The sequence below is a fragment of the Phocoena phocoena genome, chromosome 8 (assembly GCF_963924675.1).
Source record: "Phocoena phocoena chromosome 8, mPhoPho1.1, whole genome shotgun sequence".
NCBI lineage: Eukaryota > Metazoa > Chordata > Mammalia > Artiodactyla > Phocoenidae > Phocoena > Phocoena phocoena.
In genome coordinates, this window is record NC_089226.1 from 95,319,200 (window position 1) to 95,391,288 (window position 72,089).

Sequence of the window (72,089 nt, forward strand, 5' to 3'; positions counted from 1 at the left end):
AAGATTCCATCCGCCCTGACAATCTCTAATTCTTATGAGATGATCCAGGATACATCATTTCTGTCATCCTTTTTGACACACTTATTTTTAAAAAGCCACATTCCTTGCATCCATTATTCCCCAGATTAAGTTTTCTCTGCATCTGGCCTGACCCCCGCTGCAAAACCTGCACACAGACCGTATATGATAAGCGTCTCTTCAATAACACAGGTAAACGAAACGCATTCCTCCTGACCCAAATGTCCCGTCACCGCCCTGCCCGGCCTTGCTTGTTTTCAAGAAACAGGAGTGTGATGGGAGAGGAAGAGGGTCCTGGTCTTCACACACACATTCTGGTGTCAGAATGCGAATGGGGCACAAGAGGAGGTCGTAGAGGACAGTGGGGCCGGGAGCGGGCTGTGCCCGAGGAGGGTGGCGGCCTGGGCGGCTGGCTACGGGTGCAGCTGGTGCCACATGGCAATCTGCCGGCGCGGGTTCTTCAGCATCTCCTCCCAGTGGCTGCGCTCGGAGCCCGAGGCGTGCAGGCCCAGGCTGCAGCGCCCAAGCGGGCAGCTCTGCCCCTCGGCGCCCTGGCCCAGCACGTCCAGCTCCACACTGGAGGCCCGGAGCAGGTCATCCGGCAGCTCAAACATGATCATCTCGTTCCACACGGGGTTGATCTTGTGCTTGGCGCGTTTCGTCTGCTTCTTCTTCAGCTTCCGAGCCTGGTGCCTCAAGGTCACCTTGACAGAGACATCTGGGGAGAGACAGGGGGACAGAGACAGAGAGAAGGGCCGAGAGTGAGCTTCTGGGGCATGGTGGGGCCTGGGACGATATTCTCTCTTGGGGATGGAGAGACAGGGTCTCTGGCTCAAGATCTGCACTGAGGTACCCTCTCTACCACCCCTCCCCCACCTCATGGGCCATGTATTCGCTCAACAGCTATTAAATGCCCACCGTACGGCAGACACTGATCTAGACATGGGGATATGGCAGAAGCTCCTGTCTCAAGTGTGGAGAACAGACCATAGCACAATATATATGGCTGGTCATCAGGCGGCCCATGACTGGGTCATGCTAAGGTACAGCCAGGAAGGTTTGTCATGAGCCCTTCCGAGCGCCTTCACGTCCCACATCAAACCAGGCCCAGGATGATGGCTCAGATGCCCTGCAGCTTCTTTTTTTTTTTTTTTGCGGTACGCGGGCCTCTCACTGTTGTGGCCTCACCCGTAGCGGAGCACAGGCTCCGGACGCGCAGGCTCAGTGGCCACGGCTCACGGGCCCAGCCACTCTGCGGCCTGTGGGATCTTCCCGGACCGGGGCACGAACCCGTGTCCCCTGCATCGGCAGGCAGACTCTCAACCAGTGCGCCACCAGGGAAGCCCCTGCAGCTTGATTTTAAACTCAGACCAGAAACACTAAGCCATCCCTATGTCTTCATCCCCTCTGTTCTCCGTCCAGGCGTTTTTGTCTATTCCTAAGATAGTAGGTCTCCGGCTGGTTGGTTGAGTTCTTCTCATCTGTTCTTTTGCAAGTTTTACTTGACCTCATGCGGAGGGTGAGGGCAGCCTGCCTTGACCCCCAGTGGAGCTCTCCACCCCAGGAGACTGGCCGACAGGTCACTAGACAAGCTTTCTCGTAACTTCATGAGGCTCAGGACTCAGACTGTGTTTTCATAAGTCAGGGTTTCCGAAGCCAATGTGAGAATAATTGTTACTCTGTATTTATTACTATAATTATCACCCCCAGGTGGTTAGTTTGTTATTTCAGCAGAGATATTTGAGAGATAAAGTGTTGAGCTGTAATTGTCCTGACAGGAGCTATAAAAATTAAAAAAAAAAAAAACGGAGGAGGAGGCAAAGTATTGTCTGGAGGGGATGAGGAAATTGCAATGAATTCTGACCTTTGGCGCAGGAATCTGTCAGCCAGACCGACTTTTCTGATTTCATTCGCCAAAAATCTCTTGCTCAAAGGTTCTGAATGCAGAGGCAATTCTTTATTTGTTTGCTGCTATAAATATCTATTTATTTATATCCTGCTCTGAGCACTTGGCTCCGGGTCCAGGTATCATAGGGCTGACCAATGTTGCTTTTCTGCTCTGACAAGAGAGGCTGTTTGGTCCTTAAGACTTGGGGCCTGTGCTGGGGTATCCAGGAGAAGCCAAGGCTTCCAGAGTGCCGAGGAGATGTTTATTTGGGTATATGCATGGACGTCACCTTAGCCTGTGCACCCACACGCCATCTGCTGTCACCCACACTCAGCTGGTGTGGGGATGGCAGGCTGGCAAAGGCTGGGAAGAGAGGGGAGCCTAGGGTGGGTGTGGGGAGTAGAGTGGTGGCTAGCTGAAACTGGGGAGGGAGAACCCTGGCTTCCCGACACCGGCCTGGAAGGTGGGTCCACCCAGGTCTGGTTGATGAGGGCTGGCCTAAATTTTCCCTACAGCCCAGACACTCCACTCCCTGGCTGCAGTCTGATCCTTGGCTTCCTATGACCCATGGGTAAGGCTGATTCTTCTCGTGATGGGTCTGCAATGTACGGAGCCCCAGGTAGCTCACTCCTGGGCCCCATGGGTGGGATTGGCCCAGGAGTGAATGCATGTGAATTTAGAGAAGTGAGTGTGTCCTTCCAAATTGGTTTGTATGTTTGGGGTGGAGGACACAGCTGAGGCTGACTCCACAAACGCACTCATGTTCCACATCCCTGCTCACCTGTGCCCACTGCCTCCCAGGTGCCACCCCCCCTCACAGTGGGAGGGGCCCTAGCTCCCCTCTCACACCTCACTCACCCTTCCCCAGGAGCTCCTTGGACTGATTAGCGTGGAGGTTCTTGGCCTTAATCAGCACCAGTAGGAGGCGGTTGGCAGCCGGGAGGTAGCTGATGGAGAGAAGGACCTCTCCCGTTCCTGCAGACGGCTCCTGAAACAGAAGAAGGGATGCAGGAGGTGAGTCTCATTTAGGGATGCCTTCTGACTCCCTCACCATCGCCGAGGCTGGGATCACACTAGCCTTGTATCCAACGGGCATCCTGGAAAGCATTTACCCATCAGTACTACTTTCTCCACCCTCGCAGAAGGGAGGAAGGTACAGAGGAGTTCTGTGTAGCATGTGTTTTAATACAAGTTTGTTTCATTTGCCACAAAACGTGATTTTCCAAATAGTTTATATTCAAATCCAACATATAAAACAGATCAAAGAGATGCCATTCAGGATGTGGACCCCCTCTCACCTCCATCACCCCCGCCCCCGGCTCCTGGGGCGTCTGTATAGAGCCCTAGGGTTCTAGGGAACAGAGTTTGAGAACCACTGCATTGACTGATCAGGTCCCTGGGGCAGCGGGCTGCTGTAAGACATGACTTTGCTTGAAAAAATAATCCCTTCCAGGCCCTGCAGGGCTGAGAGAGTCAATAATGCAATGTACTAATGCTGAGCGGGCCCTGGCTTGGTCAACAGAATGGCCGACCTGTCAACAAGAGGCCGGGCATGTGAGGGGAGGCACCACACCAGGGACACTGGCAGTAACTGATTTTGCAGGAGGTGCTGATGCCTCCGGGAAGCATCCAGCATGTCCATCCCCCACCGGCAGCTTTACAGAGTGTCTCCACTGAAATTCCTACAAGAGTTTGCTTGGAATTTCAACAAATCCATTGAGGGACAAAAACGAATGAAAGAGACACCACTGGAGGCAGGTCACAGCCCAAGGGTAGTGCTAAGAGTATAGACTCTAGAATTGATTGTCTGGTCTCAGTTCCAATCTTACCATTTACTAGCTGTGTGACCTTAGGCAACTTATTTCTCTTTCCAAAACTTCCATTTCCTCATCTGTAAAATGGGAACAATAATAGCTCCACCCAATGGGGTTGCAAAAATTAAATGAATAATTATTTAACGGCTTAGAACAGTGCCTGGCACACACGACAGCATCTGTCCCCTTGCTTTGACGATTTCCATTAGTTATCAAGGAAGGACAATTACTACTTCTTGAGATGATTAAGTAGGAACATTGTTTCTGGGTGAATGGGAGCCAGTCTGTGTTTAGGGAGTGAAGCTGGATGGAGTAGCTGGGCAGACCTCTGCCGGGGTCACATCTTTCATCCAGGAAACATGTCTTCAATAGGACCAGAACGATTCAACTAGCCCTAAGTGGCTAGTCATGTGATGGAACGATTCTGGAAGATGCCAGGAATTTGGTAATGGCTTTAAGGGTAACAGCTAACATGACACATTCTGTTCTAGGTGCAATTACAGTATCTATCCCCCAAGCCTTCATCTCCACAAAGCCATCCCCAGCACCTAGCACACAGGTGACACACAATACATATTTGTGAGAAGGAAGGGTGAGACATCCCATTTAATCTTGACAACAAGAGTAAGAGGGATACTGACCTGGTTCCCATTTTAAGCATAAGACCCTGATGCTCAGAAAGGGCACTTCACTGCCTGAGGTCACGTAGCCAGTAAGTAGCAAAACTGAGCCTTGAATGGGGGTCTGGTCTGATAGCAAAGCCCCAGTCTTAAACCCGTGGTCCTCCAGCATCCTCAGCGGACAGACCTCTCATTTCACAGTAAAGGAACTGAGTTCAGCCATGTGTACTGAGGGGTGGCAGCTGAGCTGGGATGGGCACCAGCCTCCTGATTCAAGATCACTTATTGGAGGTCCACAGCTGTTGGCCTGGGCTGTGGCCACAGGGTGACCAAGTGAGAGAAGCCTGGGCCCATCAGCCCGTGAAGGGCTCATCACCTCTGTGTAGGGAGCCGAGAGCCCCAGATGAGCCCAGCTGGCTGGGCCACAGCTGAAGAATTTTAACAGCATCTGCCCCCTCGGCTCTGCTGTTTGAAGTACCTGCTGACAAAAATAACCCGCTTTCTTTCTCCATCTTTTCTCTGTTTTTTCCCGCACCCACCACCCCTGCGTCTTTCTCTTGGGTTCTCAATGAATCATTCCAGCTGCCCTTGGAGTGGGTCACTCTGTGGTCCCTGGCGACGCACATGCCACTTTTGGCTGAGTGTCTTCCGGTGAGAACTGGGGCACCGCTGGCACCTCCTTTAACCCATTCTGACCAAGAGAAGAAAACCATGTGGGCTACAGCAACTGATGGCTCCGCCCACTTTGTTCAAATCAGCCCGCGCCCTCCGGCTAGTGAGGACAAGGGGCTCCCTAGCCTGGCCCTGGGGCTCTCATACACCGAGAGCCCCATCTCAGACTTCTGACCCCACACTGCCCTCTGAGATTGTTCACATTCGTGGCAAGCAGGCCAGCGGTCCAAGCGGATGTGCGAGTATATTTGCGGAACAGTGACAGCTACGACGAGTGTAACGATTATTAGGATGGATGAGCCGTGAGGGCAGGTCTTTTGTCTTCATCACTGCTGTGTCCCCAGCTCCCAGCACTGTACCTGGCACATGGTGGGAACCGGGCAAAGTATTTGTGGAATGAATGAATCACTTTTGTTCTGCTAGGGGAAAGGATGGAAACAGGTTAGGTGCCTGGGATTTCTGCCCAGATAGGCTGCATTTCTACCATTGGGAAGCAGCACCAAACTCTCCAAAGCCCTGGGGTGGAGCCCCTCCTTCTCCTGAGGAAGCTGGTTTACCAGCTGAACAAACCAAAGTGTCGGGTTCCTCTTCCCGGGGGGGCCCCAGACTGTGCTTCCACACAAGTCCCAAATCACACACTAATTAGAGAGTGTGCTCGGGAACAGCCTGGGTCCAGCTGAGAGTGGCTGTCAGTGTTTATCAATTTGCTGAGGCTGGGAAAGAGAGGAAGATAAGGCGAAGAAGATATCACAGCAAGAAGTGGAGCAGGTGGGGCATGAAAGCGTACTCTCCCCTCCCTCGGAGCTCATCAGGAAAGGCGCCTGCTGACTGCATCTCGTGCATTGTCGGGCACTTACATCCCACAGCGGCAGGAGGACGACCCGGGATTTCCAACCAGACTGAACTGGCCTCAAGACCGAGCTTGCCAGGTCCCAGGTGGGTGACCCCACGCGGGTCACTGAGCTACTCTAAGCCTCAGTTCTCTTGCCTGTAAATGCCACAGTCCTGGTGCCACTTCCACCTGGTTGATTAGGGACAGAACTTTGGCAAAGTTCGAAGCATAGCAACTGATAGATGGCAAAAGCTCAAAAATTAGTGTCTTTGTTAGTATTTTTATTACTCCAGCGTGGGAGTCAGCAAACTTTTGCTCACCAGATAGTAACTATTGTAGGCTTTGTAGGCTATACAGTCTCCAGATAAGGCACTGACCAGCTGGTTGAGAGACTGGTCATCCAGAAGGTTCCCTCTAGGCACCATCATGGCAGAGCCTTGGATGAGGCCTGGACCTGGGGACCTAAATAGCCACACGCTGTCCTGCAGCCCTGACCTTCCTTGACCCCCCCCCCCCCCCCCCACTGTCCTGGCCTGTGGGGAATGATGGTTTGCTCTCCAAAGAACCTCTCTCTGAACAGCGAGGCATCTCAGCAGACGCTTGTTTCCCCCTCATGGCTTCTGCAGCAGCAGAAGGGTGGGGAGAACCGTCCCAGGCTACAACCAACACCCCCTAGCCCTGGTCAGTCCTTCAAAGCCCAGCACAAGCACCGCTGCACACCAGGCCTTTTAGAACTCCCCGTCTGAGCGCTTCAGTTAGGCCCCTCTTAGATGTCTTATGTCAGATGTCATCATCACCATAGCCATCATCACCGTCGTCATCATCTGTTCCAACTTCTCCCTCAGGCCTGTACTTTCTACGAGTAGAGGGGCTCTGCCCGGCACTCCTCTCCCCTGCACTGCCTGGCTCACAGTAGGTGCATGGGGAGTATGAATGGTTTTAAATGGGGATAATACTGTTAGCACCAGAGCCAATTCACTCACAATGCGATGTTTTCCATGATGGTGAGGCCGGGGGTGGGTGTGTGCATGGCAAGCTAGAAGCAAAACTAGACACCAGGAATCCCCAGTCCTGAGCTATCAGTCTGCTCCAGCCCTCCACCCTATTCAAGACTCCACCTTACTTTGATATCCCGCCTCCCTCTCCAGACCCCCGCCCCTAGCCTGGGAAGTTCTCCGAAGTTTGTTCCACGAGCACTGGCCCAGTCCTGCATCCCGTGCGCCACTAACAGGTTTTACCTTTCCCGGGGAGAGGCAACCCTACCTTAACTGAAGTCTTCAGCTCGCCCCACTGGGCAGACCCCAGAGGCACCGACACCCCATCCAGGCCCAGGCGCAGCTCCCCGGCCACACTGTGGCGAGAGAAGCGGTCGCAGGTCCTCAGGGTCAGTGTCAGGGTCGCTGTGGGGAGCTCCCCCTCTGCCAGGGGGAGCACGAGGCCTTCCTCCCACGTGGTGTGCAGCTGCCGCTTCTTCAGGGCCGTCTGGGCCTCCACGGAGCCCATCGTGTTGGCCACGCTGCCCTGGATATAGCAGTCACAGCCTCCATCATGGTCACTGGTCACAGCTGCAGGCGGGGAGAAAGCAGCCAGATGTAGGGCTTGTTGAGGACCAGGGGAAGGGAGAAGTAGGGCCCTGCTGTGAGCTGCAGAATCCGGCTTAGTCATCATGACCTTGGGCGTCTGAAAGACCCCGCCGGGGCGGACGACACTGGCTTCGTGGAATCGCCTTTCAGTAAGACATTTAGAAATGGGAGATCTTCCTCGTGACTCTGAGATTTCCCCAAGGCGCCAGGGCCCACAAACTGCTGCCGATTTTCATCCGTCTTGCTGCTGATTCCATAATTCGTTTGCTCTCTACATTAAATACTTACCACACAACTACCTGTGATATAAATCGCTTGGCCGCTACCTCATGACTGCTGTCTTGCCTTCTGAACTTTGGTGTTTTTAAGGCTTCCCCGTGTGGAAATTTGCACCTGTGGAGCTTTTATGACTGGTTCCTCAGTGATAATTTGAGAAGTGGTAGCTGGCGTTACCCAGGCAGAGAAGATGAAGAACTGAGGCCATGTGTCCTAACAGAAAGAGCCCTGCACTGAGCTTCAAGGGAACTGGGCTTAGTCCTGGCCCTGGCACCAGTTAGCTGGAGTGACCTTAGACAAGTCACCTGATGTTGCTAGACTTCAGTTTCTGAACTGTAAAATGGGACTACTGTGAAGCCCAAATGTAAGAAAGTATATGAAACACTAAAAGAAATCTTAAAAGAAGTCAAAACGAAAAACACTCCCTCAAAAAAATAAAATTAAGTACAAAAGTCCAATTTATCCTGTCCCCAGCTTCTAGCTTCCAGGAGACACAGAGTAGTGCATTTTTAGCCCCGATTCCTTTGCAAAGTCTTAGCTTTGTTTGCTGATGGTAAAGTGAATTGTCAGGGTAGGGAGACCAGGGACATCCTGACCCTGTAGGAAAGACTACCTGGTTCTAGGACTACAAAAGCTTTGCTGACCACTCAGGATACCCTCTGTGTCTAGCACAGGTCCTGTCCAATGTCAAAGGCATCTATGGCAGAGACGACTAGCTGTTCACCAAAACCCATTCCTTCTTTTAACTGGGCACCTGCTAGACCACATTTCCCAGCGTCCTTTGCAGTCAGTGGTCATGTGACCAAGTTCCAGCCAATGGGAAGTGAGCAGCCGTCATGCATACCTTACGTAGGATACAGCTTTTAAGGAACAGTTGTGCACTCTCCCTGTTCTCCCCATCCTTCCACCTGCTAGATACAGATGACAAGGAGGCCTCAGTGGAAGGAGCCCAGTCCCTGAATCACTATTTGGAGGAAAGATGTCCACCAACCAGGAATCTCCGCTTTGGACTGGTATATGAGAGAGAGGAAAAACCCCTGTGCGTCTGAGCATCACACACGTCAGGGTCTGGTTTGTTACAGAGTGCTAATCTAGTATCCAGTGCTACCTCCAGCCACAGATGCTCTGGGGAGACAAGCACACAGAAGGCCGTGAAAGTCAGCTAAGAACATACCTTCCAGGTGAGTCACAAATAGTTCAGCTTTTTGCCTGTCGTAGTCCAGACAGTAGTGAAGTTTGGGAGCTTGGTTCCATCTGGCAGCCTTCTCTGGGTTCCAAGTCTCCATGACACAGACATCCTCCACCACACCTGTTAAGAAGGTAAAGCCATTACTCCCACCCACACTGGGGTCCTATTTTCCAGATCATGCCTTTTCCATCTCTGCTACAAATCCAAACCCAAAGCTTCCTAACCAGGTGCAAAATCATGGTGGCTGCACCAGGGGACCATCTGTGGTCCCGGGCATTACCATTCAAGGGACCATCACAGCCCAGTGGGCAAGACATGGGCTTTGGCGTCAGACATGAGCTGTTACATAATAGTTATGTGACCCTGGACAAGTTAATTGACTTCTTTGAACCTCAGTCTCCTCATCTTTACAATGGGAATGATAGCGGTTCCTTCTTCCTGGAGTTCCTGTGAGCATTAAATGAAATAAAGTGAGAAAAGTACTTAGCCCAGGGCCTGGCCCCTGGTGAGCTTTCAGCAGGGAAAACTGTCACAGACTGTGTGGTCCTGATCATCTCGTTTCAAGCAAATCATTCCCCAGCCCATCTCCAGCTCCATCTCTCTCACAGAGTCCAATCCCTGCTCCCCAGGAGTTCATGGCTGGAAATAAATGTCAGAGAATTAGTCAGGCAGGAGTAGATGCTGGCGGGCAAGGCTGGAGATAGCGGATTTGACTTTAGAGCGTGCTCAGTAAAGACTTGCGGAATGAAAGGATTTAATTCAGAAGTTCTGGAAACTACAAATACTGCTCACTCTGCCCTCACTTGGACAGGAGCCAAACATCTGGAAGATTCTCAGTAGTCAAGCATAATGAGAATGAAAGGATCCAGCAGCTGAGGAGACTCCACTTGTAGCAAATTGGAATTTAATCTTTTTCTTGATTTTCAGGACTAATTTAAAGGGCAGAAATATAAAGGAGTATTTAATTTCCAAAATGGTTCATTATTGGGTTCCTGCAAGGAGTGAAGACTCTCCCTGGTGTGTCTAAGCAAGGAATGGGTTGGCCAGGATGTGAGCGCAATGTGTAAAGCCAAACAAACACCCACCCAGGACCCGGGTGGCTTCCAAGGGCAGCACACGGACAGTGTCAGAGGGGGCTTGCCTGGCACCCAGAGCTCTCGGGTCTCAGACTGCTTCAGCCTTCAAAATCAAAACCAAACCGAGACCAAACCTAAACCCAGCACCCCTGGGAAACGCAGAAGCAGCTTCAGCTTCAAAAACCAGGACCCCGTACATGTGTAACTGATTCACTGTGCTGTATAGCAGGAAGTAACACAACCTTGTAAATCAACTCTACTCCAATAAAAATTAAAAAAAAAAGAATCGGGACCCTGAGCTCTAAAAGGGGCTGATGAAAATCATTGACGGTGGGAGTAGACTGAGTTGCGCACATCATGGGGACAGCGTCTAATCTGGCGTCCTCTCCCTCTGCACACCCTGGCCTCTGGTCAGTATTTGCTGAACCAAACAGCTCTTAGATTTCAGTGGAATCAGAACTTGGTTGTTGGCTTCTGTGGTGGGGAAAGGAATGAGGAACCAGAAAGAGAAAACAAATGGATGTGTTGTGAATTCTTCAAAGTTTCAGACTCTGAAGTACTCCGCTGCTGTCCTTGGTGGAGAGTGGCCAAGCCTGGCTTCATCCCAGCCTTGAGAAGTCCCTCCTGTGATTCTGCTTCTGATTCCCACTCCCAAGGGTCCTCATGCAAATTGTTCCCCACCCTCCAAGCTTAAGCTCTCAAGGCCTCAATGGGTTTATTTTAATTTAAAGTGTGAGCTGGCAAACCTGGAGGCTAAAAGCCAACCAGGATTCGTTCCTGCCACCAGCACCACCTGTATTTGTTCCTGAAGAAACGCCAGCATAATCACTGTGGTTCTGGGCTGGGTTGGTGGGGGGGCACCTGTTCACTGGCCAGCGTGGTGCTGGCCGCAGGCCAGAAGATGCCTTAGGAGCCAGTTACGCTGCTTCTGTTTGCACCATCTCCCTCTCCAACCACACAAAACAAAACCCCAAACCATGTAACGATCCATTCTCCTGGCTGGATTTTTTGTCTCCTTATAAAAGTCTGCGTGCTCCCTTGGGTTAGGCACTGTCTCTGCCTCCATATCTGCCCCAGTGTCCAGCGTAGCGCTGTACACAGAAAGGCGTGACATTCTTGATGTTGATGGTGATGAGAAGGAGAATAGAAACAATAATATTGATGATGTTTTGATTACATCCTTGGGCCAGGCTCTGAGTTAAACACTTTCTATGCATTATTATGTTTACACGTTACAACAACCCTACTGGGCAGGTGATAGTATGATCCCATTTTGTATACGAGGAAATTGAGGCCCCCAAAAGATTAGCAACGTGACCAGGGTCACACAATGGGTATATAAAAGGGGAGAGATTAAACCCATGACTCTGAAGCCCGTAGTTTGACCGCAGCTCTTTATCCCCTCTCTATAGTGGTGCCCACGTCTAGAAAGGGACTCTCCATTTCCCAGTGGAAAGTTGGAGGCCTTGGGGAGATGCAATGTGGGAACATGCAGGGAATAAACGGCTAGAGGGCTGTAATTCCAAGGTGCTCTGCCCACTGCTTGCCCAGTGTCCAATGCCACGGGCACCGGGGCTGGCCATGCCCACCATCTACAGAGATTCATTCACCCCTCGCTGAGTACTGCCCACAGAAGAGTGAGGGGCAAAGAGCCCTACCATTCTGAGGAAGGACGAACAGCTCCTCTGTGACCTGCCTCTTGAGGCGGCTGTCATTCGGGGCCTGGGGGCTGGCAGGTGCAGCGGGCTCCGCTGTGGTCCTCAGCGTGTAGTCAGCGTAGTTGATGACCTCGGGGGCCGTCACAGCCGGCCTGGGGCCGTAGATATCTGGGAACTTGAGGCGGGCTCGGGGCTGAACGGGCTCTGTGGACTTTTTGACGTTGAACTGCACACACAAATCACTCTGATTAGTCCACGAGAGGATCTCCTGCCTGTTCCCACCGCCAGAAATGACAGTAGATGACCTGAGCTTTCAGGGGAGGCAGAGGGAGGGCTGTGGCTCCTTTCTGCTCTGAGGACCATGACTGGGGAAGGCAAAATGTCACCTCCAAGCGCAGCAGGATCCCCAACATCGTGAATCATGCCAGGGCCCACTGAGATGTCAGCCCTGTTCGTCCATCCCCCCTGCATCCATCCCCCGTGCACCCTACAGCTGTGCCCCAGGCCTATCACGGTGGCCTTCCCTCCACTGCTCTCATCTGTGCCACCTGCCTCTTTGTTTTCTCTCCTCCTAGTCTTTCTCTCTTATTCCTCCTCCCCCTCCCTCCGCTTCTCCACCCCATGGCTCAGAAATGTCTGTGGCCCCACAGACATTTGCAAGACATCCAGACTCCTTGCAGTGACCGATAAGTGCTTGCCCAGCCTGGCCCTGCTCATCTTTCTGACATTGCCCCCAAACCCCTTTCCAGCCACTGGGCAGCCTGCTTCTCAAACAGCCTGAACTCTTTCTGGGTTTGGCTCCTGGCCCCCAACTCCTCCCGCAAACCACTCACCCCCACCTCCACCAGCTCTAAATTAAGTCCCTCCTCCAAGCCTGTCCCTCCTTATCACCAGATCCAGCTTTGCTTTACAGCATCTCTCTCACTCTGTATTGTTTTCACCATAGCCTGGCCTGTTTGTGGTCAGTCTCTCCCACTAGTATGTGAGCTCCACAAGCACAGGGATTATGTCTTGTCTTGTGCCTGCAGTGTCGGCTCACAGGGAGCACACAATACATACTTGTGGCTAGGGCTGCCATGTTCAATTGTGTGTTCTGTGCACTGCACAAAGATGTCTGGATGCGGAGCAAGTGGGGGCTGAAATGCAATTTGTGCACCCCTTGCCCAGCTATGTGCCCTGGGGTAGGGCTGAGTCCACCTGGAGGAAAGTCCATCTTTTCTTTACACAAAGACCCACCTGCTTGTCAAGTCTTAGGTGAGCAAGGCTGCCTCATACAGGAGTGGAATCTCCTATCTTTGCCTCCACTGGGGACTGAGATTTCTCCTACTTGAGGGATTCAAAGTTATTTAACAGGCAGCAATACCGAGGACCCGTCCAGTCCCCAGGAAATTGAGGATGGACGACCAGATCTAGAGCTTGAGTTGCTGGCGCACTGGGTGGGCAGCCCACAAAACGGCCCTCAGCTTGAGGCAGGTAACAACCCACAGCAGAGCCCCCAAGGAGCTGCCTGCCCTCCATGCTGTCCTCCTGCCCCTCCCCGCTCTGCCGCTGTTGGAGGGGCTGGCCAGGCGTCAAGGCTGCTCTATGCGGTGGCAGGAGTGACTGAGAGGCTGGGAAGAGTGGGCAGTCCTGGAGGGGGGCGGTGGTTACACTGTTTCAAAGTTCAGGTTTAGTGTGTTTGCGCTCTGTACATTTCACTGCCCCAGGACAACTCCTGGACATTCTTCCCTGGTTGAGACTCTGTACTCAACTGTTCCTGAAGGAGGCTGGAACTTGATGAAGGGAGCATTCCTAACTATCCTCATTGACTGGACAATGGAGGGAGAGTCCATGAGAAGGTGCGAAAGGGGTGAGAAGCGCGAGCCAGCCTCTCCTGAGCACCCACTTGCTGCGGGCACCCTGAGGGCTGCAGCCCCTGCATTGCCTCATGTATCCTTCAGAACTCCCTAAGGGGCTTAGAGAGGATAAAACCCTTCATTCCCCGCTTGGAAACACTGCCCAGTAGGCTGTAATGCAGCCCAAGCTAGGACACCTCTATCTTGATCTCTGCTGAGTGCATCTGACACGCATGAGCCCGAAAAGCACTTCCGACTTCAATGGACCAAGGTTGCCCTTTACCGGACAGTGCGGGCAGCGACAAGATGAAGCCTAGACCAGCCTGGCCCCAAAGCCCACTGCCCCAGGGGCCCCCAACCTTTCTTCTGCCTTCAAGCCTTTGCCAGACAGCACCCACCCTTCAGAGACGCTTGTCATTATTACACATTTCGACTAGGCACCCTGGGAGGAGCTGTATGATTTGTAAAGTCAGGCCCGCTTTGCACCTCCACCACATTGAGAGTGTCACTGGGCATCCAGGGGCCTGGCTTCTAGTACTGACCCAACCGTCTGAGCTTGAGTAACTTTCGGCAGGTCATTTCACCTCTGAGTTATCACTCAAGAGGCAAAATGATTTCAAGGCTTGTTTCACTCCCACAAGCCAAGCTACAAAGAGGTGGGAGACTCTGTTCTTTATTTGCCGGTACAGGTGAGTTGGGGAGACAATCACAAACAGGAGAGTAAATAAGAGTATATTTGGGGCTTTCCTGGTGGCGCAGTGGTTGAGAGTCCGCCTACCGATGCAGGGGACGCGGGTTCGTGCCCCGGTCCGGGAAGATCCCACATGCCGCGGAGCGGCTGGGCCCGTAAGCCACGGCCGCTGAGCCTGCGCGTCCGGAGCCTGTGCTCCGCAACGGGAGAGGCCACAACAGTGAGAGGCCCGCATACCGCAAAAAAAAAAAAAGGAGTATATTTGACAGTTTGGGACTGCCGTACAGAAGCAGGTGGCAGACAGCCTGTGTAAATAACAGGTGGGAGAGGGCAGAGGACACCTGCAGGGGGCATGCAGAGGAGTCCTGGAGGTCAGGGAGGAGCCAGGGCGTGAGCTAGACCTTGAAGGACAAGGCTTCTGGAAGGCAGAGGGAGGGCTGGGGAGGAAGGCTGGACCCCGGGAGGAGACACACAGAGCAATGGCCGATGTCCCCATGTCTTTTTGTCCTCCACAATGAGGTGCCTGCCTCTAACATTTCATCTGAGTTATGCTAATTATATTATTTCACAGTAAAGAAAGGGAGACTGCAGGAAGTTCAAGGTCACGCCACTGATGAGCAGTCTATAACCAAGCCTCCAGAGACTTTTCACTTCCAATTTGTGTCATTTCCACGGCCTTGCAGCTGTTTTTCAAAAAAATAAGTCCTTATTTGTTTTGGATGCTGGATTCTAAGTGTCAACTGCAGCACCACGGGGTTCGGGCTGCTAAGACTCCCTCCTGTGCGGCAGATTCCCACAGCTTCCCGCGGGCCACCGGACCACATCCTCTTCTCAGAGTCACCCTGTTCCGTCACTTGTTGCGGCCAGAACTGAGGCTCTTGGGCTGGTCTAGGGAACACTTTTACATTTACACTCGGTTTCATCTCAGTTCAATCATTTTAGAAAAGGGCTATGTTGATTAATTCCCACTTAGATCAAATTTGGCTGACTTTGCATTTTTAATAGGGAAAAAATCACTGGGCTCAGTTTTGAGTGAGGTCCAGTCTGTGTCACCTCAAGTCTCTGCAGAGCCTGAGTCCGAATTCCTCCCTACACAGTGGGTCTCACTTTATGTGCCCCTGAGAACCTCAGGAGCCTGTAACGGGCAAGGCTTTTCTTGGGTGTCCGTCAATATCCATTCCCTGCTCCCTCTACCTTCCCTCCAGGTCACCAGGCTTTCTGGGTCCCACCCCAGCTCCGGGGCAAGGGTGGGGAGGGGGGGTTCTCTTTGGTCTGATTCTATTCGTTCTTGGCATCATCTTGGGAACTGTTTCTGCCCTGGGGAAGCCACCCCAGACAGAATGAAAGGACTTGCTTTGCACGGCACCAGAAGGGACTCTCTCCCCTGCTGAATACGAGGTATGTGGCCCTGCCTCGCGACAGCAAGGTGAGCCGGTCTTAGAACAGAGCCGACAAGGTGGACCACAGAGTAGAGAGACAGAAGGAAGCTATGTCTTTGATGACAGTGTCATTAAACCACCGACTCAACTGAGCCTGAAAGCTGTCCTACCTTTGTACTTCTGGATACATGAATAATATTGCTCTTATTGTTGAAGACCGTTTGGATTGGGGTCTTTGTGAATTGCAGCCCAAAGCATCCTGAACTGATGCAATGCACTTTTTATCGAGCATCCCAGGAGATCGTGACCTCGGTATAGAGAAACTCTACCTAGGCTCAAACATCTCCCTGAGACCCTCTGCATCCAGACAAACGCATCCTCTTTTACTGTTTATCCTTGTCCTGCCTTGGTAAGATCCTGTACGGCAATGGCCACCTTTAGTGGAGAATGATTTATAGCCCTTGACCAGGCGAGAAGCAGAGTCTGCTGACCACTACATGAACCTCTCCAAGTAGTGAAAGTAGCAGCTGATTACCTATCTCGTTCCCTTGTACAATCTTATTTGTTACGTTTCAAAACCCTGGTTCCACCACATCTTTCAAATGCATCTATGTTTCCCATTAAATAGCTTAAACAGCTTAAACTTCAAAGCCCAAGAAGCAGAAAAGAGGTTTGGGACTTGAGGGAGGGAGCCTGGGAAGGGATTATGGTTGGAGCGGATGAATGCCTGGGAGGAAGGAGGTGCTCAGCAGGGCAAAGCCCATGGGAGGACCTGAGTTCAAGCCTTACACCACCAGTGTAGGAGCGGTAAGATTTCAAAGTGGGATTCTCTTTCTAAATGCCCCTTGAACCCAGAAAAGAAGGTCTGGAAATAGAGATGCAGGATGAATCAGGGAAGGTTTCCAGTGGAGGCAAGTGTTCAACAATTAGGGAATGCCCAGCTGCGCTTGGCATTGCAGGTACAGAGATGCGAGAGACACCCTCATCGGAGCATCAGCCCCTTCTGATTCGTATCCTTGGCTTCTCCCTCCTCACCTGTCTCCGGGGCCATGAGCCACTTGCCTCTCCCCACGTGGCCAGCTCTGTGTGGACACCGACCAGCTTCACATAGGCACAGCCCCAAAGTGTCTTATGTCACACCCGTGCCACACTTCTCTTGCACCTGCCCTGGACTTCTTTGTGGCTGCTGAGGTGTGAGACACCCAGGGGCACTCTGGGTCCACTCAAGGGCAACCCAGATGTGTCAAGAGTTAAAACTCCGTGGGGGGAATTCGACCACTGTGGGCTCCTCCCTCTTCCTCGCTATTCCTCCCAAACAGTTCAGTGACATTTCAGAAGATGACACCTCGAGATCCAGCAGTCGCCCTGGACACCAGCTGATGGCCGGCTCAGTAACGCTCCCTGTGCGTGCCCCCGCCCCCCCTCTCCTCCCTCCTGCATCCCTGGATGGCACTTGCTGATGAAGAAAAGCCCGGAGGCTTCTGGCAGGCTCAGCTTTCCTGTCATCCAGGCTAAGACAGATGGTATGAGTGGGGAGGGACAAACCTTCATTTAATGAACAAGTATTTATTGATGCCCTACGACAGGCCAGGTCCTACGCTAAGTGTTAGGAACATCGAAGTGAACAAGACAGATGTCCTTTTTTATGGGGCTTATGTTGATAAAAAGGAAATTAATTATGTAGTTAATGATCTGTAAACAAATGTTTAACCTTATTAGAGATGTTAGGTGACCCCTTTTGTGACATGATTAATTTTTTCACCTAAAGACTGTTTATTAATTCGGGTTTTCACTCTGGGGCATCCATGGTAAAGCATCACAGCAACCAGAAGTTACGGGTGGGGGAAACAGTCCCAACTGGAAATGGAAACGGATGGCTTTGCCCTTTATACTTGAACTTTAAAGCAAGAGATGGCAGAGTAAGAGAGAGTTGAATATAGAGTTTTCAGACGAGGCCAAACGTGGGCCATTGTGGCTGGGGTCTGAGGCTCAGCACAGCAAAGTCCCCCTCAGAGGGGAGCTGGGTCAGAGGGTAGGGACCTGACAGCCTCTGTCACTCTGGGCTCTGATACTAGTAATTATGCATACTAACATGTGTACAAGAGTTTGAAATACAGTCTTGAGGTCAGAGTTCACTCTCTAAAACAAGACAGCTTGGTTGGAGTCCAGGCTCTGCCAGCTACTCGCTGTGTGATCTTGGGTCTGATTAATTAACCTCTCTGTGCCCCCGGTTTCTTCATCTATAAAAGGGAGTGCTGATAATAGTACCTATCTCCTGAGGTTGGATTGAGGAGTAGAAAAGGCAACTGGGTGTAAGCTCTTAGCACAGAGGCTGGCATGGCAAGCCCTTGGCCAGTGTTGGAAATACTTATTTGACCCTGGAGTCTATGTAAAGTTTTTGATTTATGCATTGGGGCCAGTATCTATATTCTTTTTAATATTGTTTAGCACAAAAGAATATATATATTCTTTTTCATATTTTTCCCATTATGGTTTATTATAGGATATTGAATATAGTTCCCTGTGCTATACAGTAGAAACGTGTTGTTTATCTATTTTATATATAGTAGTTTGTATCTGCTAATTCCCAACTCCTAATTTATCTCTCCCCCAACCCCCTTTCCCCTTTGGTAACCATAAATTTGTTTTCTATGTCTGTGAGTCTGTTTCTGTTTTGTAAAAAGTTCATTTGTATCATATTTTAGATTCCACCTATAAGTGCTATCGTATGATATTTGTCTTTCTCTGACTTACTTCACTAAGTATGATAATCTCTGGGTCCATCCACCTCACTACATATAACTCAATTTTGTTTCTTTTTTATGGCTGAGTAGTATTCCATCGTATATATGCACCACATCTTCTTTATCCATTCATCTGTTGATGGACATTTGGGTTGCTTCCACGTCTTAGCCATTGTAAATAACAATTGGTAGTTTCTTAAAAGTTAAACATATATCTACCCTATGACCCAACAATTCCACTCCTAGGTATTTTTCCAAAGAAGATGAAAATATATGTTGACATATACATGACATATACATATATATATGTATACATATACATGAAAGACTTATACATGAATACTGATAGTAACTTTAGTCATACTAGCCAAAAACAGAAAGCAGCCCAAGTGTCCATCAACAGGAGAACGGGTAGGTACATTGTGGCATATTCTTACAATGGTATATACTCCTTAACAGTAAAGGAAGGAATTGTGAATATACTCAACAACAGGGAAAATTGCAAAAGCATGGTAAACAAAAGAAGGCATAATACATAAGCATCGATACTGAGTGATTCCATTTATATCAGAGTTTCTCAACTCAGGGGACATTTGCGATGTCTGGAGACATTCTTGGTTGTCACAGCTGGAGGTGGAGGCTGCTATCGGGTAGAGGCCAGAATGCCGCTAGCCATCATCCCACGATGCACAGGACCGCCCCCCACAACAAAGAATCGTCTCACCCCAATGTAAATAGCGCCAGGATTGAGAAACACTGATGGAGATGACGTCCTAGGACAGGTGAAACTAATGAATGGTGATAGAAATCAGAAGCGTGGTTCTGATTGCTACTGGGGAGAACTGAGTGGTAAGAGGCACGGTAGAAGTGTGGGTTAGAGCCTAGAGGACAGATTTGTCAAAATTGATCAAACTAGTGACTTGGGATGTGTGTATTTCACTATATGGTAACAGTACCTCCATAAAATTTAGATAGAGATACACACACACACACACACACACACACACACACACACACACACACATGCCTCTGGCCCACCTCTGAATTAGGCTTTCTGGGGTGGGCATAAGAGTCTAAACGTTGAGTAAGTGTCCCAAGTGATTCCTACACATGGCCAGCCCAGAACCTGTCTGTGGAACTGTAGTTAGGATCCACTGGTCTCTGGGTCAGTGTTTCTCAAACTTTCCTCCCAAAGCAGCACCAGAGGCAGACGAAGGTAACACGTACTCCAGAGAATGGGAAGTCTTCTGGAGTAATTGGGATTCTTTCTTGAAATCTCCAGTTCTATCTTAAAGTTCATGTGACTTTTTGTATTTGACTCCACATGATTTTAGTATTAAAATGTTTTAAATTACCATCAGGACAGAAAAGTTTCGCTTATTTATTTTGTGACTTGGGATGTTTCACAGGACACTGGCTAGTACCACATTCCCTCTGCTCCCCAACACACACACACACACACACACACACACACACACACACACACACACACACACATGCATGCCCTAGTGGAGAAGCAGGACTCTTTCTTCCTATGTTGGACAACATGCAATAAATCAAGCTAGAAGTTAACTGAGAAAAACAGTCATTTTGCTTCCAGGGAAGGACTAACTCCTAGAGTCTGTGTGAACAACCATCTGTCCAAATTTTCATTCCAACTGTATAGATAACTCCTCTAAAGAGAATTTGAAGTGCAGCTATAGAAGCTCTTAACAACCCAAAGCCTTGATCCTCTCTGCCCATTCCCTCTGTGGAGCCATCCTTGCACACACCTACAACTGATTGAACCTTCTTGGCTAGCAGGACACTTGTTCATGACCTTGTATTAGTCAGGGAAGACCACCTGCTATGTAACAAACAACCCCCAACTTCCGTGGCTGAACACAATAAAAGCTGATTTCTCTTAGTCTTAAAGGGTCTGCTGGCTGTTCTCCAAACTCAGAGTCCTCCCAGCCTCTTCCATCTTGTGGTTCTGCCCACCTGTGCCCTGTACTGTCCCAATATGAGCTCACTGAATCCTCATAATAACCCTATCAGTTAGTGCTGCTATGATCAATTCCATTTTACAGGTCAGGATGCACAGCCAGCTAGTGAGTAGTAGAGGCAAGGTTCAAACCCGGGCTGGCTCTCTCCAGAGTCCTCTGTTTACCCGCTCTGTCGTGCTTCCAGCCCTTTCCCACATCCTCATATTTGTAGTCATCCTTTACTGTTCACCCATGATTTGTGCCCCTTAGACTGTTGCTTGGGCCACTGCCTGGCCCCGCCACCCCTTGCTCTGCCCCTGCATGCCCTTTAGTCAGAGGAACAGAGTTGAAGTGCTGGTTCCACACTTTGATGTATAGAAATTTCACCCGGGAGAATGTAAAAATCAGATTCCCAAGTGCCTCCCCTGCCTTGACTCAGAGGTCTTAGGTGGATCCTAAAGAATCTCTGTGTCTAAGAAGCTCCCTAGGGTGACTGTGACACAGGTGGTCCCTGAGGCTCACGTGGGAACGCCCTGGTTTGGGGGAGGTCTTAGAATGCCTGGCAGGGTAGATGGAGAAACGTCCTCTTGTGTAGTGAGCTGCTCACAGGCACGACCTCCTTCTGTCACGTCCTCTCAGCTCCCCACAAACAGTTCAATGATGATTGATGGAATCAATGCGTGGATGGCTGGTGAAGGAGGGTGGGTGGTGGGGCGATTAGTATAATAATAATCACTATGATGGAGACCAGCGAAACACAAGACAGAGTGCGTAGAAGCACATCAAACTTTGCCCGGGGAAGGGACAGGGTGGGGTGGGGTGTATAATGGGAGGAGAATTTCATAACGATTCAGAGACTCTGACTTTTGGCTGCTGCCCCCCAGCTCCGCCCCGACGCCCGGGAAGCAGTTTGACAGGTGCAGAAGTTGGGGAAGGGCTTTCTGGGTCAAGGCAGCTGCATGAAAGTCTGCAGTGTGTTCAGAGAACAGCGGGTACCACCAAAGCTTAAAGCCCTACGAGAAAAGGAGGGGCAATGAGTGTTGCCATTATCCCCATTCTTCTGGAAGACACAGAATTCAAACGCAGATTTTAAAAACTGTAATTCCACAGGGCTGGAAACCACACAATGGCAAGATCCCACCCAGAGAATCTTGTAGGTGGCGCTGCATTGACTCCATCAGTTACATCACAAAGCCTGAAAGGGCAATATGGCCACCATCTCTCTACCACTTCCTCTGCACCTGACGCTCTGCAAAGCGCAACAGACTTTACTGCATTTGACCCTCACACAACCCTAGAGATAAGTGCCCACTGTTTCCTCTTTTCTATACCCTAGTGTTAATAAATAAAAATAACTTAATTCCTTTCTCTACAGAGGAGGAAGTTGAGACTCAGAGACATTGAAACTTGTCCAGGATCCCACAGCTAATGTATGAGAGCTCTAGGCTTGGACCACGAGTCCACCACGAAGCCAGTGCTGCTAAATGACATTCCACAGCACGGTTCCCTGCGGACTATGTCTCTGGATACCAGCCATAAACTGGTAAAAATGGAAACGTCCAGATCATGGCATTTGATGTGCTGTCACATCTCACATCATTAGATTGATGACCCCATGCCCCTCCCCACCCGGTTGTGGTGTAATGACCTGCCTGGGTGTTTGGGCATCAGCTTTGTTCCTGCTCTCAGTTCTGAATCTGGGTTTGACATTCCTTGTGCAGAAAATGTGTTTCACTTGTGACCTGAGCTACGATAAGGTCAAGACTATGTTATAACCTAATCAACACTCGTCAGAAGCGTTGTTTCAAAGCTAGATTATTTTAAAGGGGCACAGAAAACTCCCCTGGTCAGTAAACTGGGGCTCAAACCCAGCCTTCCCTCCCCATCTATCCATCCTTATCCTCCCATCTCCAGCTATCATAGCACGGCTGTTGACAATGGGTTTCATCTCTGAGCCAAGTCCCTCAACCAGCCTTTAACTTTTAAAATTCCGCTGCCCCCTCCACTGTATTGGTTCACTAGAGACTTAAAAGTCTTTCTTTATGGACTTGCATGGTGGCGCAGTGGTTGCGAGTCCGCCTGCCAATGCAGGGGACACGGGTTCGTGCCCCGGTCCAGGAAGGAAGATACCACATGCCGCGGAGCGGCTGGGCCCGTGAGCCATGGCCGCTGAGCCTGCGCATCCGGAGCCTGTGCTCTGCGACGGGAGAGGCCGCAGCGGTGAGAGGTCCGCGTACCGCAAAAAAACCAAAAACAACAACAACAAAAGGTCTTTCTTTAAACTGAGTCCATGTGTAGGAGGGGGATCTCAGCCCTGTATCATCATCAGTTTGGATAAGATGGGAACACACATGCTTACTTGGTATTGGTCTCATGGTCTTAAGCAACAGTGTCCATTTGGATACTTTAGAATTTTTTTCTCAGTTTCTGATTTATGGGAGCCATGTTTTTAATGTAAGACAGGCAGTTTGGTATTAAAGGTTGGAAAATATGGTCATATACCCTCTTGACATTGAATTCAGGATCTTGTTTCGGAATAGTTACAGGATTTCTTGATTCTATGATGCTTGGATAATTGATGAAACGATTGACAAAAGCAACAATTTCCAACCTTGTTATTATGCCCAGTGTACTACATATGATGGCTGAAGTACTGAAATTTGATAGTTTTTGACTCATTTAAAAAATTGATTAGAGCACATTCAGGGTTTTTCTTATAACAATACCTCTTTCACACATTTGTGTTCTAATACGCTTTTCTGAGTGGGAGAGAAAGGAGATGAATTCTGCAGAACCCGTCAAGTATGTGAATAGCACCCATCAAAGGTAATTCAGCTCAGAAAAAACGTGCAGAAAACCACTAATTGAAGACTTCCTTCCACTCATGTGTAGACATTTGGAAAGCACATCAATTTCTAACCAGTGGTGTAAAAAACTGCCAAGTTGTAAAACGAGCCTTCGAAACAGGACAGTGATCGTTTAACTAGATTCTCCTTATACTTTGGTTTTAAGCCAAAACCCTCCGATTAACCAACCTTCAGGTTTCTGCCCAAACAGAACTTAGCACACACTTGTTGCCTGCTAACTATGTAGTCAACCACCCTACGTCCCACGGAATAATTCTCTGCCCTTGGGAAGTTTACCATCCAATGGTGGAGGTGAGATAGTCCCTAAATGGAAATATGAGGCTTTGATGCTACAACTCTTCTACCCTCTGCCCATGGCAGACATGACTAATCGATCAAAGTGTTCTTTCCTGCTGTGATCAGACACAGCTTGTTCAGCTCAGGGATCCAGGAAGCCACTACCAATTAATAAGAATTGATATGGAAGATGAAAGCTATTTGCTCCTCCTGATGCATACTTTACAAAAGGGAAATAAGTAAAGAAGGTAGAATTAAAAGGCCAAAGGTCTGGACTAAAGGTCCAGAAGGTCCTCTTTAGGTCCGGAAGACCTAAAGAGGAATTCCTCAAAGTCAGTGAGATCAGAGAAGGCTTCCTGGAGAAGCAGCTTCAGCCCAACATTCAAGGATAACTATGAAGAAGAGAGGCAGAAGTATCTTAAATGGAGAGAAAGGCAGCAGCCTGGGTACAGAGGGGAGCATGCTCAGGGTGTGGTGGGTCTGGCAAACCAGCTAAAGAGAAAAGTTGGGGCTGAAGGATGGATTTGCAAAGGAATGGTGAGGCCAGGCTGTGAAGGGCCTCCAATGCTGAAGACTTCTCCCAGGTAGTAGAGTTGACAATGCTTAGGGGTGGAGCGATGTGTAGGGAGAAGGAAGAATCCAACAGAGCTGCATCAAGGAAAAGTACCTCCATTATTACCTCTCGGGTCTCTTTCTCTTTCCAAAAAAACAATCCCTGAGCGTCATTGGATGTCTACAGTCACAGCAATGTTTGGGCAACAGATTGGTTCTTCCATGTGACTTTCTTCTTTTTTGTTTTAATTGAAATAGAGTTAATTTACAACGTTGTGTTAGTTTCTGCTGTAAAGCAACATGATTCAGTTATGTATATACTTTTTTTTTTTTTTTTTTTAATTCTTTACCATGGGACTTTCATGAAGATTTCAAGGGACGGCAGCAAGGAGATTTCAAGGAAGGGACAGCCACTAGGGGGCTTCTTCTAATATTCTCTTCCCAGCTGTCACTTTGGCTGACTCAAAGCTGGTGAGTATCATCCCCAGATGTAGCTGTTCCTTCTCTTAAATGGGATCCAAATCTATTGGATTTCCCTTCTGCGTGACAAGGGCCAACATTCGAGCAGTCTACACAATGTTGTCACAAAATACGATTAGATCATGGAAGGTCCATAATATCAGAATATTTGCCTCCAATTTACTATAAAGATCAAATATTTTTCCTCAGCTCATTTCAAGCTTCAAGCCCTGAAGCTTCCAACCCACAGGTGTGTCTGTTTGGCAAGAACATATTAAAAATTTGGAGAGGTGCAAAGCACCATACTAGATGCTGGATCAAATGAGAAAATGGACCATGATGTCAACAATACCCTCCCTTGCCTCCCCATCCTTTCCCTGATGTCACGTGGTGAAACTCCAGTGGTGGATGAGCCCCGCTAAACCATGATGTTGCATCAAATAGCCCTGTGCGGCAAGGGGGTCACCTAGACAGGGTGGATGGTTCCATGATAAATTCGTGATCTCCAACCTTAAACTCAGTCCTCTCCGGAAATCCTGCTGTTTCCCTAACTCCTCCCTCAAGCCCACATTCTGAAATTTCTCTCTCCCCTCTGACTTCCTTCATAGAGAAAAAGGAAACCAAGAGAATGGAAGCCCCTTAGCGTCCTGTTAACAGACGCAGCGACCTGCCCTTCCTCTCCAGACAGATGCTGTGCCCGTCCCTGTCCTGTGACACTGCAGGAGGTGTCTCCCACTCTCCCTCCCTCCAGGACCAGTCCTTCCATCAGAGCCTTGCGCCCCATCCGCCCATGTGGGGGCCTTACACTAGCTGTTCCTTTTTTTTTAATCTCTCTCTCCCTCTCTCTTGAATGTTCACCCTCTCTTTTGACTGGCTCTTTCCCATCAGCTTTCAATTGTGCTCAATATTCCTTTGACCTCTTTTCCCCTGCTCAGCCCCAGCCCTAGCCCTCTCCACCCCTTTACAGTCATGCATCTCAAAAGAACTGCCTATACTCAATGCTGTTCTCATTCCTCACTTTCCAGCCACTCTACAACACTTTCCCAGAGGCCCCGTCAGCCCACTGAAGGTCACTGTTGGTCTCCAAGGTCACTGGTAACCTTCACTGTCTCATTCCTATGGGTTTTTTCAGTCTTACCTTACCTGAGTTCTCAGTGATTCCCTTCCTCTTCAAAAGTTTTTCTCTTGTTATTGTTATTATTTTGATATCACATTCTCCAGGTTTTTCTCCTTCCTCTCTGGCCACCCCTCCTTATCTCATGAAATGTTGGCATCCTCGGTTCTTGTTCTTAGGCCTTCTTCCCTCTCATTCTGCACTCTTCCCAGGCGGTCTCAGCCATACTCATGGCTGTGGTTGCTATTCCCCAATGTATATCACAGCCAGACTGTGAGCTCCAGACCTGTGGAACCACCAGCACAATTGACATCTTCATGGAGATAGCTCGAAGGCTCCTCACACTTGCCCTGCACAAATGTGAACTCATGACTTAAAATCCATGGCCTCATCCTTGTTTCATTGACTGCAACCACCATCCTAAGTGAAACACTTAGTGTCGTCCCTAAGTCCTCTCTCTTCCTGAAGCCCACACCCAAACACCTCTCCAAACTACTGCCGCCATCATAGTGGCTCAAGCCATCATGGTCTCTTTCCAGGGTTTCCTTGGTATCCCCATTTCTACTCTTTCCCCACCCAAAAGGATGTTTTCACGGCCTAAATCTGACCACGTCACATCTCACTTAAGACCTTTCAGTAGCTTCCATTGCTCTTGGGATAAATACCCGAATACTAACGGTGTCCCAGAAGGTCCTGTGTGGTGCTCTCCGGCCTGACCCACCTCGCTTGCTTGCAGTCGCTCCCTCCTGTGCCCTCTGTGCTCTACCCACTTTGACCTTCTTTCAGTCCCTCCCAGGTGATATTTCTTCTTTCCACAGGGTCTTTGCACACGCCCTATGCCTAGAAGACTTCAAATGCTCATCCCCAATACCTTAACCTAGTAAATGTCACTGACTGTATGCTACAGGGGTGTGTAAGACAGTCCATCTGGTGTATGGAAGAAAATTACAGAATCCCATTTTATAATTTATTTTTGCATTATTGTTTTAAAAGGTCCATGTTTGTGCATGTTTTATTATGGACACAATATATTAGTAGAGCAATATGTATACATAATATGAAGCCTACATATGCTTCACAAAGAATTAAGTATACATGTATAAGGGGTACAAGCTCAAAATGCTTTTACTGAAGGGAGTCTCCAAATATGTTAAGATTGGAGCACTAATGAGTTATCACTTCTTGAGAGAACTCTTGCTTCCCTTACCACACCTAATACAGTTAGATTTATATTCATTTGTACAATGGTGTAATGAAGATCTCTACCTGTAGAACATGAGCTGCAGGAGGTCAGGGATGTTGTCCGCCCGGTCACTATGGTGTCCCTATTGCTAACTCAGTGTCTCGCACATAATAGGTCATCAAGAAATATTTTTTGAATGAATGGATATCCTAGAATCGTAATGTTCACGCCCACCCTTCCCATCCTAATAGAGGGCTTTCATTTTTCACATCTGGAATACTTTTTATGAACTCTCTCTTTCCTATGTAATGAACATACAGACAAGTCATTGCTTTGGTAAAGGATAAATAAGAAAAGGATTCAGAGATACCTAAAATATACTCTGAGTAGTGACTGGTGCTGACAGTGTTGGGTGCTTTCAAAAGCGTTATCTCAATTAGTCTTTAATGTTACCGTAGAGAATCTTATTGTTATCACCTCTGTTTTGTCGATGAGGAAAGTGGGATTTGGAATGGTCAAGGTCATTTAGCTGGAGAATGCTGGAGGTTGAATTCACGTTCAGGTTTGGGGTCTAAGTCTAATTTGCTTCCTGTTATATCTCAGTGGCTTGATCCCGAAATGAACATTTTCATTCTAAGAGGTAATTTCCTCTTTTGAGTCGTCTCAAAAAACTAGATTGTTCTTCCCTAAAACTAATACTGTTGGGTATCCAAAAAGAAACACAAGTCTACCATGTAGTGGTTACCAACGAGATACCTATGCTCCTTTTCATTCCTTTCCGTCCTTTGTCTCTGCAAGTTTTGTAATGAGGCTGTCACACAAAGGGCGACAGTCCTGTTGCTACTTGAAGGATCCGTCCCACTTGCAAGGTAAGAGACGGGCTTATTAGATGATGCATTTGCAGGGAATGTGTCAAAATGCCCTGAGACCACGTTGACATTTTCCCATGGAGTTTCGTCTCCTGATGTACCATCACTGCCTTCACTGTATGTACGTCTCTCTGGTATCCTTGCCCGTTCTTTGTGAACAGACTGTGCTGGAAATAAAAACACATTCTAAGATGCTTGCGGAGTGCACTGTGAGAAGAGGTGGAGGGGAGGCGGGAGCTGAAACACGGAATGAGCTTAGAGCTCTCTGAAGTTATTCTAAGCTTCGCTCTGCAGCTGTTTCCAGCAAGTCTTCTAGTTGCCCAACCAAACTGCTCTTCCCCAACCCTCTCTTCTTCTTCAAATGCATTCCTCTCCAAAACATCATTCTCTTTTCTTGTTTTGGCCGCACTGCATGGGACCTCAGTTCCCCGACCAGGGATTGAACCCACGCATGGCGGTGACATTGCTGAATCCTAACCACTAGACCACCAGGGAACTCACCAAAACATCATTCTTAATTCTGTTTGAAAAGCAAAGTCTTCACTCTCCTGCCTCAGTAACTTATGTCCCTCTCATCAGGCCACTCTTAACAGCAAGTCCAAAACTACGTGGTTTATAATGATTTTCCAAATCAAACGTGTCCCCCCCAGGGTATTATCTCATTGGTCTTTGCAATGGGAGATCTTTTAAACTGTCTCCAATGTCAGCTGCAGGAACAGAGGCTTGAAGGGAGGGAAACCAATACAAAGTGAAGCCACCACGCCCTCCAGGCTTGTCTTGATCCCATGCGGTGTCACTGAAGGTGAGCACAGAGATTCTTCCACGAGCTCAGCACCTTCCCCTGCATTTCTGTGCTTGTGATTTTTATTCTGGCTGCAAGCAGAGGCGGTGGCCCCATGAATCTCCTCCCCATTCATCTATCCATCCGTCCAATGACTCATGCAGTCATTCAACATTTCTCCTCACTTCTCTTGCTCTCTGCAAAGCCTGCTCAGTTTTTCTATGAAGGAAAAGTATGTCTTGGATTTAATGAGTGGAGGGTGGAGGGAGTCAATGAAATATGTCAAGGTACCCTAGGGTCTCTGCCAGATGGACTGACTCAGTTTCACAGATTTTCCATGGGCTGCGCCTCCCCTTTCTCTCATTCATATATGCATATGTACATATTCACATTTACACATGCATATGCACATATCCAAACATGCAACCACCCCTCATTATTTGACTCTAATCTGCTCATGGAAACATGCTGGCTTGTGAATTTCAGAGAGCAGTCACTTGTATTCCACTATTTTAAATGGGGAAAATTACAATGCATTCCAAGTCCACCCAAAACCTCAATCAGTTTCCCCAAATATCACTGTGTATTGCTGCAATGCTCTTAAACACCACGTAAAACTCTCCCAGGAATGTTCTATAATATGAATCAATTAACACACCCTTTGTTTAATTAGCACTTAGGGAACTCCTTGGTGGGAAAGTTTGTGTGTGTGGAGTGAATGGATATGGTAGGGGACCAAGGCTCCTCCTCCTGGCATCACACTGCCTTGATGATGCCAACGTGAGGAAATGATGTTGAAAGGTAGTAAATAGCACTCCAATTGGACCTGGGTTTGTAGGGCCCCCAGAAACCTAGGTGAAGCAGATCGGGACCCGTGAGGGACTAAAGCTTGGGGTAAAGAAAGAGGAAGGTGACAGTGATAACATGCACCATATTTAAAGGATGGAGTAGCAGGTGCAAATTTGCTGGGAGAGCAGGGGAGCCAGCACGGCTGCACACTCCACTCCTCTTGTGAGACTCAGGAGCCATGGCATGATCTTACGGGTGTGCCCATGTGGATTCTCTGTAATTGGCATTCAATACAGAGCAGAAATGCTCATTGAAAACGTGCAAGATACTGATGAAGATTTTAAAAATAAGAGTTTGGATTTTTTTAAAAAATTAAAAGCCTAGAAAGTACTTCACACCCACTAGGATGGCTATAATAAAGAACAAAAAATAACAACAAAAAATGGCAAAATAATAAGTGTTGGCAAAGATGTGAAGAAACTGGAACTCTCACGCCTTGCTGGTGGGAATGTAAAAGGTGCGGTTGCTGCGGAAAGCAATTGGAGGTTCCTCAAAACGTTAAATGTAGAATTACCATAGGACCCAGCAATTCCACTCCTAAGTATATACTTGAAAGCATTGAAAACAGGTACACAAACAAATACTTGTACAGGAATGTACATAGCAGCCCTATTCCAATAACCAAAAAGGTAGAATCCACCCAAATGTTCATCAACAAATGAACGGATAAACAAAGTGAGGCATGTACATATAATGGGTTATTATTCAGCCATAACGAGAAATAAACTCCTCATACACGCTACAACATGGGTGAATCTTGAAAACACTACGCTAAGTGAAAGAAGCCAGGCTCGAAAAGTCACCGATTTTAAAATTCCAAATACATGAAACGTCCAGAAGAGACAAATCCATAAAGACAGAACACAGACTGGTGGTTTCCAGAGACTGAAGGCAGAGAGAGAGAGGAACAGTGTCTGCTTAATGGGGATGGAGTTTTCTTCAGGGGGAATAAAAATGTCTTAGAACTAGATGGAGGTAGTGATTGTACAACATTGTGAATGTACTAGATGCTACTGATTCGTATACTTTAAAATGGTTGACTTTATGTGAATTTTACCTTAACTTTAAAAAGCTTTGAAAGTAACTGTAGCCTTCACACTGTCAGTACGCAGGTCAGTGTCCCTCACGTAGGCCTTAATAAATGTTTGATACATAAATGAATAAAGGAATGGAGGAACCTGTCCATGGTCTGCAATACCCTGCTTGCCCAGGCTCCTGTCCACCTCCCAGCCTCATCATACACTGGGCATCCTTCCTCTCTGCCCTCCAGACACACTGACTTTTCCCTGGGCCCTCCTAAGTGCTAGGCTGCCTCCTGTCCCAGGACCTTTGCACGGCCTCCTTCCTATCTGAAACCCCTCACACCCCTCCCCATTGCCCTGGTTAACTTCCCCTCCTACGCCAGCTCTCAGCTTGGCCATCACTCCCTCCAGGAAAGCCTTCCCTGACCTGTTCGCCTGGATCACTTCCACCTTACCCTCTCATAGCACCAGAACTTTCTCTTTAGGTCACTTGCCACCATCACACACTTTCATTGATCTGTGCTCTTCTTCTGCTAACTCTGGTTTCCCCCATTACAATGTGAGTTTCATGAAGCCTGCAAAAGGTCACTGTGTCATTGAGGAGGGGGCGGTTCCTGCATCCCCAGCCCCAGCACAGTACCTGGCACAGGTCTGCGCTCAATAAACATAATTGAGAGAGATGGGAGGAAGGAATAGATCTAGCTTTTTCATCTGTTTTCCTTTAGAAATCTCCTAACTCATGATTTCTTAACAAATTGGCTATAGGGGGTCCTTTGTATGCACGTGTGTGTTGATTCAGACACATACATTCAGAATCCCTCAGTTCTCTTTTTTTTAATTAAAGCTTTTTTAAAAAAAATTATTTTATTTTATTTTATTTATTTTTAGCTGTGTTGGGTCTTCGTTGCTGCGCGCGGGCTTTCTCTAGTTGCAGCGAGCGGGGGCTACTCTTCGTTGCCGTGTGCAGACTTCTCACAGCTGTGGCTTCTCTTGTTGCGGAGCACGGGCTCTAGGCACGCAGGCCTTAGTAGTTGTGGTTTGCTGGCTCAGTAGTCGTGGCTCGCGGCCTCTAGAGAGCAGCCTCTGTAGTTGTGGCACACAGGCTTAGTTGTTCCGCGGCATGTGGGATCTTCCCGGACCAGGGCTTGAACCCGTGTCCCCTGCATTGGCAGGCGGATTCTTAACTACTGTGCCACCAGGGAAGTCCGAGAATCTCTTAGTTCTTAAAACATGTTTCTGTGAAGCTCTTCTCCTCCATCCTCAAAGTGGGGTTTCCCAATGTTTGTTAGCAGAAATAAGCTCCAGACGTAGTGAATGCAGTAATATCAAGGAACAAGTCGGAGATTAGCTGTTACTGGTTTTGGGGAAATTGTAGGTCAACAGCGTGGACAGGGCACCACACATATTCTGATTCCTCCCTCTGGCCTCTGACTCTGGGACAGTCAGTCACTCTTTAACTTGTCTCTTCTTCTTTGTCTTCTGGGTCTGCTGCTTCTCCATCCTGCCAGTCTCTCCCCTTCCTTCTGCCTTTAACTTAAGCCCCTCTGATTTCTCGTCCAGGTGTTTCTTCCATTGTGTTCTGATGGGCTCTCTACTCCTCTTCTTGTACCCCAGATAATCCGGGCTAGTATCTGAAAATCTAAAAATGTCAAAAGATGCAGCAGTGAGGCTTCCCTGGTGGCGCAGTTGTTGAGAGTCCGCTTGCCGATGCAGGGGACACGGGTTCGTGCCCCGGTCCTGGAAGATCCCACATGTTGCGGAGCGGCTGGGCCCGTGAGCCATGGCTGCTGAGCCTGCGCGTCCGGAACCTGTGCTCCACAACGGGAGAGGCCACAATGGTGAGAGGCCCGCGTACCGCAAAAAAAAAAAAAAAGATGCAGCAGTGCTTTCTGCTGGAATTAACAAAAGGTGCTAGTGAACCGTCAATCACATGAAGAGAAGAGCCATGAACATGAATTATCTACATGCTGAACCAGAGGAGAAACTAGAGAGGGAAAAAGATGTGACGGGTCTGGGACCTGCCACCAGGAAGGGATTGATGGACACAGACCAAAAGTCCACATTATGTATGTTTCAAAGGGCCAAGGGTTTCCAATGGGTGTGCACTCATCTCCTTGAAGTAATCTATGCTAATTTCTTGATGCAAAATTCATACTCTCTTCCCTGTTGCTAAGCGACCAGCCCAAACATGTTTACTGTGTAAGTTTCTCTGGAGGGCCCAGGGCTGCACCCAGTGCTGGAAGCATGGTGGAAACAAGAGGCAGCAAAGACATCCAAAGCTTTGGGAAAGGTTTCTGCAGATCTTTGACCTGCAAAGATTCATGTATTGTAGACACTTTTACTTCATATCTGGGGAAACGCTGTGGCTCAAGTAAAATTTTGACTAGTTTTTTCTGCTAATCTTCAGCCTAGTGGTCAGACGTGTGGGCTCTGGAACCAGAATTCCTAAATTTGATTCCCAGCTCTGCCACTGAGTAAGTTACTTAAGCACTCTGTGTTTTACTTTTCCCATGTGTAAAACGTAAGTAATAATTGTGCATATTTCATAGGACTATTGTGAGGATAAAATTAATATGGTTAAAGAGCTTAGAACAGTGTCTGGCACACATAAAGAACTCAATAAATGTTAGCTATGCTATCACTATTCTTTATTATTCTGTGGAAACGGGTCCATTTTTTGTTTGTTTGTTTGTTTGTTTATATGAACAGGAACGTTTACCAGCCAGGAGATCAGCTGAGAAATCAATTATTTAAAAGGACTGAGAATCCAAGGAGGTCAGACCTTCCGGCAGTCCAGAGTCAAATCAGTTCCAGGAGTGGGGTTAGCAATTCACGTTGGCCTCCTGCGATCACTGATGTAGAGGGGAGACCTCGTCAGAGTAGCCGACGAGAACTGGAGAAAGTTCTACTCTGGGCCCATGGGTCCCCATACCTCGCCTGTCATGGTAGCACTGTGACACACTTCACGGCGACGGCTGGCTTTACTGTCTACCTCCCCACTTGCAAGGAACAGCATGCACCTGTCTTTTTATTGCTGCATCCCAGTGCCTAGCATGTGTTCATTAACCTTTAGTGAATGAGCTTATTAGCTGATGAAATGCAGATGGGGGCTCTGATCCATCCTCACTCTGACAAGTCTGCATTCAGACAAGTGATCTGAGAGGATGTTGCCCAGTGCTCTAAGGAAGAGGAAAACAGGTGGGAGAGTTAATCAGGCCACGTTGATGTTCTCCAGTCCCTAGTCTGAAGGAGGAGGTGGCCACAGGAGTAGCAGAAGAAGGCAGACAGGGCCAGGGAGGTGATGCATAATGGACCACAAAAAGGAGGGCCACGTCTCTTGATTATAGTCCCCAGATCATCCTGGTATTAAAAATACTGGCTTGACGGGGAGGTGGAAGGGTAAGCTGGGACAAAGTGAGAGAGTGGCATGGACGTATATACACTACCAACTGTAAAATAGATAGCTAGTGGGAAGCAGCCGCATAGCACAGGGAGATCAGCTCGGTGCTTTGTGACCACCTGGAGGGGTGGGATAGGGAGGGTGGGAGGGAGGGGATATGGGGACGTATGTATACATACAGCTGATTCACTTTGTTATAGAGCAGAAACTAACACAACATTGTAAAGCAATTATACCCCAATAAAGATGTTAAAAAAAAATACTAGCTTGATACTAAATCAGCGTTCACAAACATTACCTCACAACTTGACAAATAATAAAAACTTTACCGAGTTATAACTACATACAGAAAAGTACACAAATCATCAATGTAGAGCTGGATAAATTTTCTTTCATAAAGTGGACACAGCTGTGTAACCAGCGCCACATCAAGAGGCAGAGCTTATAAACAAAAGCTGGGAAGCTCCCCGACTCTGCCCCAGTCATTACCTGCCCCCAGCGGAAACCCCAGACATAAATGGGCTTGAATTCAAATCTTGTGGAAATGGAAGCTTAACCACGTGCATTCTTTTGCATCTTCGCTCTCTTATTCAGTGTTATGTCGCGATATGATGATTTAACTCAAAATATACATTGAAGGGCTATCACGTGCCCGTCATCACACCGGCTACAGTCAGGGATGCAAGGAAAATGAAATGTACTCCTTGATCTCGGGGGTGTGGGGGAAGACTCCACTATACATATGTTGTTTGATAAAAATACAGCATATGTTTAAATTATTTCTTAAAAACTTTGAATCTATTCGTGTTTGCTGTAGTCTGAATGTTTGTGCCCCCTTAAATCAAAGATGACACAAACAGATGGAGAGATGTACCACGTTCCTGGATTGGAAGAATCAATATTGTGAAAATGTTAGGAGGTGGGGCTTTAATCCATTTTAAGTTTATTTTCGTGTATGGTGTAAGGGAGCGTTCTAATTTCATTCTTTTACATGTAGCTGTCCAGTTTTCCCAGCACCACTTATTGAAGAGACTGTCTTTTCTCCATTGTATATCCTTGCCTCCTTTGTCATGGATTAGGTGGGGCTTTTGGGAGTGAGTAGGCCATGAGGGTGGAGCCTTCATAAATACGATTAGTGCCCTTATAAAAGTGGAAGGAGAGAGCTCCCTTGCCCCTTCCATCAGGTAAGGTTACATCCAAAAGTCTAGGAAGCAGGTCCTCATCAGACACTGGATTGGCCAGAACTTTGATCTTGGACTTCCCAGCTTCTAGCTCTATGAGAAATAAATTTTTGTTTATAAGCTACCCACTCTGTGGTATTTTCTTATAACAGCCTGAATGAACTAACATGGTGTTCCATCAAAAAGCCACTTCCCTTCTCAACTCTGCTGGAAGGAGGGTAGGATTTTATAGTTTGGTAGTAAGTAGCATTGGGAGCTAGGAGCTTTTGACCACATAACTTCAAGGGGACAGCAGCAGGGTTACTCTGGGAACTCTGAGACTCATTTGAGAATATTCATGTAAGCAAGGTAAGCACCAGATGGGAAGAAAAATCAGACCTGAAACGAAAGCTTTCTGAGAACAGGACTGCAACTCGTGCTAAAGTGTCGGGGCACTGAGCCGTGGGGAAGGGCAGTTCCCCTTACTTGCTCTGTAGTTATTTAGGTTCGTCGAAAGGAGGGCTTCCTCTGCAAGGACCCAGAAATGCTGTGAGTGACAGCCTGCGCAGACGAGCATGAAAAGGAAATTCTGGGGGAAGGAACCAATGGGTCTGGCTGCCTCTTGCTAAGAGATGTGACAGCAGCGGTGAAGCAAAGATGATATACACACACACACACACACACACACACACACACACACACACACACAGCGTGTCTGCCTCTCTGCTATGTCTCCTGGCTCAAGCATCCAGTAATCACTGCATAATAACCGAGCTTTGAAAGATGGGCTGACCACAGGGAGGGAGGTCCCAGGTGATGCTGCCAGATCACAAGGACAGTGTAGTGAAACTGAATCCCTCTCCTCCCTGGAAAGGCTGCACGCAGGTGAGGCTGAGGGATTGTGTAAGAAGGCAGGATAAAGGGTTCACAGTATATATTTCAGAAAAGCCAAGAAAAATCATGAATTGAAGCTAGCCGGAGGCATGAACAGCGGCGACTGAGGGTTTGCACCCTCTGTCACCTCCCACATGGTGGAGATGCTGGATGGATCCCTTCAGCTGTCTGGAGAAGAATGTCTGAAAAGCAGCCAATAAAAGACATAGGACTACGACAGTACATCTAATAAAATCAATCGGGGAAATGGTTATCTGTGTGCCTCTTTATTCTTTCATTAAATAACAGGATCTAGCGGGGGATTTAATAAGTACATAATTTAGAATTAGAGATGAGCATAAATGGTATCGTAAAGCATCTGCAACAGCTGTGATGTGCTCTGAAACTACCTGTGGTTTCCCTTGAGGACCTAGTCACAGATACGGCTAATATTCCTGTGGTGTGTTGTTTATACTCCTACTTCCAGAAAATGCTAAGTTTCATGTAGAAGTTAATGAAAAGAAAGATGCAATTTTTTCCTCTCCAAGACCAAGAACCCCTTACAGTTTAGCTACAGACTCCTCGTTGGGGTCTGTGGACCTCAGGTTAAGAACCCTCAGGGAAAGCTTCAAAGTTCTTTTCAAAATCACTACAATTCATGACCAGAAATTGGATCCCCAGGCATGGCCAACAAATCCAAGGAACTTTTCCAGCAACCACAATCAGCGACATATAGAGACACGGGCGGTCACTCTATATCCCAGAGAAATCCCAGTGGCTACAGGAATCTAGAACCCTCTTCCCCAGCCCCCATGCCCTCTCTGTTTAAGGAACATCTTCAGAGAGCCTTCCTTACCTGACTCTCCTCCTCTCTGGCAACACGTGCCACGCCCATCGCCCTGCTGCCATCTGCCACCCCTCATACCCACCTCCTTTACTTTTTTTGAAATGTCAACACAGTGTCTTTTCTCCGTGTGCTTTATCTGGGTCAGCAGCTGAATCAGTCTGAGCACAATGGTAGCCAAAACGACATTGTGAGATCTCAATTTCAACACATTCACACCTGCACGTTCAGCCCCAGGGGCCCAAATCCTTGTCACTGAGGGAACCAAGTGAGGGATGTGAATGGATGGGTCTCACATATCAACAAATGTTTATTGTGTCCCTACGAGTTGCACAGGGGTTGCAAAATGCATCCACATTTTAAGAAATAACTCAACGGCTGGGCACTGGGATGCCTTTATTTGTCAACAATTGTTTATTGGGCACCTACTAGGTTCCAGACACTGAGTAGGTGCTGGGAATAAATATTGTACAAGTGAACAGATACGAAAAATCACATCCAACTGTCCCAAGTGCTACAAAAGAATTGGGAAGGAATGGTATGGAGAACGTCATGGGGGCGGGAGGGCTTTGTTACATGTGGCCGTAGACAAAATCCTCCCTGAGGAGGTAAAATCCTAACAGAAAGAGACCAAAAGGATGAGAAGGAGCCATCTGTGTGAAAAGCCAGAGGAAAATGGGAAGGGTTGGTGTCTTCAAGAAGGATCAAAAAATCCAGGGAAGCTGAGACGGCCCATGAAGCGGGCACCTGGCCTGAGCTTGGCTGGGGAGGTAAACACCTGCCACATCAAGTAGGTGAAGAAGTGCAGTGGCTAACAGCACAGACTCCAGAACCAGACCAGCTTGACTAGAATCCGGCTCTGAAACTTCTCGAGCTGTGTGGCCTTGGGCGAGTCACTCGCCCTCTCTTTAGCTTTTTCAGCTTTAAGTCGGGCTCATTGAGTTGCTAAATGCATTAAGTGTAAAGCACTTAGAACGGAGCCTGGCCCAGAGTACGTGCCAGGCTCCAGTCTGCTGTGTTTGTTCCAAGCTCAGTGAGAACTTGTGGAGGATTTTAAGCCAGAGAGACGCGTGATGTGGTTTGTCTTTAACAGATCATTGGCCATTGCGTGGGCTACTGGTCCTCAGTAAGACAAAGAGTTGGAAGGGACCCCGGAGGTCACTTACACCAACACTGTCCGCAGCGGTTCTCTCTGGGAAGAGGAGGAGACAGTGCCTGAAGAGCCACCACTGTGAAAGGCAGACGAATGGCTGTCCCTGAAGCGTGCCGGATGGGAGACGAGGTTGAGGACCCGACGTCTGGAGAAGGGCTCATCCAACACCCCCTCCTCCGCCCTGTGCCCACCTGGAGTGGGTAGCCCACTACTCCCATTTCAGATGGTTCTGGGTCCCACATCCCACTGCCCAGTTGTCTCCTGTGCTTGCCGGTGTCAATGTCACTTTTCTCGGATTGTAAGTGTGTCAAGGACAGCAGCCATTTCTTTCTACACTCAATGACTGACACAGGCCCCGAGCAACTGGGTCTGAGCTTTTGAATAATTAATTGGCAAAAGGAAGGTGGAATCACAGCTTTATAGTGCCTCCCCTGGAACTCTAAGCTCTGGAAGGAATCTAGAGGGCCTCGGGAAGTCATTAAGTCACCCCCTGCCCTAGGGCCTGCCTTCCTCCAGTCCTTCCAGCCATACTTCCTCCCGGGTCTCCAGAGGACATTCTGCACTCACCACCTTGGGAATGTGTCCTGGAGATCGCAGCCCATGTAGCGCTGTCCTTCCAAACCTTTCCCAGACCCCTTCTGCTGCTCTATACAATGGGGACACCACCTATTTCCTGCCCAGAGAGGCTCTGGGGACAAGCTGATGCATGGGATAAAAGCCCTCCTGTCTCCAGGGTCATCTCCAGACACACCTTCGGGGAGGTCTCAGCTACTCGCTCAGTCTGGCTGGAGCTGAGAGCTGCCAGGACAGGGTGAGGGTCCTCCAGGCCCCTCCATATTCATTTGCCTCTCCAGACCCCAGGCACACCCAGCACAACTGCCCCTCCCCAGCTCCCACTGCAGCGACAGCGGCCGCCTCCTCTCTGGATTGTGGTGGATTCCCCCCTTCTCGACTCTGTCAATGCTCTCCCTGTTCCAGCCCGCAACTGGCCCCCTGTCCTCTCTCTCACAGACCCCCTTCTTCTTCCCCCCAATTCGAGCTTCTCATTCTGCACATTCCCTTCTCAGTCTCCCCTAACCCTCACCGCCCGCTCCCCGGGCCCCCTCACAGCTTCCCGGTCTTATCACTCCTCCCAGATCCCCACGCTCGCCTCCCAGCCCCCAGCTCCCCTCCCAGCCCCCAGCTCCCCTCCCAGCCCCATTCCCATCCAAGCCCGCTTCCCCATTCCCTCCCATGCCCACCCCTTTAGCACTCGCTGTCCCGGTTCCTCTCCTGTCCCCCCGAGCCCCCCATACCCTTCATTATCCTCCCCGACCCCTCCTCCACTCCCAGGCCTTCAGGACCGCCGCCCCCCCCCCACCCAGGGTCCCCGAGCACGTCCGCCGTCCCCACACCCCGCCATACTCTATCGTGCAAAGAAGAACGCCGACCATTCCCTGCCACCCACTCCCCCGCCGTTGCCGGGGAGACCCCACCCGGCCCGGGGAGACCCCACCCGGCCCGGGGAGACCAAGGCGCCGCCCCCTCTCACCTGCTGGGACCGGAGCACGCCAGGCTTCGCCTTCTCCGGATCGGGGTCCAGGTCCCGCTGCAGCACCCCCTTCTTGGGGTGCATGTGCCGGCACAGGCAGGTGACCCCGCACAGCGCGAGGATGCTGGTGGCCGTGCCCAGCGTGGCACCCAGAGCGATCACGGGCACCGACAGCACCATGGTGCCCGCTCCCCGCGCGGGGCTCGGTCCCGCCGCCGCGCACCTCCCGGGCCTGGGATCCGGGCGCGCCAGCCGCTCTCCAGCCGCCGGAGGGGCGGGGAGGGAGGGCGGCTCGAGGACGTCAGAGCAGGAGGCTGGACCCGGAGCGAGGGGGTGCGCCCGCACTCAGCTCCGCGTCAACCAGCATCCCTCCCCTCCAGCATGTGACCGGACCCCCGACCCTAACCGGAGCCGGGGACGTTCAGGTGGAAGGAACGTGAGGGTCTTCTCGGGCCATCCTTCACGCTTTACGTAGAAGGACGCTTGGGTCCCAGAAGGGCAGGAGCTGGCCAAGGTCACACTGTGCGTTAGGTTAGCAGGGAAACCGGGGCTCAAACCCAGGCCTGAGACTCCGTCCGGGTAGGGGGTCGTTTTACCAGACTGCTAACCCTTTGTTCACCCTCTCTGGCCGAGGAGGCTGGAAAATCAACAGGAGCTTTTTCAAACACACAAAGCTGGAGATTTCCTATCTCCCGAGCTTGCCCTGTGTTTACCACCAGGGAGAGGGGCTGTACCGCGTCCTGGTGGAGATGATTGAAATGATTCTTTTCACATCTGCACTTCCTTTAGCCGTGACCCGGTACTCTACCATTATTACCTAATCAGATTTGCAGATATTCTCATCTCCATTTACAGATGAGGAAGCCGGAGGCTCAGAGGGGGTGTGGGGCAGATAGAAAAATCCAGTCATCCTGAACCCAAACTCAGGTGTGCAGATTCCAAGTCCACATGCCACCCTCAAGGAAAGGACTTCTCTTAGAATGATAAGAGTATCGCATGCAGCAGCTCGGAGTACACACGTTGATTCAAGAGAGGGGGGAAATAAGTGTGCTTAGAGTGAGGGGAAATTAGAATTCCAGGCATGAGGAGGACTGTCTTAAATCACAAAACAGGGATTTCCAGTGTTTTTCATTATGCAGGGTTTCATTTAATTCAGCAAGCATTTGCTGTGAGTCGGCTGTGCTCTAAGCATGCTGGACATGCGTGAGGAGGAGCGGAAGTGATTTCATTTGAAACAGGGCTCTCAACTTCCCGTGAAGCTGATGACTCCCAAATCTATGATCATTCCAACCAAACCTTTTCTGCTGAGCCCAAGACATGACCACCATCTGGTACCTCCCAGCGTTTATCTACTTCTGCAGAATAAACCCATGACGTGGTAAATAAACCCAAGAACGATTCTTTTGTGACTTCTCATGTTGACTGGGCTCAGCTGGGTGGTTTTCCTACTCAACTTGATATCTTCTGGGACATCCAAGATGGCATACTTCATGGCAAGCAGTAGGTGCTGGCTGCTGCCCAGAGCACAACTGGGCTGTGTATTGAGCACTTGGGTTCTCATCCACGTGGCTGGAGCTTCTCACAGCATGGCAGCCAGGTTCTAAGAGGAAGGAAGCAGAAGCTGCCAGTTCCCTTAAGGTCTGGGTTCAGCAGTCCTAGAACATTGTTTCTTTGGTCAAAACAATAGTCTCCCTCTAATCCTTTCCCTACAGGGCATCAAAAAGGATGTTTCTGGGGCTTCCCTGGTGGCACAGTGGTTGGGGGTCTGCCTGCCTGTGCAGGGGACACGGGTTCGAGCCCTGGTCTGGGGGGATCCCACATGCCGCGGAGCAACTGGGCCCGTGAGCCACGACGACTGAGCCTGCGCATCTGGAGCCTGTACTCCACAACAAGAGAGGCCGCCATAGTGAGAGGCCCGCGTACCGCGATGAGGAGTGGCCCCCGCTCGCCGCACCTCGCACAGAAATGAAGACCCAACACAGCCAAAAATAAACAAATAAATTTATTTAAAAAAAAAAAAAGGATGTTTCTGAAATGCAGAACTGATCCTGTCACTCACATGCATAAAAGTTTTCAAAGTTTCTGCAGCAATAAACCCAAGAGACTCCAGTTGAATCCAGAGCCCCTTTGTGATGTGATCCCTGCCCTCTACATACTTCCCAACCTGTCCTCGAGCCCCAGACAGTCCCGGGGACATGGGATTCATTCAGCAAATGAATACCTTTAGAGCCTCCGTCCTACCACCCATGGGTGCATGCAGCAGGCACTCAGGAACTGTTGAAAAGGATGAATGGTTCACATGATCTCATGCAGGACTTCCAGTAGCTCAGGAGGAATCCCATTTGCTAAATGAGCTCCATTGGATTAAACTGACTCTTTTGCAAGTATTCATTTTGTGCTTGCTGTATGCCAGGCATAGTTCCCTACTGAGCTTCGCTTGCTGCCAGCTGTGGAGCTGAAGTGCCTCTTTCCCTGGCGGTAGTGTTAGCATTCTCCCTCATAAGCGCTTCCCTGGGAGGTTTTCTTGGCTCTCGGGCCTGGCAATGCAAAATGTTCTGGGGAAATAAGAGGTTTAATTAATGCTCTCAGTCCGGATTTCCCATGCCTGAGCTGGTCCCCTGGGAGAACTTCAATGCCACCTAACAAGATGTGGGGTGGGGGGGGGGCTGTGAGGGAAAGGATGAAGAACACTTAATACCAGACATTTTCTGATGGAGATCAGACATCTGTCATGTGGTCCTGTGTTACTATGGTTACTGAGATGTTAGCAGCTGCAATGACCTTCATTTTTAACAGGAAGAGGGACCCCAGCCCAAGTAGAGCAGCTGGGCTTTGGCCTCTTTCGCACACAGTGAACCCATGGCAGAGCTAGGCTAGACCTCAGGAGATATGAAACACAGTTAAGTCATTAGGACTCTGGGTCACCTTGGCTACATCTCATCAAAGATGTGACTTTTGCTTCTTGGTTACTGATATCCAGGCAGCAGCCCTTAAAGACAACTCTCTAAGAAAAGGCATTAGTGGGATCCTTTGAAAAATGAGATCGTCTCTATTGAGAAAGGCCGTTGAGAGAGTTGGCTAAACACAGAGTCTGAGGATGAGGCTTGCAAATAATTGGAACGCTGGGGCCACCAGACTGCCAAGGGAAGACAGAGCAGGGTGCCTGGGGGGGCTTCTGGAAGGCTGAGGAGTAGATCTCTGACAGTTCCCCTGCCTCTTGATGAGGACAGCACCGTGTGATTTTGATGGATAGTTTACTTGCTGGATGCTGGATGCTGTTGTTTAAATATTCTGAGCAACTGCTTTGAATTTCTAAGATATTAAAATGCTTTTATCTGTGGGGAAGGATTTCAAATGTAAGAGGTACTCTTATTTAGCAAACATTTATGGTGTCTGCCTATAGCGTTAGGCAGGAGGGAGGAAATATACAAACTGAACAACTGAATTTTAACGTCAGAAGGATTTCAGAGATCACTGTGTGGAATCCTTTCAGTTTACCAAGAGGAAACCTGGGGCCCAGAGAGATTGTGGCTGGCCGCAGGGTAGAAGGAGTTAATGGCAGAGCTGGGAAGGTGTTTTACGTTAGGGTAGATTAGGTTGTACCACAATAAAAAATAACTCCAAACCTCAGGGATTAATTCGATAAAAGTATATCTTGCTCCTGTCACAGTTTAAGGAGGGTCAGGGGACCTGTGTGAGCAGTTCATCTCTAATCAGTGACTCAGGAATTTGGGCTTTTTCTGTCTTGTGACTCCTTTGCTTCCAGCCATGCAGACGGAGAAAAGAGAGGGAATTGAAGACCACTTGTGACATTTCAGAGGCCGTAGCTGGAAACAGTACATGGCTTTCACCCCATTGATGAGTCAGAATTTGATAACATGACATCTCATAACATAACAGAGGAGACTGGGAAATACAGAGGAGAAACAAGCAAAAGTTGTCTTTGCCACAGAAGCCAGAGCTTAGGACTTCCTGTCCAGTGCATATTTCTCATTCACTCACTCAACAACATTTTTGAGTTTCTACCATGTACCAGGCACCGTGCTCAGTGACAGAACAAAGCTAGGGGACAAAACCAAGCATGGTCTCTCTTGCCATGGAGTTTACATTCCCACGGGAAAGACAGACAATAATCATTCATCACACAAATACATGTGAGATGACATCTGTGATACAAGCTAAGAAGGAGAGGTTCAAGGTTGAGACTTGACTTTGAGACGCCAGTGAAGGCTTCCCAGAGGAAGTAGCACTTGGACTTCGGTCTAAAAGAGTTAAGTTAATGCAGCTAAGAAGGAAGAGTGTTCTAGGCAGAGAAACAGTACATGCAGGGACCCTGTGATGGAACTGCACAGCGGGCAGGGGGCAGCAGTGTGCTGGCCAACCAGCTGGGGGGCAGGGATTGATTTTTAGCATTTGTTGATTACTCTGGTGTAAATACTTCCACCATGGTCAATTTCCAGCTGCCAAAATGTTCCTGAGTATTCACCAATAGGAGCGGCTCCAGCACACAACTGGCAGAAGCTCCGCGTGAGATGAGCCTGGAGGGAGAGGTGTGGGCCGGGCTACAGGGCTTGTGGGCCGTGAGGAAGGGCCGTTCAGTGTTTTCAGGCAGGGGAGCATGGTGCGATCAGATTCGTGTTTTGAAAAGACTCTTCTGGCTGCAGTATTGAGCACAGATGGAAGAGGGACCATGTGGATGATGGTGCACTGGAGAGGAGGCCACAGCGGGCATCCAGGAGAGGGCTTCCAAGCTTCCTCCACGACACATAGAGCCGTATGACGGGCCGGCACCGTCTGTGGCATGAGCAGAGGGAGGTGTGGGGGGCCAGTCACTTTCCCTCTCTGCCGGAGCCCACTTTTCAGCTCTGCATTGTTAGCTCGCTCATTTGGTGACCTTGTGGTTCTCCAAGCTGGACCACTGCAAGGCAAGATGTGCAGTAGGAAGCTGCCTGGGATAAGGGGGTGGGTATCCTGGGCCCCCAGCTGAGTGATGCAGCCCCCGGAGGGCTAGACACTGGCAGAGGGGCAAGGAGGTGAGGGGCTCCATCGAGGTCCAGGAGTGAGGCCCACTCCCAGGACAACTGCGGCCAGCTTTAAGCAATTCTGGGGCCACATCGTAAGGCAGAAAGGAGGAAGGGGTTGGATCTATGGGCCCCTGATACAGAAATCCAAGTCGGCGAAAGGTAGAAAAATATTCTGGAGTTGAGCAAATCACAGCCTCTCTTACTGAGCACTGCTGATGCCACGTGCCCTGGCAGGTCACCTTCAACAACCCAGTGTTCTTTCAACCCCCCGATTCCATATCAGCACACGATGAAGCAACATATTCCTATTCTCGGGGGTGGAGTTCCTCAACTACATCCAATATCTCCTGGAGCTGTCCTAAAGGCTCCCTTTCTCTCTAGATTTCTGGAATATATGAAGATGACGGGGCTTTGTCTGGAGGATTTTTCCTGCCTGGTTGGGAGGAAGAGTTGAACAAAAGTTAGCTCCTTCTTCAGAAAAGTGTTTGTATGCAATATATATGAAATTGTGTATGTAACTCTAAATTGTTCAAGGACCATGTGACACCTTCTAGAAGTTCATGGACCCCAGAGCCCCAGAGAAATCTTTGGCATGACTGAATGAATAGTGGACTTGAAATCAGAAGAAACAGATTCAATTCCCTTGTCTTTGTGTTCACCAGACTATATGATCCATTGGCAGATAAGCTTCAGTTTTCTTAGCCTTGATTTCCTCATCTGTAAAATGGGGACAATCATCTTCACGAAGATGTTGTGAGGATAATCTAAAGCTGTGTAAATAATAGAGGATGCTCAATGAATATTCAAATGATCCCATTTGCTCCAGACCCTTTAATTTCTCAATAAAACAGCTTAGCTTAGTGGAAAGAGTAGTTATTGAAGTCCCACAGGTATGTTTTATTCTAGGTTGCTTATGAGCTGGGAGACCCTGGATAGACTAGTCAGCTTAACCTGCCTGAGCTTTAGTTTTTTCATTTATAAAATTAGTGTGGTATATTTGCAGAAGTGGCTGCAATTATTCCCCTTCCTATGCCCATAATTCTTTGCAATATTATGACTTTCCAAAAAAGTGAGGGTCTCTTGCTTCACGCTTTCATCTGGGCTGGCCTTCTGACTTAATTTGGCTGATAGACTGGTGGAAATGACATTGTGCCAATTCTAAGCCTAGACCTCAGGAGACCTTAGATGCTTCCACTCTCTGTCATGGAATCCCGTCCAGCCAGCATGTGAAGAAGCCCAGGCTGGCCTTTTGGAGGATGAGCGATCAAGTGGCCCAGTTGTCTGCATGACCCCAGCCCACACAGAAGCAGAGCTGTGCAGCTGCCTGGCAACTTGCCACAGACACAGGACTGAGCCCAGCCAACACTAGAAGAACCACTCAGCTGAGCCCCGCCAACGTGCCAAGCCACAGAATTAGGAGCTAAATGAAGATTATGAGTCATTCTAAGCCACTGACTTTTGGAGTGTTTGTTCCACATCAAGAACTTCAAGTGGTAGATGATAGTTTAGCCCTCACAGAATTACTGGGAGGGTGTGGAAGACACCTAGCACAGGGCCTGGTGCACAGAAGGGGTGTAATGAATGACTTTGATCATTATTCCTGGCTCCCAAAGGCAACCTTGCCAAGCACCTTCAGCAATGCCTGATGGGTGCACAACCCATTAATAATCGTGTAAGAATCAATCCTGGGGACCCTCATACTTAAAATGGTAAGTAATAGCTCTCTGATCCAACCTCCACGGAACCAACTTTCCAGATTAGTCCAAGCCCTCCAGTCCCGTTGTGTTCATCTCCAAATCTTTTTATGCCAGTTGATCTCATTATTGAATTATATACTTTAATTACTTTATATGTCAACTAATGAGATAGAAGCGTGAAGAGAAATACTTTGGAAAGACCTATCAAGGTAAGTTGCCTTCAGAACTTCTATTATAATAGGTACCAGCAAGTTATCTGCAAAGGGTTGGGGGGAATTGTAAAATTCTAGGGTTCTGCCGTCAAATTGTTAGGCAAGTGTATCTAAGCTCTTCCTCCACCGTGAAGAAAATGAGACTGGACATCACAGGTGACCCATCATGGTGTGTACAAAAGGAAACGGTGTTAACGTTTATGAAGTGCTTCCTACATGTCATGCAGGGCTCTGAGCATTTTATCTGTACTAATACATTTCAGAAACTTTAAGAAAGATGGCACGGAGCTCTAATTAACAAGAGATAGGATAAATAACAAAAACTATGATTTACATTAAAATAGAATCCTTAAGTTATGTGTGTCATTTTTAACTTTTTATTGACGTATGACCCATGGGCCATAGAGCACAGATCATAAGTATAACTTAGTTCATTTTACAAAATGAACATACCCACTCTATCCAGCACCCAGATCAAAGCACAGAAGAAAACTCACACCCCAGGAGTTCTTTGTGTATTGTTTTCTAGGATTCCGCATTTTAACCAGCATTTTTAGATGGGCCCAGCAGCCCTGGTTCCCAGAGTGTCAGACTTAAACAAGTTTCCCCGGGATAGTAAGCTGGGGCTGTCAAGAGGACCCACCAGTGCTGTCCACGGATGGGAGGATGCTGCCACCTGGAGGACACAGGGGGAATGGACTCTCCCTTCCAGGGCTTCACTCCCTGCATCACCCTCTTTCTCTCTGAGGCCTCTCTGTTCTAAAATGACCAGCCCTCTGCCCTTTGCCCCATCACTCCCTACTCCCCTTTCCAGCCTTACTTTTAACATGAGTTAATAGTCCACATAATTTTCCTTACCTTTCTTATCTGTCTTGATGGCCTGAGTCTCCACTTTGGAATATAGGCCTTAAGGAAGTCAGGGATATGGGTCTGTTATCCGCTGATGTACCCCAGCCCTGTAACGGTACTTGGCACATAATAGCACCTCAGTAAATATGGCGAGTGGGCAAAGAGGGCCCTGCCTGTGGGCCTTGACCCAAGCCCTGAGGCTTTGCTGTGCCCTCATGCACAGCCCTAGGCAAGTCCCCTTCACCACTGCACGCCCTCCACCCCCGGCCCTATTCCCACCCTTGGGAGGGCCTGGAACCCCTGGACACCTGGTCTGCGGCAGTCTGGGCCAGTGGTCAGGCTGGTAAGTAGTACCATGAGTGGTCAAGCCAGAGGGTGGCACCAGCTACCCCAGAGGGAATCCAGACCCCATTTGGGAACCAGCTGGGTGGCCCCTGGCAAAGCACTTTATCTTAATGAGGCTCAGTTTTTGACATCTGTAAACGGAGAGAATTAAGTAATGTAACGGATGGGAAGTGCTTGACCCCATGGTTAGCACTGGACTGTTAGAAATTATTACCTTTCTATTGAAATGCTAGGGCTGAAAGGAAAACTAGAGGTCATACGGTCCAGGAGAAGCATTGTTTATTGTTGTTATTGAAAAACATTTCCCCACACACAGTTTTATGTGGAAATTCAACTTGTGAACCAAAGACAAGCTGCTCTGGTAGGAGGGGGAGAGGGGAGAAGAGTCGTGTGGGGCCCTGCATTACACAGCAGCACCTCCGAGGAGCTTCAGAGCTGCTTCTAAGCACCCACGAAGCCACTGATGGTGGTTGATACCCTCATTTCACAGTTGGGGACACCAAGGTCCAGAGAGGAGAAGGGCCTTGTCCGGGTCGCAGGATGTTGTAGCTGAGCTGGGCCGAACTTCTGACTTCACATCCAGGGTTCCCCCCAGGCTCTGTGCTGCCCCCCAGACCTTTCACAAATTTATTTTTTGGCTGTTTAGTGAAGGGCCTCAGGGGTCCTCATGAAGAATAATATCCTTTCCCCTCATTCAAATCACCATGAGCTTCCAGGTGGAGGTAGAGCAGGAGGAAGTGGGGAGGTGTTTCGGAGGAGACTTAATGCCATGTTGGAGAAGAAATCTCAGAGGCAAAGTCAAGTTGGTGAATTCGAGGACCTCTGTAGACAAAGCCAGGGTCAATCTGATATCACAGAGCAAAGACACCAAAGGAGGTTTGGGGAATTATTGTGAAACAAAATTGAATAATCAGTGAAAAGTACTTTGAAGGTAGCTAAGTGCTAAATAAATAACAAGACGTTTATTGTCATCAATATCACCTTGACACTTTATATTAATCAACAGTCCTGGAAGGGATTCTAATTAGGAGAATTAATGCTATGAATAAAAACCGTGACTAAAAATGACAAAGTGCCAATTTCTGGGCCCCATCTCTACTAAGGAGGCTGCTTTGGGGTCCCTGGTGCACCCAGTGTTAAAGGTGAATGAGATCTCTCCCTTACTTTGCTGCTCATAAGGAAAATTCCTTACCACCTTTTGCTCTGGTTCTGTCAGAGAATTGATTATTGATCGCTTGTAACACTAATTACCTTCTAGGTGTTACCTTCAAAGTTCGAAGTGTTCATAATTAACAAAAGTATCTCAGAAATGAATGAAGGTGACATCCCCTCTTTTCTATAATTATAGCAAGAGTGAGGTCTTTTTTCTGCAAATAATCTCATTTGATACAACGTAAAACTGAGATCATTTATGAAGATACCAATCTTGGTTCCATGCATTGTGGAGATGGTGGATGTGATTGATAATCTTCAAAGATGACCATCAATTCCTTCCCTCCCCACCATTGCTAGCTGCCCCACATCGAGAGGTGGAGTCTATTTCCCTCACCTTTGATGTGGGCTGGCCTTGGTGATTTGCTGGACAACAGAATGCACGGTAGTGATGTTCTGAGACTTCCAAGACTAAATCATAGGAAACCTCCCAGCTTCTGCCTGGGCCTCTTGGAATGCTCACTGGGGATACTCCCTCTAGGAGCCCAGCTTCCAAATTCTGGGAAAGCCACGTACATGGAGAAGCCTTGTATAGAAGCTCCAGTCCACAGCCCAGCCGAGCTCCCAGCCGACAGCCCATATAGGCTGCTTTGTGAGTGAGCCACGTGGGATGTCCAGCTCAGTCGAGCCTTCAGATGACAGCAGCCCCAGCCATTATCTGAGTGCAACTGTCTGAGAGAGTCCAAGTGAGACCTGAGTCCAATCAACACAGAGACATGCGAGGTAATTGCAACGTATTGTTTTAAGCCACTGAGATCTGGGGCTATTCGTTACATCACAATAGATAACCAGAGCACGTCAATATTTGTGACCCTACTGCCCATGTATTCTGTTTCCTGTTGATATAAATCTTCCTGCAGAAATAGAAATATAATTTGAACAAAAGGATTTTGTAAAACTCCTGAGACTTCGGAGATTTTTTTGCCATGTCCTGTGAAAATAATCTTTAAAGAGAAACCTGCAATTTGGACCAACCATTTCCCTGATGATAATGCTGTAATGGACATCTCTGTATTCGTAAAGAGCATAAACGCTTGTAAGATGCTCTGTCAGATCTGGACAGGACCGCTAGGCTTTCTTCTCCCACTTACATAATGGGACAAACATACAAGCCCATGACTCTGTAAGGTTTCTTATTTTAATAAATAAGTCTTTTGTCATTTAAATTCACATGGGAAATATATGTTTTCCAGCGAACTCCTCGGGTGGTGCTGGTGTGGGTGGTCCACGGACCATAATTTGTGAAACATCAGTACGTTGTCTGTGCCTGCGGAAGGGGGCAGAGCAGAGCCCTGGCTTCTTTCTTGTCGTCTCCCTACACTCCACCAACTTTCTAGCTCCAACTTTGCACACTACCCGTATCCCTGCCTGTGTCTTGTCTCCAGGCTTTTTCTAGCTGTCCCGAAGGAAAGTCACCTGGATTCAGGATAGAATCAAGGACCAGATCCTCTCTGCTATCCTGGGGCGCCCACCTCACACTCTGTCCAGAAAGCTTCACCCTCCCTCCACTGCCTGCTGCTGTTATTGCCTTTGCCTCAGTTCTGGGCATCTCACTGTGCCCTCCATCCATAGCCACCCGCTCCTTGGGAGCTCCACCCGCTGACCTCAGTAGCTAAGAGATACCCAGCGTGGGCCTGAGCTTGCACCCTCTCTGTGGGTCTCACTGCAGGAAATGATAGCAAAGTCACTTCCCTCTCCCAGCCCCTGATTGCCTTAATCAACCTCATAGGGCTTTTTAAAAAAAGAAAAATAATATTTATTTTATAGTTAGATAACTAGGATTACTCAGTAATGAGAAATGTGCATCTGTGCACACTGCCCAATTTCTGAATCCTCATTTTCTTTCTTTTTTTTCAAAATAGATTTTAGGGTATAATTGATATTTTAAAACTGCACACATTTAACGGGATTTTGTAAGGATTAAATGAGTTAACACAAGCAAAGGGCGTGGAACAGCAATCGTCGCACGTGAAGGGGCTCACGGATACTAGTAGTTACTATTATTGTTGTCCTTACTGTTAATCAGAGTTTCTCTAAGGATTGCAGTAAACGTACGCTTTCTTGGAAGTCTCTATAGTTTTATCCTAAAGACGTAACGTGATTTTGCACTTTCATCCACCATAGATTTTTACTGGCCCTGAAATAACGTGTTTTACATTAGACCAGGAGGAGAAACAAAAATTGGTCCCAGGTTTCTTCTATGGCTTCTGTCATTGCCAGCCCAGCACCCGAACTGGAAACGCTCACCTTTAAATCGCTCATCTCTCTCGCTGATTTGCCTTGCGCTTTCCTGTCACAATCTCATCACAACTTCTTGACATCCTGAGGGTACGGTTTAGACAAACACGCTGCTCTTTATAGAGCGTGCAAGATGAACAGGGCCAGGTCCGGAGTCAGACTGCCTGGGTTCAAACCTCAGCTACTCTACTTACCAGCTGTGGTGAGTTGCTTACCTCAGTTTCCTCATCTGCCATATGGGGTGAGGATGGCTAACATTGGGGTTGTCACGTTGTAAGGAATAAATCAGGTAATCTATGCACAGTGCCTGGCAACAAAATAGTGTTAGCTCTGGTTAGTAAGGGTCTTGATGGCAAACCCTGGGACCCAGCATTTGTCTAAGGTCCTCTGTATGGTGAGCCTTGTGTGAGACGTGTTGTCAGGGGTGTGTGTGTGTGCGCGTGCACGCGTGAGTGTGTGTGTGTCTCTCCAATCCAGTGGTTCCCAGTTGGGGGCAATTTTGCCTTCCCGGGCACATCTGGCAATGTCTGGAGACATTTTGGGTGGTCACTGTTGGAGAGGGGGAGCGGGTACTGGGTAAAGGGTGGAGATGCTGCTAAACATCCTACAAGGCGCAGGACCGCCCCTACACTCCAACAAAAAATTATCAGTCTAAAATGTCAATAGTGCTGAGGTTAAAAATCCCCGTTCTGATTAGAATATAAGCTCCACGAGGACAGAGGCTGCTTCTCTGTCCACCGATGTATCCCCAGACTGTAGCAAAGTGCTTCGTCCTCAATAAATCCCTGCTGAATGGATGATTGACATGAATGAATGACAGTCAAGGCTCTCAGGGGGTAGAGACCTCTGTGGGGCTGGGTGAGCAGCGCACGGTTTGACTGCAGACCTTTTCCCTTGCTGGAGGATTCATCAATCCTGAGACAAAGGGTCCCAAGCCTGAGCCGGGGTAGAGGGCTGGGCTAGGGTGAGCCCCGGGATGCGGGCCTCTCAGGGGGCTGGCTGGTGGATCGAGGGTTCATGCAGTCTACACCAAGCATACAATTCCAGAAAACGAGTCAGAAAACTCTCACAAAGCAGCCATCAAGAGCGGAGAGTCACCTCCACGTCTCTGGTGTGCAGGCCCCTGGGAGACATCAGTTGGGTTATTTTTCCATCACCAGTGTTGAGTGGTCTTGATGGGGGCTGGACGGGGTGCTAGGGTTGCTTGCAAAGCACTTAGGACAAATCCTCTAGAATCTGCTGATTCCAGCAATCTCCCTGGTTGGTTGTTTTTTTTTCTTTAGTGATCACTTCCTGACCTGGAAAGTGCTACCTGCCAGCATTTCTGCAAATTTGAGAAGAGAATCCACACCAGCGAGTTCCAGCAACCCCCTAAACTCTGGCCCAGAATCCTTTTCATGGAAACCAGCAGGCAGAGGCCTGGGTCCTCCCAGGCCCAACCTCTCCCTTCCACTTCCTCTGCTCCTTCCCGCAGAGCCGTGAAACCCAATGCACCGTGAAGGTGCAAGGCGGAGACTAGAGGTGCTGTCCTTAGAAACCGCACCTTCACGAGCCTCCTCTCAAGATCACATGACATCGGCTGACAGACAGGCCTTGGAAGTGGACCCAGAGCCTCATTCAGCCAAGTAGTGACTGAGGGCTTTTCATGCTTGTAGTGGGATCCCACTTGCCTCCTTGAGCTTTTCCGGGGGTGCAGGTCTGAACCGATTTACTTTCAGGCTCTGAGAAGTGCGAAGTAAGCCCTGAGATCAAGATGTGTATGCGTCAAAAAAATTTTCAAGAGCTGAATTTAATTTTACTTGAATTTAACAGAAGAAAAGGAAATTGAGGTTATGCTAAATGAATCGCTGAACTTCAGATAAATTGCTCTTCTCTACAAGATATTAATTGAAGAGATTCTTTTAAGGTGATAAAACAGAGCATGGAAAAATTAGGAGATTACAGTCATCATAGTGTTTTTTTAAAAACTCCATGTTTCATTTTGAAGCAGGAGAGATTGATACCCTGCTAAGAAAGAGGAGGAAATTAACACCCTTAATAATGTTCACACTTGCCTTCCCCACCTCTGAATACTATTATTATTCACTTTGTCCAAGTTTATGGCATCGACATTCTGTCTGACACCACAGCCTCTTGTGACAGATGTTGTTCACCAAATCATTCACCCTTTCTTTCTTCCCTCACAACTGGACTACACTTCCCAGTGTCCTTTGCGATCAGATGCACCTGCGCTTTAGATGATGGCCTGTGAGCCGGAGTGCCGTGTGCCAACTCCCTGGCCCGTGAAAACGGCGGTGGGTGATCCTCCATGCTCCTTCTCATCCCGTTGGCTGGAGGTATGCAAACCCAGGGCACCTGGATGCCCATGCTGACTACCATGGGGCAGACACCTGCAGCCCTGAATCACCAATTAAGGAAGAGCTGCTGTCGAGGAGGAAACAATTCTTTTGGAATGTATGTGACCCAGACAGAAACTTCTATCATGCTTGAACCCGTATATATTTTGGGTGTGTTTGTTAAGATAATTTACATGACCTTAACCAGTACTCTTGTTCTACAATTAAATGGACACAATAATCACTACAGTCTTTCCAGTTCTGAGTGTTTTATTTTGATTGGTTGGTTTTATTCACCAACCAATAGATTCTTTCAGGAAAACCCATAATAATAATGGCTAAAACGTCCTGAGCTCTTACTATGGGACAGACACTGTGCTAATTACTTACATGTATTGATTCCTGTAATTTTTCCAACAGTCCTATTTTGTATGAATGCCGTCCCCATTATACAGATGAGTAAACTGAGGTACAGAGAGGTTATGTAAGATAACACCGCTGATAAGTTCCAGAGCTGGACTTCGCCAGTTCAGGCAGTCTGGCTCTGAGTTCATTGTCTTGCCCTCTGTATTAAACCTTTCAGGGAGTTATATTCCTTAACTTCTTGTTTGGTTCATTGTCTTACTTTTTTTTTCTTTGTAATTGCTTATAATACCCTTTTATGTGGTACCAAATTCTATAAATATATAAAATCTCAACTCCCTATTTTTCCGGGTATCTTCCTCTTAGAATCGTCCCACTCTTTCTTTCCAACTGTATTAGTTGCTCTCCAGGCCGACTCTTTTAGCTGGAATTCTGAAACTTCCTTCAATCAACCTCCTAGGTTGTGTGCCACATTTTTCTCTTTCTTTAGTCTAAGGAAGAAGACTTCATTTGCTGGAGCACATCCTCAAGTAACTTCCTCAGAAAAATGACTATGTGAGACAAATGTTCTGGGTCCTGGTAAATCTGAAAATGTCTTTTTTCTGAACTTAAGACTCTAATAAGTGCTACTGACCACTTGAACATAGAATTCTAGGTTGGAAATTGTTCTCTCTCACAATTTTAAAGGTATGCTCCATTTTCTTTTCTACTACCCAGTTTCTGATGCCAATCTGAGTTTAATTCCTTTGATAGCAATCTTTTTGTTTGTTTGTTTCTCTTTAGAAGTTCTACTCTTTACAAGATCTACTCTTTACACTTGGGGTTTGGAAGTTTCACCACAGTGTATGTGGGTCCCTTTCCATTCATTGTGCTGGGTATTCTGTGGGCCCTTCAGTCTAAATACCTGGTCTGTTGCCCTGGGGAATACTTTTGTTCTTTTCATTTTCCAAAGTCTTTTTCTGGAACTCCAATTAGTCAGATGTGTTTTCTGAATGAGTCTTTCCTGTCACTTATTTTTCCTCATTTTTTCTATCCTTGTGTCTTTTTGTTCTACCTTCGAGGGATTCCCTTGACTTTATAAATCAACCTTTTAATTAACTTTTAATTTTGTTTGATCTTTGTAGCAACTTTGCTTTGCTTGGTTGCAACATCTTCTCAAAGCTTTCTTCAGAAATTTTGAAAACTACTGTCTGTTACCTGTACCAGTTCCATTTCCTTTACAGTCAACTTTACCATTTATTTATCACATGCTTTCTGAATGGCTGGTAGCATAACTGACGCCATCTTGGGCCCTTACAGCCCTTTCGCTGACCCTACCCAGGACTGCACTGTGCAGTAAATCACTTCTCTGTCATCAAGAGCTTTGGAGTTAATAGATTTTGTTTAATAATCATTAGGACCAGGTGGCCTCTACGCTCTGTTAGTCCCCAAACAATGAAGAAAACCTTCCCTGACATATTTCCGGCACCCACGAGACTAGTTACCCATTTGTAAATCTTGACTTAGGAGTGCATGTCCTGTTTCCAAGCACCTACCCCCATACCCTAGGTTAACCAGAAAATTGTCCCAGTGGCCCCTTGGCAGTGCGGGGTGCAGCTGGGAAAGCTTCTGGATCCCTGTCTGCCTAATCCAGGTCCCACCCTGTGAGTACGTTACCCTACAATAAACTGATCCATTGCTCTATGGAGCTGCCTGCCCTATGCCTTCTCAGTTCGGTGAGCAATTTTCCTTCTCTCTGTCCTCCAACACTTTCCCTTCCATGTTGCAAGTTTTTCTCTCTTTTCTCCCTGGGGGCCCACTTGTTTTTTTAGGATAAAGCAATTAAAAGGTGATAGAGAGCTATATACCTAACTCATTGACTGGTGAACCTGATCTCACTGTCAAAGGGCAAGGAGCTAGTTTTTCCACCAGGAGACTCTGAAATGACAGGTTGCAGAGCCCACAGACTTCATGAGTGGCCACAGCACAGGTCTGGGCAGCCAGCATATCCCATCCCCATAGCTACGGTGATTGCTTCAAAGTAGGCGCTTGGTCCGATGAGACTCAACTCTAGGAATTCTACTGAGACCAAAGGAAAAAGAAGCTCTTTCTACTGGGATTTATGACTGCTAAGAATAATGCAGGTCAGTACTTGCCAGATGCCACCTTGTAGAGGGGGTCTGTCTGAGTCACAAGCCCACAAAGGAAAGCAGAATCCAGAGGTGAGAGGAAACGACAATTCCTGGACTCAGTTATGCCTGAAATCAGCCCAACCTTTGGTTACACGAGTTGCTGAATTTTTTTTTCCTTGTCTTATCCAGTTTGAAAAAGAAATTCTATTATGTGCAACCAACAGAGTCCCAGATAACGTAACTAACCAGTTACCTACTGACCTTTGGCAAGACCTTCCTCCTTTCAAACCTCAGTTTCCTCATCTGCAAAATGAAGGTGAGGATCCCTGCCTCCCTCGCCGATTGCAATGAGGGCCGAGTGACAGGCTGAGTGTGATCACCCTTTAAAAACTGTAAAATGCTATAAAATGCAAGCAGTCGATACTGTAATGATTCATCCTTTGATTTCATCCCTTTGGTGGAGTAGGTTTTTCTTTTTTTTCCAGCCAAAAGCATTGCTAAATCTTTGTTTCTATGGAAAACTAAAACTAGTTAAACCAAACGAAGAGGACTTGGCCTTCCAGCTCCCACTGGAAGGAAGAAGGCTTGGGCTGGAGTATTAGACAGATGTGCTTCTCCAGAAGGGAGCTGGGACGATGGGTTTCTTACTTAATATTTGTTCAGTGCTCTGGGCCTGTGAAGGGCCATGGAGTCTCTAACTGGGTTTGTTATTGATGTTTAGTGAGCCATAAAACTCCAATTTCCTGCCTGCGCCCCCCAGCCATAAAATACCTATTTGCTGCAGCCTGTAGACACCCCACGGTCAGCGGGACGCACTCCCGGTGCCACGGGGCTGGTTAACAAACATCCTGCAAAGGCCTGCTGACAGCACCTCCCGCCCCTCTGCTCGGCCTTGCAGGCTCCTCTGACTTGCTACCCAGCTGTGGACTCGACAGGCCTGGTTCTTCCACTGACCAGTGTCTGGAGACGCAGCCTTGTCCCCCAGGATGGGCGGGACTCTGTGTTGGGAGTGGTGGTCTCGAGGGCCCGGTATGTCTGACCCTGAACATGTAGCATCAACCCCCTCCGCTCGCCACACGGTACTTAAGTGGGCCCATCTCAGGGCGAAGGGACGGCAGGAGCCGCCGACCCCAATAACGCCTCAGCCTTGATGACGCTTTGCTCAGGTCGCACCCCTTGGCCTCATGTTAGGAAGCCCCACTGGGGTGAAAGGTCTCAGAAGCCTGGCCCACACCTTCACCTTCTCTCTAAGGGCCCCTGTCTCTGGCAGCCCCTCTGCACACTCCCCTCTACTCTGCAGCTTCTATAGCCTCCACTGGAGTCAATCCTATTTTGTGCTTTCCCACCACGTGGGATGCTAACCACCCATCTGAAACAAGAGGACAGGTCTAGGCGCCCGTATGGGACCTGCCTTCCTCCGCTGGGTTGAGGGTGCCTTAAGGGCATCCAGCTTGTCTTATTTATCCCTGAGCCTCCAGTGTCAGGCTTCGGTTCTGGTATTCGATGACTTTCTGAGGGAGATAGAGATGGAGAAAAGGAAAAAGATAAAGGAAGAGTAGAAGCAAGGAAGACCCTGAGCCAGATAGAAGCCACTGGGTTTCTAAGACAGACCCACTGGGTACCCTATGGTGTCTTGAATATTGTTTATTTCCTGGAATATATTTCTCTGGGGGATACGATTAAGAGAAAGTTTGATGTACAGTTGAGGGCACGCTAAACAGCGAGCCAGGAGTCTCTGGGTGACCTCTGGCAAGCCACCTTCTTTTTAGGGCCTCAGTTTCCCTGCCCGTCAAGGAAGGAGTTGGCATTTCTCTCTTGAGTCTTCTTTGCCTGACACTCTGAGAATGAATAGAAGGTGGCCAATGAGGCTAGTCTTTATTCGTTCATGTTTCGAGCTAATAATCATTTATGAAGATCTTTATTTTCAGCAGCTCAAGTTCCATGAGCTCCGTTATCTGGCCAAGGCGGGTATTTGTGTGTGCATTTACCAATCAGCTCCATTTCACAGATTGGAGAAAGCCAGGCCTGGAAAGGCAGTATATAGGCAGCCTCCTACCCCATCACTGACCACAGTCCAGGGGGGCAGTTTGGAGCACAGGCTCGGAGTCAAGCAGACCTGGGTCAAATCCAGCTCCACCCCTTACTAACTACAGGACCCCTGGCAAGAAGCTTGTCCCAGAGCCTCAGTTTCCTTATCTGTAGAATGGATTAATAATACTTACCGCATAATTGTTGTCAGGATCAAAGGAGGCACTATGTGAAATGTTCTTAGCACATGGCCTGGCACCTGGTTAGCAATCAAAAAATGGTAGCTAGCAATACTAGTAGTGGCGGTAACCAGTGGCGACAGTGGTGGCATTGGAATGGGGCAGGAGATGTGTGATTATCCTGTGGATCCTCTTATAGGGGGCAGCTGAGATGAGCAAAGTTCTCTGACTTCTTGCAGACCCTCAGAGACCTTCCACCAATGTCTTTTTGCATGTGACACCAGGCAGTGCCCCGACAGTGATGAAGAAGCCACAGTCTGTGACGGGTATTGAGGACTCGGCATGTAAGGCAAGAAGAGGTGTCTGGGGTGAGCTAGAGGTCCAGACAGTTAGAGCCAGAGGGACCTTCCCGGGCACCATCCACCAGGACGGCTCACTACAGATGTCTGCAGGACTCTCCTGAGAGTGAGGACATTTGGTCCAATTCCCTCCAAAGAGATTGGGAGAAGTGATGGGGGAGGCTGATTCTGGCTCATTCCAGCCTGAGGAGAATCTTCCCACATCCGAGCACCCACCAACAGGACAGTCTGCCTTGTGGGCAGTGAGTCGTCTGTAATTTTAAGAGACAAGGGACAGAAACCCATCTTAGCCTAGTTCAAGCAAAACAGGAAAACTGTTAACTCACCCACTCTACCCAACGAAAGGCAGGGGCAGAATTATCCTGAGGGTCTGTGGGATCCAGGGATGAGAGCAGGATCAAGATCCTTTGTTTTTGTCTCTCCACGTTTCATCTTGACCTCCCCTTCCTTCAGAATCCTCTGGCAGGTCTGGAGGTCAATCCTGAAGCGCCTGGTTTAACAGGAAAGAACAGTCTTCTCTTTGTCAACACCCATGTGCAAAATCCTAGGGAAGGTCCCTGATTGGCCCAGCTTCAGTGGTGCACCGGCCCCTTGGACCAATCACAGGGCCTGAGGGAAGGACTATGTGAGGGTCCGTCTCTTCATGAGAAACATATGGAGAGGTGGCAGACCCGAGATGAAAGGAATGGCTGCATGCCTTTACCAGACAAGAGGGGACGCAAGCACAAGGCAAGTGCTCCAAGTACCTCTGGAAGCTGTGAGGGAATTTCCACCAGGGGGCAGTTGGCATAGACATGCTATAAACCCCTTTCAGCTGCTCTCTGGACATCACATTTCACGCTCTGCAGATGGGCACGCTGTCCTCCTCCCTGTCACTCCAGAGACTGCAGAGGCAGTATGGGGGTGGGGGGTGGTGCCTGTGGATAGATGACCAGAGTGCTCTCCACAGTGAGAACCTTGGAGTTTTCACAACAGAGAGTCTGGAGAAGTCCTCAGAGGTTCGTCTGTCCCAGCTGCAGTCACACACCCAGTCCCAGGGAGCTGTGAGCTCGGACTCGGTCATCCGCTCTGCAAAAGCAGAGATGCCTGTGGATGCAAGACCACCTCCCTGCACAGCTCCTGGGCACCGCCTTCACCTTGGAGTACAGGTATGAATGTGCCCTGGAGCTGTGCGTCACGGTCAGAGCCCGTGCCGTTCTCTGCATCGGCCCTGCTCAGTAGAGCCCTGGCCTTTTGGTTTCATTCTCAAGGACACTCAAGGTGACTCCCGTGGGGGTCCTGTAGGGCCTCCTTATGCTCTAAAGCCAATGGTGACAAATTAAATGAACTCTTTCTCTGGCTCACCATCCCTCATGCTGGCAAGTGGATGAGCTTTTTACGAGACTGAGGTGGGTAGATAGATGGGTAATTAACATATACAGACAGGCAGGGGGTCATCCCAGGACATATTACCCTGTCTTCATCAAAAAGGTCATGTCGTACACCCAAACCTTTAAGCTGCATTTGTGAGCCCTGGGATGTGATACGTGACTGCTAGCTGGATGCACGGAGGGTACCTCATGGCACCTCACCAAGGAGTTGGTACGGCTTTCTCCCAACAGGATAGCGAGCGGCTTGGGCAGGCTTTCTTTGTACACACCCTCTTTCTCCAAATATAGGTCCCAGAGTGCTAGGACCATTCTAAATCTATGCTCTCCAAGGGCTTCAGGCGACACCAAGAGCTCCTGCAGGGCCGGGAGCAGGCAGTGAATTTAACCTCCCAGATTTCTGGGACCTCTTTGACTCCGGCACCTAGCACTTTCCCTCTCTTTGCTCTCAAGTTCAGCCCTGCAGTCCCATGGAGGTAGGCATCCAGCACTCTGTGTGCTGAGGGGGAGGGGAGCTCCAATGGAAGTTCAGACCGCCATATGGATCAGAAGTCTCTCTAATCGCTTCCCCATGGGCAAGGTGCGTGGGGTATTTCCCTCTTCCTTCCTTCCCTCCCTCCTTCCTTTCTTTCTATGGAAGCATAATTTACCTGCAGTAAAATCTGCCCCCTTTTAGTGTGCAGTCCTATATGTTTTCTTTTTTTTTTTTTTTCTGCGGTACGCGGGCCTCTCACTGTTGCAGCCTCTCCTGTTGCAGAGCACAGGCTCCGGACGCGCAGGCTCAGTGGCCGTGGCTCACGGGCCCAGCCGCTCCGTGGCATGTGGGATCTTCCCGGACCGGGGCATGAACCCGCGTCCCCTGCATCGGCAGGCGGACTCTCAACCACTGAGCCACCAGGGAAGCCCCAGTCCTATATGTTTTGATAAAAGCATATAATTGTGTAGACCCTCTCACAATCAAGATAGAGAACACCTCCATCACCCCAAAATGTTCCCCACCCTGTGTCTCTTTGTAATCAACAGCATCCCCCTAACCCCAACATGTGGCAACCGCTGGTCTATTTTCTGTCCTATAGTTGTGCCTTTCCCAGGATGCCATATGAATAGAATCACACAGAATGAAGCTCTTTGTGTCTGGCTTCTTTCACTTAGCAAAATGCATTTGAGATGTACCCATGTTGTCACGTATAGCAGTAGTTTGTCCCTTTGACTTAGTCATTGTACGTGTATTCCACAGATTGTATAGCAGTAGTTTGTCCCTTTGACTTTTAGTCATTGTACGTGTATTCCACAGATTGTTAGATTGTTCACCCTTACCCCTGATGAAGGACAGTTGGGTTGTTTCCAGTTCTTAGCCATGATAAATAAAACATCGATGTACAGGTTTTTGTGTGAACATAAGCTTTCATTTCTCTTAGGTCATATGCTAAATATATGAGGAACGGCCAAGCTGTTCCAGAGTGGCTGTACCATTTTGCATTCCCCCATCAATGGAGGAAGGTTCTGGGTGCTCGGCACCCTGGCCAGCACTTGGTATTGTCAGCAGAGTGAACTTCTCAAGATACAAATCTGATTATGTCAGAATAATTTAATGTCATTTTATTGCTCTTAGGCTAAAGATCTTTACACGTCCTAGGAGACCTTGCCTGACCTTGCTGTGTCCCCTCTCCTGCTTCCTCTGGCCTCGCCCCTCTGTGGCCTGTGCTCCAGGCCCGCTGCCCTTCCCCCAGCATCTATCTCCAGGTGCTTCGTCCTGCCTGGAACCCTCTGCCTCAAACCGTCTACCCTGTTCTTTGTTGGGTTAATGCCTTCTCATCCTTCACATCTCAGCTCCAATGTCCCTCCCTCAGCTAACTTTTCTGACCCCCAAACTATATGTGGGTGACTTTGTGGGCTTTCTCATAGCACCCTGTTATTTTTCCATCATAGCACTTATCACAACCTGGAAACACATATTTATTTCTGTGACCATTAGATTAAGGCCCATCTCGGCCTCTAGCCTGTCATCTCAATGGCAGGAACTGTGTCCATTTCCCTTTCTATTGTTTCTCCACTTTCTTGGTCCCATAGTGACTAGTCAATAAATATTTGTCATAATTGCGAATAAGTGACTGGTAAGATTCCCTATAGCTGGGATGGGCCTGGAAAGGACTTCAAATAGTTCATGACTTCTGGTAGGTGGCTGAGCTTTGTGATGTAACAGAAGTTTCCCACTATCCCAGGGCTCACCACCATCGTGTGCGTCAAACACCTAAGCCAGATGAAGAGTGTGTTCTTCATTTTCCTTCCTGCCCCCATCCTGCCCAAGGTGGGACCAGTCATCTTGCAGCATCCTCTCCATGCCCTTCAGGGTAGAGCCAGTCTCTACCATTTACAAGTAGCTTTGTTCATTTTCTATCAGGTTTTGTGTTTTATTTTATGTTCTTTATTTTTTTATTATGAAATATTTTGACATAGCAAAAATAGTACAGAGGAGAATATAATATGCATCTGTGTTCCCACCCCCAGAATAAGAGAGAAACCATTACTGATACAAATCAAGCCCTCTGCTCCCTCCAAAGGGAATCTGGGAAGTCTGGGATTTGACGGTTATTATTTTCATGTGTGTTGTTGTATTTTCCCCACATATGTGAGTATCCATAAACCATTTATAGTGTTTTTCAAATTTTAAAACTCCATATAAATATTATTAGATTGTATGCATTTTTTATTAACTCTGGCTTCTTCCCAATTTTATGTTTGTGAGATTTATTCATGCTGTATTTATAGCCTTGGTTCATTTATTTTTATTGGTGTGTAGTAGTTTATTTTTCCAGTGTACCAAAAGTAGTTGTTTGTTCTCCCGCTGATGAAGAGTGAACTCGTTTCCAGTTTTTGCTCTGATAAATAATGCTGACTTAAACATTCTTGTATGTCTTCCTTCTGCACAAGTTTCTCTAGAATGTACCCAAGAGTGGACGACAACGTTGTAAGATATGCACCCCTTAAATTATTGAGAAATGTTGTCTGACAAGGTTGTACCCATGGTGGCAAATGAGATTTTCCATGGCTCTTCATCTTTGCCATCATAGAGTGTGATCTGCCTCTAGAGTTTTACTAATAATGAGAGGAAAATGGAAACTCATAATGCTATTTAATTTGTATTTCCCTAATGACAACGAGATGATCATCTTTTTATCGGTGATTTTCATGCTTCTGAGAAATGTCTTTTCGTGGATTTTGCCCATTTGATGGTTGCTTGTCTTTTTCCTACTGCTTCACGGAAGTTGTTCATGTGTCACGGACCCTCATTCTGTGTCTGTCATCTGTGTGACAGGTTCCCTCTCCCAATTAGAGATCATCTTTTCACTTTGTGGTGACTGGGCACACAAACATTTTTACTGTTAAGATGGTCAAGGTTTTTCTTTCATGGCTTGTACTTTTTGTGAATTGCTTAAGAAAACCTTTCCTATTCTAAAATAATACATTACCATATTTTTATATTTTTAATATATAATTTATATATATTTATAAATATTTCATTCCAGAAGTTTTAAACTTTTCCCCCACATTTAAGTCATGAGTTCACCAGGGTTTACTGATGTGCTTGATTGGAGGTGGGACCTGAGTTTATTTTTTCCATCAAGATAATCGATTCATTGACTAGCCTGTCCTTTTCATATTGATTTGCCATGCCACCTCTGTCAAGTGTGAAGTTTCCATATTCAGATGAGAATATAACGTTTCCATATGTGTTTCTGGGTTCACTATTCTGTTCCACTGGTTCTCGTTTCTATCCTTGCACCTAACACACTGCACTATCTTTATTTTTACTTTTATTTTTTTTGCGGTGCGTGGGCCTCTCACCGCTGTGGCCTCTCCCGTCGGGGAGCACACGCTCCGGACGCGCGGGCCCAGCAGCCACGGCCCACGGGCCCAGCTGCTCCGCGGCATGTGGGATCCTCCCTGACCGGGGCACGAACCTGCGCCCCCCGCATCGGCAGGCGGACCCTCAACCACTGCGCCACCAGGGAAGCCCACTGCACTATCTTAGTTATGCTGACCTTATATTAAGTCTTACACCTGGACAGGACAAACGCCACTAACTTTGAAATTGTCTTGGCTATCCTTACTCTCCTATGTGTATTTTTAGAATCCAGTTGCCAAGTACAATGAAAAAGCGTTTGGAGATTTTGATTGGAAGTGAATTAAATTTAGAAATTGATTTGGAGGAATTTGACATATTTATGATGCTAAATCTTACCATCTCTGAGAAAAGCTTATCTCTCTGTTCCTATGGCCCTCTTTAATTTTTTTTTTTAATAAAGTCTCACTGGTTGTTACATAAAGCAACTTGTAAATCTTTTGCTAGATTTATTTTTTGCTTACTTATTTTTGTTGCTATTATAAATGGAATCTTTTAAAAATTACTTTTCCTAGCGCTATGGTGCTAGGCTATAGAAATGCATTTTCTAATGAGTGATCTTATATGCAGCAATCCTGGGCAAACTCTCTTCGTTCTAATAATTTGTCTGTAGAGTCTTGGGTTTTCTGTGTAGATAATTTTGTTTCTTCCTGTTCAATCTTTATTTCATTTCTTTTTTCTTTTATTACCGAGTGACTAGAGCCTCCAATTCAATATTAAATAAAGACAAGGATAGCAGATATTCTGCTCTACTGGTACAATTTATTTTCAGGTTATAACCATAAAAAGTCTATTTGGATTTTCTGTTCTTTTTTTCTTTATGTTTTATTTTACACATTTTCTATAATTGGTAGGCATTGCACTCGTCTTTCCTTTAACTATCTTTTGAAAGAAATTCAAGCTCCTAGAAAAGTTAAAAGAATAATTCAATGAGTACCCATGTACCTTCTCACCTAGATTCACCAGCTGTTAACATTTTGCCACACTGACGCCATCTCTCTCTATATAAATACCCACGCGAACACACACACACACACACACACACTTCCCTTTTACTAAACCATTTAAAAGTGCGTTGCAAACATCGTGGTATTCACCCCTAAACACCTCAGCCTGCATCTCCCAAGAATCTTCCTATTCAGCCTCATCACTTTTACCACACCTAAGAACGTGAGTATTACATCAATAACTTCATCCAACATACAGCCCATCCAAAAACTTCTCCAGTTATCCTCAAAACGTATTTTATAGCTTTTTTAAAAATCTGAAATTCAATCGGATTTCACGGCGTTTGCCCATTATGTCTCTCTAGTCTCCCCGAATCTAGAGCTGTTTTCCTATCTTCCCCAGGTCTGATTTGACTGGCTTCAACGTTCATCATGCTGTGAACTTCATCCAAGCTATTGCGTGTAGGAAGAGCTCATTTATTCTTATTGCTGTGTGATATTCCATAGTGGGTGAATCTCCACAGTTTATTTACTCGGTTAAATGGTGAGCATTTGGGTAGTTTCTGGTATTTTGCTCTTATTAGTAGTGTTGTTAATAACATACTTGCACATGTCTCTTGGTGAACATGTGCGTCTACTCAGGAAGGGATTTGGGGGTCATTGGACGGGTGCATGTCCAACTTCAGTAAATACTGCCAAACAGTTTTCCAAAGTAGTTCTACCAATTTACTATCGCACTAGCAATGTATAAATGCTCTGTTTGCTCTGTAGATATTGTCTATCTTTTAAATTTTGGTCATTCTGGTAAGCGAGTTATAGTTTCTTATTGTGTTTTATTTTGCATTTCCTGATAACAGAGTTAAGCACCTTTTCACATGTCTTTGGATCAATTAGAGAAAATTGACATCATTGCGATATTTACATCTTTAATTCATTTCAATAATTTTTCGTGGTTTTCAGTGAAATGGTTTTGCCCACATTTTATTAAATTTATTCCTAGATATTTAATGTTCTGTGGTGCTACTTTAAAAGGTTTCACTTTAAAATTTTTTGTTTTCTGTGTGTTGTTGCTGGTACATAGATTTATAATTGAGTTTTCATATTAAAAGCTTTGAATCCAGTGACCTTGCTAAAGTTACTAATTAATCCTAATAGTTTAGTTATAGAGTCTTTAGATTATCTACATATGCAATCATATCCTCTACAAATAATGATAGTTGGATGTCTTCTTTTCCAATATTTACACCATTTATTTTGTTTACTTGCCTTATAACATTAGTCTAATGTTGACTACAATACAATGTTGAAAAAGTGACTATGGCATGCATCCTTGACTTCCATCCGATCTCAGTTTCAATAATTCACTGTAAAAATTCACTCAATGGCTGGTAGCATAACTGACGCCATCTTGGGCCCTTACAGCCCTTTCACTGACCCTACCCAGGACTGCACTGTGCAGTAAGTCACTTCTCTGTCATCAAGAGCTTTCTGGTGAATAGATATTGTTTAATAATCATTAGGACCAGGTGACCTCTATGCTCTGTTAGTCCCCAGACAATGATGAAAATCTTCCCTGACATATTCCCGGCACCCACGAGACTAGTTACCCATTTGTAAATCTTGACTTAGGAATGCATGTCCTGTTTCCAAGCACCTACCCCCATACCCTAGGTTAACTATAAAATTGTCCCAGTGGCCCCTTGGCAGTGCGGAGTGCAGCTGGGAAAGCTTCTGGATCCCTGTCTGCCTAATCCAGGTCCCACCCTGTGAGTATGTTACCCTACAATAAACTGATCCATTGCTCTATGGAGTTGCCTGCCTCGTTTTTCAGTCTCAGTATGCCTTCTCAGTTCGGTGAGCACTTTTCCTTCCCTCTGTCCTCCAACATTCACCATTAAGTATAAAGTCCTCTGTAGATTTTTTGTAGCTACCCTTTATCAAATTAGGAAATTCCTTTCTATTCCTAGATGGCTAAGAGTTTTATTTTTTATTGTGATTATTAATATTTATCAAATGATTTTCATGTATCTATCAAGGTGGTCATATTAATTTTTTCACCTTTGATCTACCAATGTGATAAATTACGTTGATCAATTTTTAGATGTTAAAGCAAACTTGCATACCTAGAATCAACCTCTCTTGTCTATGATGTGTTGTCCTTTTTATATATTGCTGTATTTGATTTACTATTTCAAGATTTTTGTATGTATGTTTATAAATAAGAATTATCTATAGGTTTTTTTAAGTTTTTTTTTCAGTTTTTGGTATCCAAGTTTCGCTGGTTTTATAAAATGAGTTGGAAAGTGTTTCTTCCTTTTCTACTCTCTAGAAGAATTTATGTAAGATTGGTGTTATTTCTGCCTTAAACATATGAAAGAATTCTCTCATGAAGCCATTTGGGACCGAGGTTTTCTTTCTGCAAAGATTTTTTACGAACAGATTAAATTTATTTAAAAGATACAGAACAATCCAAAATTTCTATTTGTTCCTTTGGTCATTTGGCAAGATTTTATTTTTAAGGTACTTGTCTGTTTCACCAAAATTTTAAAAATTTACTAAAATAAAGTTGCTTATAATGTCTTCTTCATATATTTTTAAGGTTTGTAAAACCTGCAATGATGTCATCCTTTTTGTGTCTTACAGTTGATCCTTGAACAACACAGGGGGTTAGGAGCACTGACCCCCAGTGTAGTTGAAAATCCACTTACAATTTTCAGTCGGCCGTCTGTATATGTGGTTCAGCATCCAGGCATTCAGCCAAACTAGGGATGGTATAGTCCCGTGATATGTATTTATTGAAAAAAATCCACATATGAGTTCAAAGCTGTGTTGTTCAAGGGTCAACCGTGTCAGTAATTTGTGTTTTCTCTCTTTGTTCTTGATCAGTTTTGCTAGAAGTTTAAACATTTTATTAATCTTTTCAGAGAAACCATTTTGGTCTTAATTTGTCTCGATTCATCTCGATTTTGAGTATGCATTGATTTCTGATTTTGTGTTTATTATTTCCATCCTACTTTCACTGGGTTTAATTAGCTGTTTTTTCTATCTTATTGAGATAGGAGCTTAGACCATTGATTTCATTCTTATGTTTAATATATGCATTTTCCTCTAAGCATTTCTTTGGCTTTATCTCACACATTTTATATGCCTTATCTTTATTGTCATTGTTTTAGTCAGGGTTCTCCGAGAAACAGAACCAATAGGATATGTGTATGTTTATAAAGAGAGATTTATTTTAAGGAATTGCCTCGTGTGATTATGAAGACCTAAACTGGTGCTGCAGTTTGAGTCCAAAGGCGGTTTGCTAGCAGAATTCTCCCTTGCTTGGGAGAGGTTAGTTTTTGTTCTATTCAGGCCTTTAACTAAATGGTTGAGGTCTACCCACATTATGGAGGGTAATCTGCTTTACTCAAAGTCCACCACGTTAAATGGAAATCTCATCCAAAAAGCCCTTTGCAGAAACATTCAGAATAATGTTTGACCAACTATCTGGGCACCATGGCCCAGTCAAGTTGACAGATAAGGTTAACCATCATACAATTTATTTAAAAATATTTTCTAATTTCTGTTGCTATTTCCTTTTTGACTTATAAAAATATATTGTTTGATTACCAGGCAGTTGGTAATCCCCAGTTATCTTTTTGTTATTGATTGCTAGCTTAATTGTATAGTAATCAGCAAATATACCTGTACCTTAAATGCTTTCAATCTTTTGAAAAAATCTGGGGCTTTTTCTAATGAACCAGCATACAGTAAATTTTGGCAAATGTATCACATGTACTTGAACAATCTGTGGATTTGCTCACTGTCAGTTGCAGTGTTCTAAATAGATTAACTGGGTCATGTTTGTTAAGTGTATTTCTCAGATCTTTTATATTCTTAATTTTTTTTTTTTTGGTCTGGTTGTTTTATCAGGAACTGAGCAAAGTATATTAAAATCTCTTGCTATGACTGTGAGTTTGTTTCTTCCTATTATTTTTGAAGTTCTATCAATTTGTGTTTTCTACATTTTAAAGTTAAGACATTGAGGACACATAGATTTAGGGCTGTAATACCTTCCTCGTATATTTACCCCTTCATCCTTACATAATGTCCCTCTATCTGGAAATGCTTCTTGTTGTAAAGTATACTTTCTTTGACCTATAGTCTTTGAGGTATAGTCACATCAGTCTTTATCTGGTTCAAATTCGCATACTGTATCCTTTTCCACTCTTTTCATTTAAACGTTCTCTGTCTTTATGTTTAAGGTATATTCTAGTTCACACACTCTCTTGTGGAATTTGAGTTCATGTGGGGTCTCTAATGTGACTTCCCTACCCCTTGTGTCCCAGGCTCTGTGTCCGTCCTTCGCACCTCCTGGCCTGTTAAAACTCAGGCTTTAACCACCAGGAATAAAAAAGATGTTTTTTTAAAAAATTATTTTATTTTTAGATCACATTATTGAGGTAGAGTTGACATTTAAAAAGCTGCACATATTTAATGTATACAATTTGATGAGTTTGGAAATAAGTATACATCTGTGAAACCGTCACCACAATCTATTCCGTAAACATATCCATCACCTCCAAAAGTTTTCTTCCACCCTCTATATTATTATTATTTCTTTGTGAGAAGAACACAACAGTAGATGTGCCAAACTTTTAAGTATACAGTACACTATTGTTAACTACAGACATTATGTGGTATAATAGAGCTCTAGGGATTATTCATTGTGTATAACTGAAACTTTACACCCTTTGACTAACACCTTCCCCCCCGAAAACCCCCAGCCCCTGGCAACCACTATTCTATTCTCTGCTTCTATGAGTTTGGCTACTTTCGATTTTCCATATAAGTGGTATCATGTAGTTTTTGTCCTGTGTCTTATTTCACATAACATAATGTCCTCCAGGTTTATGCCATGTTGTCATAAGTGGCAGGATTTCCCGCTTTTTAAAGACTGAATAATATTCCATTGTATGTGTATACCGCATTTTCTTTATCCCTTTCTGTGTTGATGGATTTAGGTTGCTTCCATGCCTTGGCGATTGTGGACAATGCTGCAATGAACATGAAGTGCAGGCATCTCTTTGAGATCCTGACTTCAATTCTTGTGGATTTATACCCAGATACAGGATTGCTGGGTCATAGGGTAGTTCTATTCTTCATTTTTAAAGAAATCTTTGAGGAAGCACAGACTCCAGCACTTGCTTACCCTCTGGTCAGCATTTTCGTATAGTTTCCACCCTCTCACTGCTTCCCTGACTTTACTGCCAGCTCGGTCATGCTTTTAAAAATATTTTGCTTACATTTGGTAGTGTATATATGTCAATGCTACTCTCTCACTTCGTCCCAGCTTACCCTTCCCCCTCCCCGTGTCCTCACATATATACGCTACCAAATGTAAAATAGATAGCTAGTGGGAAGCAGCTGCATCGCACAGGGAGATCAGCTCGGTGCTTTGCCACCACCTAAAGGGGTGGGATAAGGAGAGTGGGAGGGAGACGCAAGAGGGAGGGGACATGGGGATATACGTATATGTATAGCTGATTCACTTTGTTATACAGCAGCAACTAACACAACACTGTAAAGCAATTATACTCCAATAAAGATGTTAGATAAAAAAGAAAAGAAATTTTTACTTATACTCTCTCACGCATTTTTAGATCTGTACATACTGAGAAACGTTCCTCTGAATACTTGTTCCAAAATATTTCTGAAGATGGAAGTCTTTTCATCTATTCTCTAACTGGGTTGTTTGTCATTTTCTTTCCAATATGTAGGAGATCTTTACAAGTACACTTTTATTTAGCATATGTGTTAGAAAAGCATCCTCCCATCCTCCTATCCAAATTTGAAAATATTCATCTTTCAAATTTGTTAGTGGCATCATTTTTTATAGAGAAAAATCAAACACTAATAAAATTAAATCTGTCCCTCTTTTTCTTTATGGTTTCTGGGTGTCATACCTTATCCAATTAAATGCTTCCCACTCCTACATTTTATTTTCTAAAGTTTAAGTTGTTACATTAAGTTTCTAATTCATCTGGAACTTATTATTGTAGACAGTGTACAGAAAGGACTTAACTTTATTCAGTGCAGGTTTTCTGCCAATTATGCTGGCACCATTTACTAAATAAACTATTCAACCTGTTGAATTGAAATGTCACCTTTCCTTTGGTGGCAAAATCAGACTTATTTTCATTGTAGTGCCTTCAGATCTAAGTTTTAATACTTCCTAGGGCAAGTTCCTCCTCACTATGACTTTCCAAAAATTTTCTTGGCAATTCTTGAATATTTATTCTTCCATCTAAACTTTTAAATCATTTTTCCTGTTCCAGAGAATTATATTATTATATTTTTCATTGTATTTTATATTAATTTGGGAAGCTTTTTTCTTTCCACGCCCTTCTTTAAAATTTTTTTTCTGCTATACACATATAGTTGAAATTGCAGAATTAATTTGCTTCTGTACATGTAATATGCCGACTCTTCTGTACATCGTTCCATTTAATTCTCACCACGATCCGTGTGAAGGGATTATTGATATCCCCACGTTAGGGTAAAAAAGAGAAGCATAGAGAAAGGGAGTAATGTGCCCGAGATCACTAGTTAGAGTGGGCAGGGGTCCGGCTCCGATATTCTATGTGACATGCTCCCAAGGTGACGTGGACATCTGAGAATTCATTTCCAGTGGTTTGGGATCCATTCTCAGGCCCACATCTTCTTGTTTGAGTGCTTGGCTTATTAAATGAGAAACAGTCAAAAATCCACTTTGTATAGACCAAAAGATCTACTCTGCCACCTCTTGGGACACTGATTTCATCTTATAGCATAGACCAACGGTCTGCTGGGGTCTAGGCATTCATTCTTTCTTTCTCTCCCTTACTCAGCAGTTATGTGGGGAGATGCCTAGTGCACACAAGTGCCGATATGCATATGTCACTCTTGTGGGCACTGTCACATGTCTATATGTCACTGTTATCGGCACTGTTGGAGATCAAAGAAGAACAAGGTTTTGCCCCAGTGAACTTACAATATATCTGAGGACTTACAAATGTGCATAGAGAGGTAAAGAGTAAAGTACAGACTAAAACAGCCAACACGGGACTAGCTGCTGGTGTTCCTCGTGAGTCCTCATGTCCAATACCTGGCAGGTATAATATTTTGGAGAATGAAGGAATGAACCAAATCTACAACGCAGGAGACTAAGGGGCAAAGGGGATGAAAGGCGTCTATTTTATGTCAATGTAAAACAATTCTCTCAGTTGGAAAAAGAAGCCGAATCAGGAACACACCCAACTGAGATCAGTTCTATAAAATCATCTTTGAAATAAAGGAGGGGCCTTTTGTAACAATGTTCTCATGAAGATGAAAGGAGGTGATGGTCTCTGGGCAGAAACAAAGGCAGCCCTTTCTCTCTCTCTCTCTCATTACCTTGTCCAGATTCCTGCCTGAGAAGAGGGCACTGCGTTGGGCCAGGGGCCCAGGAAAGGAGCTGGGACATGTGGGCTGGTTCTTGCCCTCCCCCAGCCAGGCTGGGTTTCCTCTTCCGCCCGCTGGATGGCTCTGGTTTGGGGTCAGCACTGATGTTTCTTCTGGTTTATCAACTGCCCACTTGTCTTATAATGAGTTCATTTTTATACTGAGACTGTATCTCCTAACTTAGGACTCCTATTTTTTAAAAGTATGATGAGTTTAAAGCTTAAAGCAAATTTGGCAATCAGTTCATTCATAATTTCCCAAGTTAATCCATTACAAATTATA

At 46.9% G+C, this 72,089-nt stretch overlaps 1 protein-coding gene across 1 annotated transcript; it reads right to left on the minus strand.

The window, feature by feature from the left end:
• Positions 1 to 431: 431 nt before the first annotated feature.
• On the minus strand, positions 432 to 39,352 carry SYT13 (synaptotagmin 13). The gene is made up of 6 exons (XM_065882430.1): positions 39,173 to 39,352; positions 11,627 to 11,852; positions 8,878 to 9,012; positions 7,108 to 7,409; positions 2,765 to 2,894; positions 432 to 736 (listed from the first exon to the last, which is right to left on the minus strand). Exons 1-6 carry the CDS (start codon positions 39,350 to 39,352, stop codon positions 432 to 434), a joined length of 1,278 nt encoding a protein of 425 aa, XP_065738502.1.
• Positions 39,353 to 72,089: the final 32,737 nt, after the last annotated feature.

What these genes read in the sequence shown, in the direction of transcription:
- SYT13 (XM_065882430.1), bottom strand. Translation starts at nt 39,352, where the DNA reads ATGGTGCTGTCGGTGCCCGTGATCGCTCTGGGTGCCACGCTGGGCACG. An exon ending in ATTTGTGACTCACCTGGAAG is followed by an intron (nt 7,410 to 8,877) that starts GTATGTTCTTAG and finishes CCCCGCCTGCAG; the next exon opens with CTGTGACCAGTGACCATGAT. An exon ending in CAAGGAGCTCCTGGGGAAGG is followed by an intron (nt 737 to 2,764) that starts GTGAGTGAGGTG and finishes GTCTCTCCCCAG; the next exon opens with ATGTCTCTGTCAAGGTGACC.